The 72089-nt window shown below is 33.0% G+C and overlaps 4 protein-coding genes across 7 annotated transcripts; 2 read left to right on the forward strand and 2 right to left on the reverse strand.

Moving 5' to 3' along the window:
• The first annotated feature begins 13883 nt into the window (after positions 1-13883).
• On the forward strand, positions 13884-19461 carry LOC125875759 (pentatricopeptide repeat-containing protein At4g39530-like). 3 transcript variants are annotated; one of them, XM_049556791.1, is made up of 4 exons: positions 13884-14052; positions 15682-17632; positions 17796-17921; positions 19031-19461. In XM_049556791.1, the coding sequence occupies exon 2, from the start codon at positions 15759-15761 to the stop codon at positions 17529-17531; it is 1773 nt and encodes a 590-aa protein (XP_049412748.1). In that variant the 5' UTR covers positions 13884-14052; positions 15682-15758; the 3' UTR covers positions 17532-17632; positions 17796-17921; positions 19031-19461. The 3 variants fall into 3 exon arrangements, with proteins under 3 accessions (XP_049412748.1, XP_049412746.1, XP_049412747.1); XM_049556789.1 differs by lacking the exon at positions 17796-17921 and having other exon boundaries at positions 19031-19460; XM_049556790.1 differs by lacking the exons at positions 13884-14052; positions 17796-17921 and adding an exon at positions 14618-14827 and having other exon boundaries at positions 19031-19460.
• Positions 19462-19937: 476 nt separating this feature from the next.
• Positions 19938-32661, reverse strand: LOC125875753 (pre-mRNA-processing-splicing factor 8A). Its single transcript, XM_049556784.1, has 26 exons — positions 32078-32661; positions 30944-31067; positions 30751-30843; positions 30271-30661; positions 29318-29798; positions 28433-29223; positions 28243-28328; positions 27968-28150; positions 27515-27829; positions 26754-27058; positions 26218-26672; positions 25951-26077; positions 25457-25698; positions 25244-25367; positions 24968-25157; positions 24782-24889; positions 24070-24323; positions 23062-23678; positions 22874-22980; positions 22516-22770; positions 21949-22422; positions 21584-21745; positions 21304-21501; positions 20893-21171; positions 20526-20768; positions 19938-20417 (listed from the first exon to the last, which is right to left on the reverse strand). Exons 1-26 carry the CDS (start codon positions 32449-32451, stop codon positions 20226-20228), a joined length of 7170 nt encoding a protein of 2389 aa, XP_049412741.1. The 5' UTR covers positions 32452-32661; the 3' UTR covers positions 19938-20225.
• Positions 32662-37150: 4489 nt separating this feature from the next.
• On the reverse strand, positions 37151-42785 carry LOC125875764 (uncharacterized). The gene is made up of 11 exons (XM_049556796.1): positions 42589-42785; positions 42415-42474; positions 41945-41986; positions 40130-40249; positions 39893-40038; positions 39668-39815; positions 39496-39579; positions 38821-38936; positions 38640-38698; positions 37631-37721; positions 37151-37508 (listed from the first exon to the last, which is right to left on the reverse strand). Exons 1-11 carry the CDS (start codon positions 42686-42688, stop codon positions 37281-37283), a joined length of 1194 nt encoding a protein of 397 aa, XP_049412753.1. The 5' UTR covers positions 42689-42785; the 3' UTR covers positions 37151-37280.
• A 422-nt stretch (positions 42786-43207) lies between these two features.
• On the forward strand, positions 43208-50241 carry LOC125875765 (probable UDP-3-O-acyl-N-acetylglucosamine deacetylase 1, mitochondrial). Of its 2 annotated transcripts, none has more exons than XM_049556797.1 (7): positions 43208-43344; positions 43421-43729; positions 47845-48051; positions 48428-48529; positions 49016-49080; positions 49373-49517; positions 49820-50241. In XM_049556797.1, exons 1-7 carry the CDS (start codon positions 43210-43212, stop codon positions 49871-49873), a joined length of 1017 nt encoding a protein of 338 aa, XP_049412754.1. In that variant the 5' UTR covers positions 43208-43209; the 3' UTR covers positions 49874-50241. The 2 variants fall into 2 exon arrangements, with proteins under 2 accessions (XP_049412754.1, XP_049412756.1); XM_049556799.1 differs by lacking the exon at positions 49820-50241 and adding an exon at positions 49654-49745 and having other exon boundaries at positions 49373-49521.
• Positions 50242-72089: the final 21848 nt, after the last annotated feature.

Below are 72089 nucleotides of genomic sequence, written 5' to 3' on the forward strand. Positions count from 1 at the left end.
TTTTGTAAATAAATAAATTAAAAGGAAATTCTGGTTTGTGGATGTGCCACGTAGGCAGGCCTAAGGTTCTCTTTTATATATATATATATATATGATTAAAGAGCTACTACTTCTTAATTTACTCAATTCTCAAAACATATTTAATAAATAGAGATAATTTAGTAAATAGTACCTAATATTTCTTCTTAATAAGTGTGGGAAGAACTAAAACTATATTGTTTTGGAATGGAGGGAGTATTATAGAGTTAGTAATAAGGTACTCCCTTTGTTCACTTATATTTGTCAATCATTTTAAAAATAAATTATCATTTTTATTTATTAATTTTTAGCATATATAAATATTATAATAAAATACTCATATTAATTATTATTTCTTAAAAACATACAAAATTTTAAAATAAATAAATAAAAATCAACAGTAAAATAGCATTTAATGTCTCATTATTGAAAACTTCATAATCTTTTTATTACTAAAGAAAAAAAAAGCTACATGGCATTAGTTCTCTTTATTAATGTTAATAAACAATGTGCTACAAAGAGGAGAACTTGATTCAAATTGCAGATTAATCCCTCCAGATTATTTTATTTGTCGTACTTACTAAAAATAGATGGTTCAAAATAAATGTTACTATTTTAGAAAATTAAAAACATAATTGAATACATTCTTTTCATTTTGTTCTTAATAATAATTATTCTCGAAATGATCAACATTGACTAGTTATAGCAAGAAACCTAAGTAAAGAACATATACACAAATTTTAATATTATGATTGCTTAGATTAACTCTCTTTTTATTTATTAAAAAATGACATTTTAAATAAATAAAAATAATAAATAACAATATGATAGTCGAAACACATTATTTTTTCAAAGTCGTGTAAATAAAAAATGACAAATTAAATTATTCAAAGGGAATACATATTTAAAATTGTACTGGTTTAGAAAAACTCATTTCACATCCTTAAAATGTAGTTTTCTTTTTTGGATTGAAGAAAGAAGTTTCACCATTGGATAAAAAAAAATGGTCCCTTATGTTCATAAATCATGGACAAGATTAAAGTAGTCTCCTAGATATATTTTTTAGCAAGTTTGATTCTTTAAGTTAGAAATTATTGATTATTTTTATTCTGTTAAATATTTTTTAAAAATTATTGGCTAGATTTAATTTGACATATGAAGAAAATGAATTTAGTGAGAACTCACATTTGGATGTGTAGCTTTTATAGTTTCTCTTATTTTTTTTTATTTTTTTTTGAGAGTGGTGCAATTTTTGTTACTCTCTCCGTCCCATATTAGTGGATCATTTTACTAAAAATAATTGTTTCATATTAGTTGTCCACCTTACCAAATAAAAAAGGGATAATTGTAGAATGACAAACTTATATTCTAAAATAAATGGAGTAGCTATTGTTTGATTTAATTGCGCCCCGTAGCAAATGTTTGCCAGTCGCCTCTCTCCCTCCAAATTCTCGCTCGCCACTCTCCCTTTCTCGCTCGCTCCCTCTGTGCTCGCCTTTCTCGCTTTATATAACAGAATTGTATAAATTGCGTTTTTGTTTGTATAAAGCGAGAGAAAATTATATATACACATGCAAATACATATATATTCGTCCTATACACTTATAATTATACAATAAAAATATTTTTCTGCCCAGTTCTCTTTTGCCTTTCTCTCTTTCTCGTTTTATACAAACACAGATTATACAAATATAATGTATAATATATGTTTGTATAATGTATAATTTATGTTTGTATAAAGCGAAAGAGAGAGCGATTTTTGATATACAAATATTTTTGTCAACGATTTATACAAACGAGAGGCTAACAACAATTTATACAAATGGCCTGCCATCGAAATTATACAAATCTGGAGAGGAGCCAACGAATTATACAATTGCTTCTTTTTGTATATATGTATAGCGAAATTGACATAGCTTTCAATTGTATATGTATAGCGAATTATACATATATATGTTTGCTATGGAGCTCAATTATGCAAACTTTGCTATAGCATACAAATATGATTTTTTTGTTTGCTATATGTGAAAGTTTATATATTATTCTTACGGTTTATTCTTTCTCAAAGTGTCATATTTGTTTGTAAAATTTCCAAGAAAATTTTTAAGGAGTGAATTAGTAAAATTATTTTTTTATTTATGATTTCTTAATATGTGTGTAAAAAGAAAAATGATCAACTAATATGAGAGTACGAATGAAATAGTTTTTTTTTTAAAATCTCAAAGATCTCCTCTAATCTATTATTAAAACATTGAATTTATTATATTTAAAGAGTAATATAATAAAATTATTATTCTATTTAGTGTTCCCTAAAGAGTGCACCAAGTCAAATATTAGCCAAGTAAATATTATCGGAAATAGTAATTCCAAGCTTCTTAAAGCATTCAAATAAGTACAATAAAATATTTAATATAATTTCATCGATTAAGTTCAAGAAAAATACACTATACATGAATTTATCTTTACCTCACAAAGACAAATGTTATTTTTTAAAATACTCTCAACTTAAGCTCAAAACATCCAAATAAATGTGGACCAAAAATATGAAGAAAAATAAGTAGCATCCAAATGAGTACCATGATAGGTCCAAGTGGCTAATTTCAAAGTAATATGACTATTTTGCCTAATGAAAACTATGCATTCACATAAAGTGAGTCACACTTCTACCAACTATAACTAGGTGATACCCATGAGCAACTTGTTATTACGTGAAATGATATATGCGGTGCAGTAAATTAAATTATTTATTTTTTACTCAAAAAAATTAGATTTGAATATTGAGTATAAAAAAAATCTCAATAGAGAACGTTTTCCTTTCGAATAAAGTCCTATACGGCATGAATCTGAATTAGTTGAATTCCAATATAGATATAAAACACCAAATGTAATACCAAAAAGAAAAACTTGTCCATTTTTCTCATTAAATTACTTTACATCTACTTTAATAATTAGATTTATAGTAGTTTTTATTTAATTCCTACATTTTCTTCTCTCTTTGTCCTGCATTTTATTTCTTTCTGTTCTGACAATTAGCCCTACTTATATATAATTATTTTGCTAACGGTAATATTGCAGTGTCAAATAATTAAATTCTGAAACACGTACAAATGTTTCCTGTATAATAATAAATATAAATAAATCCAAAGACAAATATCTAGGTCGAATCTATTGCCTACTTGTTTTCGATATGGTAATAATTATAAAATTTAAATGATGATAAATTAGATGATAAAAAAAAAAAATTAATATGAATTAGTCAACTGATCTACATATAAAAAATTAATATGAAAAAAAATAAATTATGAAAAATATTTTAATGTGATTTAATCAACTAATAAGATTATTCGATATTTATATTTATAGATGAAGCTGGGAGCGGAAGGAAAAATTATTTACTATCCAGGGTTTGAACCCGAGAGTTTTAGTTAAGGATGAAGCAATCTCACCACTACACTACAACTCATGTTGATATTAAATCATGACTTATTTCAATTAAGTATTAGAACATGTGATAAAATGTTTCTATCAAAGTTGTAATTGTTTTTAAACTTTGCATGTATTTCCAAGTGTTATTATAGATAAACTAACCAATTAAAATATGTTCACATTAGTCTCAATAATTATGTGCTTATTGAGAGTGATGCATATAATCAAAGGAGGTGATATATTTTATATGATAACTTAATTATTTCATAAATATCTGAGAATACATGCAAAAGTTTTGCAAAAATTTAAGTCAGAAATGTCTGACAAAAATATTAAATAATGTGTTCGAATTTTCAATTGAAACAAGTCTAAATAAAATTTACCAACAAACTTAAATGGGCTATCGATATATCAAGTGATTTCGATTAGCATGTGGATGATGTTTATAGTCATTTTTTTGCGATTGATCTTGTCTTATGGGAACATGTAGTTGGATAAGAAATACATTATTTATCTATTAATTTTCATATAACTTATACGACGTTTGGTAGATTTTTAATTTTTGTATTCTAAAATAAATTTTAGATATTTAGGTGATTACAAATTTATTTTATTAAGAATTAAAAAATAAAATCATTTGTTAGTAAAAAAAATTAAATTAAATTTTGACCTAAATTTATCATGGACGAAACCACTAATTATATAAGATCAAAATTATTTTTACATGCAATAAATACTTAAATCTCTTGGTTTTTTTGCGATTGAATTCTTTACATTTAAGTTCATGCTGATGAGTAAGGTTAAATACTTGGCAAAATAACTTATATGAGTCCAAATTGATCCGAACATCATAAATATAAGAAATTCATATTTTAAGTTGTAGTAGTATATAGTAATTAGATTTCTAAAACAAAATTTAATAATTATATTTGCAAATGTGAATTTCACATGTGAGGGTAGGACCCTCCACACAAGATTGTAAATTGTCCATATGCTTGTACATGACATGTGCCTTTTGAGTTAGACCATTTCCATTGTTTGGACACAAACTAAAAGTTAAAGATTCCAAACACAATGTGGTAAAAAATAAATATAAAAATAAATCCACGTGTCAAAAAAATTAATCGGATTTTCTTTTAATACCTGAAGTTATGTCAAACTTTTAAAATCTGCTTATTTTTTAAAATATATTTTGTTCATAAGTATTCTTATACAATAACAATTTATGCTTGGCCAAACTTTCGTAAAGTGCGTCTAGAAAAGAAAATAAACTACTACTATTTTATTTTTTCATCTTTTGAAAAACAAGTTTTCTTAGTATTAAGAAATACTTATTTTTCCTAAAAATATATCAACTCTGTATAAGATTTTATTTTTTCTGTTGAAAAAATAAGTATTTTTGACATTCCACAAATTTGGTCAAACGGATGAGAAAAAAAGAAAAGTGACATTTTTTTCCGGATTAAATTTTCTTTAACCCTAATGTGACTTTATATTAAAAAACTATTGCGTTTGCAATATCTATCTTTTCTTTTTTCTTTATTTGCAGCTCAATAAATGTGTAACAATTTGATAAATATCTTTTTGAGATTTGTTTTATAATTTTTAAAAGAATCATTGATATTTATATAGTGGCTATAATCAAGGAATAAGGCCAGAGATGCTTGAAAGTTGGTATGTATTCTATAAAAATGAAAAAGAAAAAAAACTATAACATATGATGATAAAGTTGGAATGCATGATTGGCATTCCTAAAATTTATTCAAATTTATACCTCTTCATTAAGTGATGTATATGCTTAGTTTGTTATTAGTCAATTATATATGATTTGAGTCGACTAATTGCATTATGCTATTATTTTGTTGATACTATTTATAATTTCTAGCTAGAGTTGAATAACTTTAATATATGTCTTGCACTTTTAATATCATGTCTGAAATTTGATTGGATATAGAGATTTTACAACACTATGTTCCTAAGACAATTTTATTCATTTTTTTTTTAATCATTGCTCTTACACTCTTTATCATTCTCCTTTTTTGAAATATATAAACAATGATCACGATTCATTGCAAATAATACGAGTAGTAGAGATTGAGGGTGAAAAGGATCAATTGATGTGGAAACCGATGATTAAATGTAGGGAAAACTGTATGAAATAGCAAATTATTAATTCAAATTAAATGTTATAGCTATAGTTTATTTTATTTGTAATTCGCAGCAAACATCCCATTTTTTTTGCCATCTGATTCGGTATACAATTAGCCATTTTATACATTTCGGTATAAAATGTATAAAATGCGTTTGTGTTTGTCTAAAACAAGAGAAAAGTGTATATACAAATACAAATACTTGTATTTTCATCCTATACACTTATAATTATACAAATACATATCTTATTATACAAATTACAATGTATAAATGAATTTATAAAAAACTGAACAATTTGTATAAAATTGGATGTATCTAGCGAATTATACAAATCAAAAGGTCCATAGCAAACATAAAATTTGCTATGGAGCGCAATTATGCAAACTATAGCTAGAACATACAAATACGATTTTTATGTTTGTTATATGTGAAAGTTGCTCAATGTACGATGATTTAAAAAAAAAAAATTATCTTGATTATTATTATTTTTTGTATTGTTATCTTTCTCAAACAATAGTTATAATATCTATATTATAATTAGTGGTTTATTTAAATTTATTGAAAACTTTTATTTACTTATTTTTTAGTAAGAAAATTATAAAATTTAAGATACATGAGATATACATTCTGTATATACATCTCGTATTTTAGAGCTTACGCCCTTATCCCGTGCTACATAAAGTACCTCGCCTCGTACCCCTGCCTTTTTAAACACGACTTGCAATTCAAGGAAATTGGACTAGAATACCATATTGGTTCTGAATTAGTATACAACTTTTTAGTTTCACATAATAGATTAAAACATAATAACATTTCTTGAACTGTTTTTCATATACAATATAAGTCAATGACCAAACATTAATTAGGATTTAAAAAAGTAATTTTAATTACTTGTCTGGAGCTGAACACTGGAGCATAACGATTGCCACAAAGGAATTAAATTTGGACCAAAGTATATGAAGAAAGCATGGAAGTGAGGCTTGCCATACAAAATACATTTAAGAGAGATAAATTTAAGTATTTTGAGTCTATAATTCAGAGGAGTGGAGATATTGACGATGACATCACACACTGTATTGATGCGGCATGAATGAAGTGGAAACTTGGATGCAGAGTTTTGTATGATAAAAATGTATCGCCAAAACTCAAAAATAAGTTCTATACAAAGTGGTGGTTCAATCGACATTGTTGTATGAGACTGAGTATTGATCAGGTCCAGAAGATATATGTTGTGGAGATGCGGATGTTGAGGTGGATGTGTGGTCATACTAGCAGCAATAAGATTAGAAATGAAGATATTCGAAATAAGATGGGAGTGGCCTCCGTGGTGAAAAAGATGAGGGAAGCGAATCTGAGATGGTTTGAACATGTAAAGAGGAGAAGCATAAATGCATCATGCACTAATGAGGAGGTGCGAGAAATTGGTTATAAAGGGTACGAAGAGAGGCAAAGGTAGGGCGAAGAAGTATTGGAGAGAGGTGATAAGGCATGATATAACGCAGCTTCGAATTACCGAGGATATGATCCTAGATAGGAAGGGGTAAATGACACGTATTAGGGTAGAAGGTTAAAAGGTGGTGTAATATTTCTTACTTAGGGTGGCTGGAGTTTGTGATGATACTAGTTTTATTATTGTAGTTTTCTCATTGTTTATTAATTTTTTTTATTAATCTATCCTAGTATATATGGTGTTTCAATTATCACATGATTTTATTGTTGTTTTGACTCATTTCCAGTAGGCTTTTGCATTGTTTCCTTGTTATTTGTTATACCGGGATGTGTTGCACTTGAGTTGAAGATCTTTAGTCTCCCTGCCTCCACGAGGTAGTGATTGTTGGGTTATGAAGGTGATTAGGGCGTCATGCGAAAGCTTGCAATTGCAAATAATATGATTGATAAATTAGATGACATATAAAACTATACTAAAAGCCATAATATTATTATTTGATATGACCAATTGGCCTTCATAATTAAAAACTAATAAAAAACAAAAAAAAATGTAGAGAGAAAATCTCCCCATAAACAAAACTTTTTAAATGACTACATTGTGGATGTTCTTGTGTTTTTGTTATGAGAATGGGGATCTTCCATTTATAGGATTGTAGACTTCCCCTAGAGGAAAGAATAAACCAAATATGGAAGAAAATAATGTTTTCCTTTCAGGAAAAATTAAAACATTTATGGTAATACTTTGTCTTTCCTTTAAGAAAAAATAAACTTCAAATAAGGTAAAAAAATCAAGGCAAAACCCTAACAATGATAAGATCATTGTACATTATCCTCCCTAAACCTCACTCGTGAAATTTCACTAGATATATTATTATTATATGCACTAATTACTTGATAAGTAAACTAGTTGAAATATATCATGTGCATAAACACATCTATGCTAGATAAAAAGAAGGGATTTAATGGCATATTTCATTTAGTTTTTGGATCCAAATTGATTGGATCTCATCATCTCTCAAGTCTCTGTTCTTTATGGGTGCTTGAATTTTCACTTTATTTCATGTAGTATATACTTAATGAAACATGAATTTCAATATTTTTCTTAGTTGAAAATGTTCTTTGCATATAATTTGCACGATGAACTTGAATATTACTTATAATATATTTGAATTTGTTTTCTTTATCAGAGTAAATGGAGTAAAAAATGCAAAAAAAATGAAAAAAAAAAAAAGCTCAAAAAGTGATAGGACCTTCACATAGTTTGAGGGGATATATAATATTTTTTTTAGATGTTCAGAGGGTGATAGAACTCTCACATAGTTTAGATACGTAACTGATAATTTCACCATAATTTTAAGTGATATTTTTTTGCTTATTCCTAAATAATTTAAAATTGATATAGTAATTTTCACTCTCTCTTTCTTTTTTGGGATGTGGGTTGGGGGTGAGGAGGATGGAGGGGAATATTGGAGAAGGATATATATAAGCACAATTTTGTCCAAAGAACTTTATATGAAAAGGACACAAATTTATTATATTGCAACATGCATGGGGAACAATTGTTGTTATCTCAATGTGACATTAACTCATGGACCCTTTTTGCTTTTTCATTTTCATCAATGTTTAATACTAGTGTCTTCATGTTCAAGTGGCATATGCCTTTTTTCTTTTTACCCCTTATCCAAAGTGCATATGAACAGTGGGTTCCTTACATACTATTTTCTTTTTGGTATAGAAGAAATAACAATAATATATTTAATGTAATTTTATTAGTGAGGTTTATATATATATAAAAACAATATCTTTATTTTGTGTAAGGTTCGTAAATTGTTCATAGATTGTTTCCGACAGATTTTTAGCTCAAGAAAGACGTTTTCAAAAATAAATTAAACAAATACAAGAATAAAAATTATGATAAAAATATTATAGAAAAGAAAAATATTGATAACAAAAATAACTCAAGTAACATTAAGTGGGAAAGATGTCCATTCAAACCCACTTCCTTAAAAAATTGCATTGTGTATATGGAGTCAAATTTATGTTTTGAATATATATTATAATTATTGAACCCTCTTAGTCCAAATCCTAAACATAGTTCAATAACATTACAACATAAAGGCCAATCAAGTTTATTTCCTTTTGACCTAACCCTCAAAGAAGAGATTGAATACAAAAATGTAAGGGTTATGCTAAATGACCAGAAAATTTGGCCAGAAATTAAAAAGTCTATAATATTTTTTTTATTTTAAAATAAATTATTTTTTTTATTTTTAATTAAAAGGTATTAAAATTAAAAGGATAAAAATATTCAAAAAGATAAAATAACATAGTGTGAAAATATGTTATTTTACCATTCTGGCCAAATTTTCTAGCGAAAAGGATTTTTCCAAAATGTAAATTGCTTAAAGGAAAATAAAGAACAAGAAAAGAGAAGGCTGAGAGACTTCTTCTATTGAAACTTTAAGAGAAAAGAGAATGAGGTGATTTGGAGAGAGTTCTAATCCTGTTGTTTTTCTAAGAGCACTTTTTTATAAACCAAAAATATAATCATTCGTCGAAATGTGGAATAACTATATATACTAACTCTAAAAAAAACTATCTAAAAGCACGTGTTTGAGCTCTGACATTGAATTCTATGCTTATTAGGATAGGTTGACACTAGGCTCGAGGCTGACTGTTGATCTACCTGAGGTTCATTGTAAGGGTGACACAATTGTAATTATTGAACTTTTGGGACTAGAAAAATTTTTAGATATATATTATAATTATTGAACCCTCTTAGTCCAAATCCTAAACATAGTTCAATGACGTTACAACATAAAGGTCGATCAAGTTTATTTCCTTTTGACCTAACTCTCAAAGAAGAGATTGAATACAAGAACGTAAATTGCTTAAAGGATAATAAAGAATAAGAAAAGAGAAGGCCGAGACACTTCTCCCATTGAAACTTTAAGAGAAAAGAAAAAGAGATGATTTGAAGGAGTTCTAATCCTTTGATTTTTCTAAGAGCACTTCTTTATAAACCAAAAATATAATTATTCGTTCAAATGTGAAATAATTATATACACTTACTCTAAAAAAAACTATCTAAAAGCACGTGTTTGAGCTCTGACATTGAGTTCTAGGCTTATTAGGATAGGTTGACACTAGGCTTGAGGCTGACTGTTGATCTACCTGAGGTTCATTGTAAGGATGACACAATTGTAAAATGGTTTGTTTTTTAGGAGAGGTACGACAAGCTATCCTGTAAAATAGTTTGTTTTTTCCATAATATGATGAAAAAATGCATCTCAAAATATTAATTAAAATTAAAAATGAAAAATGGCAAGTATTTCCTCAATACAAAGTTATCCCTTCTACATTCACTTTTCAATTAATCACCAACAAAAGTAAATTAATGTAGTTTAGTAAATAAAGTGGTGCATAAATCTTTTCCATCAATCACGCCCCATTGAGCACAAATAATACCTTGCCATATTTTGATTAACTTTTTATTTTTATATATAAAAAATGAAAAGAGTCATACAGTCAAATGTCAATAACAATAAATATTTAAATATTATTTGATTATCATAGAAAAAAAGTTATCCCAGTAAAAAATATTTTATTTTTAATGTTATAAAAACTAAAGAAGAAAATATTTAAATTGAAAATCTAAAAAATATTCATATTTCAATAATTAAAATTAAAGAAAGATAATAAATAATTAATAAATTTATAACTAAATATATATTAAAAAAATCTCTAAAGCACAATTTTAAAATTACTTAAAAATTAAATTCTTTTAAGATTGATTGAAGAAATCTGTAATTATAGTTTGTTTGGTAAATTCCACTTTTAGTGGTCATATAATGCTTGAATTGACGAAAAGTTGTGTCCAAACTTTTAGCAAAAAAGATATTCAATCAACTTTTTCTTGAATGGAATTTATGTGCTTAATAGTTGAATTTTCTATCTTAGTCCAAGTAATAAGGTCTTTTAATTTATTCATAATAATAATAATGACAATACTAATATATTCAGCGTAATTGGGTAGAAAAAAAATGTGTGAACCTTATTGATCAATTAGTTGAATTAATTATTATTTTGGATTATGATATCCATCTAACTTGATTAGTCCATCTTATGATCTAATTGTCTTTGACTTTCCTTACACCATCAAAATCACAAAAAGTTACTTTTTTGCAAATTAAAAGCCAAAAATTAATTATTTTCTGTTTTCACATCAGAATGTACCATTTATTCTTTTTGGAATTTAGTCCTCTCTTTTCATTTCAATCTGACCAAGATACAAGATGAGTAATAATTTTCTTTTGGCTACTTACGATTTTAATAGAGTAAAATAACCCTATAAGATTTTAGGTATTTTATTTATAAGATTTTTGTGTGTGTTTTTTTTTTAAAAAAAATTATTCTCAGACAACAAGAATCATAGAACATGAGTTGTCTATAAAGCCCCTAAACTTCAGATTCAAAAAGTGGTACAATTGAAAAACTTGAGAGTTAAGTAAAGTGAAGATTCATTTACCAATCAGGGTTACGGTGAAGTGGTAAGTACTCCTTCATCCTTAATCAGGGGTTTTGGGTTCGAGTCTTTCCAAATTTTCTGACAAAAATTCAAATTTAATCAGACTCTAATACGAATACTAAACACCGAATTGAAAACCAAAAATAAAAGTAAAGATCCATTTGGAAATATGTATATTGAAAAAGGCTACACAAAAAATATATTATGAAAGCAAGGGGAAGATACATGAAGGTGTTGTTCGGTAGAATTTATTGAGAAAATAATACATGCATTAATTGTGATATTATTTAATCATTTGTAGTATAATTTTCAGTGTACAACTAATGTACTTCCTCTGTTTCTAATTATTTATTCATTTGTCCTTTATTAGTTATCCCTTCTTAATTACTTGTCTATTTTTTCTTTTTTAATTGTCTCTAATACTTATTTATTTTGACAAATTAAGAAAGGACAATTTTTTTACCTATTATACCCTCAATTAATTACTTTAAAAAAGGTACAACTTCTTAAAAATCATAAGTTTTTAATTTATCTATTTCATAATTAATAGAGATAAAATGATAAACTCACTATGTCAATCATTGATTTCTTAATATGTTTGTCAATTCAAAAATAGACAAATAATTAGGAACAGAGAGAGTATGTATTAGCTAATTAAATAGTGAATAGAAAATAATTTCATCATAATTAATTCCAATATTACTAATCTGAAAAATTTTAATACGCTATATTCAATATTATAGTTGTACACTCTACCAAATAACCTGATAAATGCAAGAGAAGCTCACTTTTTTGTTCCATGATTGACAAGTACTAGTAATTGGCAACATATTAAAATAATAATTAATTTGCTATAGGTTAAACTAATTACTGATACCGACATACCGTAACTTCAAACTTATTTATGAAAAATATTTTTTGTAAAAAGATAAGTTTCTTAATTAAATATGAGGAAAATATTTTTCCTAATAAAAGTAGGAAAAACAAGTTTAACAAATGATATTTCATATGGATTGTGTTCTCCTCACCCTTCAATACACTTTATCAAGTGTGTGGTTATTTCAAAAGATCGAAAACATCGTAAGGAGTTCATTTATGTAATATAAGGCTATTTGAAGAAGATTCGAGGTGGCTTTTGAATAAATTTTAGTAGCAAAACTCGCTAAAGAATTTCAATTATAGCCACTATCTTATGCACTATTTCTGAATTAGCCACTTCTCTTAGTAACCAATTTTTAATTATATTTTAAATAAAACTTTTTCAGCTTTATATATATATCATGTGCATGTCATAAAAGGACTAATGAGTGATATTTTAAGGAATAAATAAGTTTTTTATTATACCATATTAGTATATGATATATATCTAGGGAGAAATGAACTTATTTATGATGGAATGAACTAATCCTTTATTAGTATATATATAACATATACCATAAAGATAATATAGAGAACTAAAGAGTTTTTTTTTTTGGAAGCAGTGATTCGGTCTGTTATAATACCTTCTTGATATAATAACATACAATGTAAATATCATATAGGATCAAAGAGTTTTATTAAGGAATTGAATATGCCATTGATGATACCATATATGTATACATCATATATACTAGGTTATATACTATATGTTAAAAAAAATAAGTTTATTCTATGATAATTAATATAAAAGTAAATAAATAGACAAAAGTAATTAACTTAAATTTTGTGGATGATTTTTTTTTTCCATTTAAGAAAAAGGACTAAATATAGTCTTGGAGAAATTATGTGGATAATCAAACATATACTAATTAATTAACTAACATAACTATAGATTCCATTAATTACCACTCACAACTTAATTTAAGCTATAATTATGTACACCTCTCTCCTCTCTTCCTCTCTCTTCTCTCTTATACATATACAAATCCAAATTATACATATACATAAAAAAAATTGTATGATAGATATACAAATACAATTCGTCTCTCTCCACTCTCTATCATCTCTCGCTCGCCTCTATCCTCCCTCTCACAATCTCGCTCACCCAGATTTGCAAATACATATGTATATCAGTTACATATATATAATTATTTGACAAATATACATATAAAATTCGACAGATATATATATTTATATATACAATTAGCCTCTCCCCACTCTCTCGCACACCTCTCTCATTCCTCTCCCAATCTCGCGAGCCTCCCTCCTCACTCTAACATGTAGCTACGAATCATAATTAACAAACTATAATTATAGCCTAATTATGTTTATTTTAGTGGCTATTTGCGAAATTACTGTTTTTTACTTTACTAAATTATTATTAACTTTATTGTCCAACTTTACCGATTACTAAATACCGGCGGCAATTTCAAGCCATTGACGGAAGTTGAAATACCGGCGGCAATTTCAATTGTTGAATTGCATAGCCATTGGCGGAAGTTGAAGAAGAGCAGAGTCTTATCAATCAGCTTATAAATTGCTGATAGGCTTCACCAGAAGAGGTATTTCATATACTACTTCGAATTTTTCCTCCATTAATTTTTGTTCCTGCTATGTTTCAGACTCAATTCGACCAATTTTTAACTGAAATAGGAAAATTGTTGAATGAAGAGTGTTATTATATCTACACATTTTATATTTTTTTGTGTTAGTGTTTTGATTTTGTTAATCACGTCACCATTTCATTCAGTTCGAAATGGGTAGATTCTGTTGAAATTGGGGGAAAATGTTAATTGGGGATATATTTGATAAGTTCAGTAAAGTTGATCAGATAGTATAATGGAGGATTTGCAGCCAAGGGTGTGGCGTAGTGGTCAATGAAGTGAGTTGAGAATCATGTTAGGTTCATATGCCAGCAGAGACAAAAAAACACAAGCTGATTTCTTCTCATTTGTCCTAGCTTTGTTGGACAGAGTTATCTGGTACTTGTCGCTGGTGGGAGGTGACAGGTATCCCATGGAATTAGTCCACATGTGCGAAAGTTGGATGTGTATATATATATCCTCGCTATTTGCAGATCTGATTTTTGAATGTTTAGAGGAAACCTCTCATATTTTTTATTTTAAGAATTAAAAGGGGAATGGAAACAAGGGAGAGAAATAAAGTATACAAACATTAGCAAAAAGAAAATTCCAAATTTCTATGCGTGAGATGATGATCCAAGATTAGGTTTTTTGGTTATCAAACTTGGTTGCATTGTAGCTTGTGGGAAAAAGAACAAGAGGAAGAAATTCAATAATGACCCAAGTTGAGTTCTTGTTCCACCTTACTTCGTAGGTAATTTAATAATGACCACACAACTTGTATGTTTATGAAGATGAAGTGCAGTTAACTTATCTATATGTTATGTTAAAAAGCTACGTATATATTGCTTGTGCATTTTATACAGTTACTTCATCAAGTTGCATAAGTTCACTCTTTCAAAGAACTTGTGTTGTTTGGTTTGGTTACTCGTCTTGAATGAAATAGTAAGATGATTGATTTGCTTTTGCTTTTTGGTTAAATTGTTGTTTATATAAATGTAGAAGCTACAAGATGCGATTTTTCAGATCTTAAAAAGTAGCAAGAAAGTTTTAGGAGTTGTGATTTGAAGTTTGATTTGCCAGGTGAGAAAATGACATTCATGTGATAAAGAGCACTTCTTTTTGATAAACCTCGTAGTTGTTGTAAACTTCATAAAGTTGAAATGACTCTGATTTGCAACATTTTCCACTTCTCCGTGTACCTCTCCTTTTGTCTTTCCTTATATACTAGGCTGTCTTTTGCTTTTCTCTTTGTTCTTTATGTTATTATTTTCTTTTTCGAGTTTAGTGATGTTGTTTGGCGAAGATAAAGGGGAAAACAGGACTAGTTTTGGAGTTAATGCCAATGTGAAGCTAATTTTGAGAACAATATAGAGAAAGAATATGAGTAGGTTACACAGAAGGAGCGAGTAAGTGGTTTTGCTGGATAAAATATGATGTTATTTTATGTGACGGATGTTTTTGTAATATTTGCATATATGTGAAACTTCTTTGTTATTGACCTGATGATGAAAGAAAAACTTGTAATTAATTTGAATTAGTTATAATTATAATTATCAACGGTTTTGTTTTTGTCCTCTGCCCTTATTTGCTGAACCTTTCGTGCAGGTTTATTTGCTTGAGTGAAGACCTTTTTGATATAAGAGATGTACTAGTACATGAGAACTTGCCTTCGTGTGTGGTAAATGGTACCAGAAATTCTTGGTTCACTATTGCATCATTGTTCTAAGACCAAGGCATTCCATTATGGACTCTCTCTTCATGCAGCTGCAATCAAGTCAGGCTTACAAGGTGATGTTCTCATATCCAATCACATCCTCAACATGTATGCCAAGTGTGGAAATATTAACTTTGCCAGTCAGATTTTTAATGAGATGTCCAAAAGAAATCTTGTTACCTGGTCAGCCATGATCGCTGGTTATGATCAAGATGGTAAACACCTCATGGCTATCAGCCTCTACTCCCAAATGCCACTAGAGCCCAATGAATTTGTCCTTGCTAGTGCTCTTAGTTCATGTGCTAACCTCTTGGCCTTGAAACTTGGTAGACAAATACATTCCCAGTCTATCAAATTAGGCTGTTCATCCATTTCGTTTGTGTCCAACTCTCTGATCTCAATGTACATGAAAAATGGTCAATGTAGTGACGCTCTATCAGTTTTTGCATTGACACCCACTCCTACTGATGTCTCTTACAACACAATCATAATGGGTTTGGTAGAAAGTAATCAAAGAGAGAAAGCATTTGAAGTCTACAAAAGTATGTGCCAACAACGGTTGGTTCCGGACCGCTTTACCTTTGTTGGCTTATTAGGAACCTGCAATACTGCACATGATTTAGGGAAAGGAATGCAATTGCATAGCCAAACAATCAAGCTCAAACTTGATGGGACCGCCTTTATAGGCAATATAATAATGACAGTGTACTCAAATTTGAACTTGTTAAATGAAGCTGACAAAATTTTCAGATCAATCAAAGAGAAAGATGCCATTTCATGGAATACTCTCATTGCTGCTTGTTCTCGTTGTGATGATCATTCTAAGGCCTTGGTTGTTTTTAGAGAGATGGTCGAATATTTTGATGGAGGGCCTGATGAGTTTACTTATGCTAGTCTGCTTTCTGCATGTGCTGGCATGGGTTCGATGCAATTTGGGCAGCAAATACATGCTCATCTTATTAGAAAAAGCTCAAGTGTAGATATTGGTGTTGTCAATGCCCTTGTGAACATGTATGCTAAATGTGGCTGTATCCAGTATGCATATACAACTTTTAGGCTAATGATTTCTCGTAACCTTGTCTCATGGAATAGTGTCATTGCTGGATTTGCTAACCATGGCCACGGAAAAAAAGTTATAAAATTATTCGAGGAGATGAAGAGTGTTGGTTTAAAGCCTGATTCTGTCACATTTCTCGGACTTCTAGTCGCTTGTAATCATGCAGGGCTTGTAGATGAGGGCCTATATTACTTCAATACCATGAACGAGATTTATGGGGTTACTCCCGACATTGAACATTTCTCTTGCCTCATTGATTTACTAGGACGAGCTGGGAGACTGAAAGATGCTGAAGAATACATGCAAAGGTACCCCTTTGGGCATGATTCAGTTGTTTTAGGTTGCTTACTTTCAGCTTGTCGGCTGCATGGTGATGTTGTAATTGGGGAAAGAATGGCTAAGAAGCTCCTACAGCTTCAGCCAGTTTCTACTTCGCCTTATGTTTTGTTATCAAACTTATATGCTTCAGACGAGAAGTGGGATAGTGTAGCAGAGGCAAGAAAAATGCTGAAGTGTTGTGGTTTAAAGAAGGAGGCGGGTCATAGTCTCATTGAAGTGAAGGGATCTGTTGAGAAGTTCACAATTGGCAATTTTGCGAACTCGAGGATTGAGGAAATCGTGAATGTGCTTGGAACTTTAGGCTGTGGATGGGATGAAGAAATTATCCTCCTTGATTCAGCATAGGAAAGGCAGATCTTTTCCCACTGCTTCAGCACTATTGTGAACATTAAGCTCGGCATGTACGAAGGATTTCTGAAATGACAGATTTTACTGAACTAACAAAGGTGTGGACTTATCTTTTCAATCTGCTTCTTTCAAACTGTTTTTGGTCTTTTAAAACTTGATACTCGGAGATGAATGTTGTTGTGTCTTCCTTCATGATGTAATCGGATGGTTTGGTTATCTAGCTGTTGATCTGGATATTTATCTAAGAGTTTATATATTTAGTCTGACAGGTCGAGTTTTGTGACTGCAATCACCCTCTGCTTTGGTAACAGCTGAGTTTGTTGCCCTCATTCTTTAGGGATGGATTTGGCATTTTGATCCCCACTGACTGAAATTTTCCTCTTTAAGGTGCATAAGAAAGTTTATATTCTTTGACCTTTGTGGCTGATTTTGTAACTCTAATTCTTTAAGCATAGGTTTCACAATTTGATCCTACTGAATTTAAATTAAAATAGGTTGGGTGAGCTTCCAAATTAACTCAGTCTCATTGAATAAGTAAACAATTGGATTGGTTCAATGACAAAAATTTACCTCTAAAACTGCGTAGAGAACTCTTAATTCTTGGCCTTTCAGGTTCAGGTATGAATTTGTTAGAACGATTAAAGGTATCTTGTTAAAACCAGTTTTCTCTATGGAGATGCAGTTGCTCTTTACCTGCATCCCGTATTTGAGATTCTACGATCTTATGCATATGGAGAATTCCTTTGACATGTGAATGAAATGTCATTTCGCTTTTGGGATTTATTCTTTTCTGTATATCAATTTTGAGCTACAAGTAAACTCTTAGCATGTGCTACTTTTCCAGGTCATATTATGTCTCAAAAAATCACTTTCGTAAGTTTATGTATCATGTAACGTGACGGAATAAGTGGTTCTTTGAATGCTAGTTGTTCTGGTACAGTGTCTGTATCTATTTATCTACGAGCAGCTATACTCTAATTTCATATACTCACTTCTATTCTCTTCAGCAACAACTATTCTCATGTTTTTGCCATCACATGACTTCTTCCAGCATCTAAAAAACCGATACTTTTTTTGTCAAAGAAAATCTTTTCTGGTGAATTCACTTAACCTAAAGTAAAGTGCACTTTTCTGTTTGGCAATTTTGTGATAGGATGAGTTTCTGTTGATTAAGATTTATGTTTATGCTTTTAGAGCATAAACATAAACAAAAAACAGTAGATGATTTCTTCCCATCTGTTACTTGATACCTGTTGCTAAGTGGGAGGTGATAGATATGCCGTGGAATTAGTCGAGTTGCGTGCAAGTTGGCCCGGACACCACAACTATAAAACAAAAAATGTTTATGTTCTATGCTGCTACTACTGTGGTTGTTGCCATTACCTGATATCCTTGCCTCGTTTGCTTTGTTTTGTTCTTTCAAAATGTTTGTCTTTTTTTTATTATATAGATAAAGAAAAGTATCAGAGCCTCACTCGGTTTAGCTTTCTTTTCAGATACATATATCAACACTCATGGAAGTACATCATCCATAAGCATCAGCAGATCATTAAAGATGAATATATTTGTATTGTTCAACAAGAGTCTGCAGCAACAAGCTGCGAAAAGTCAATCCCCATACAGTATACTTGACACTAATAGAAGTTACAAAGTGAAGTCGCGGTGGTGCCTCACTGCCTCTCTAGCCATGGGTGTTTGGCTAAGAAATTCCTCAGAGATTATAGGAGTTGCATCAAAGCTGTAAATTTTTGGTGAAATATTCTTTAAATACCAGTCTGCGTTGATGGGCAATGAAACAATACGTTTACAAGGTTGATATCAGCAAGACGGATCCCTTTTTCTTTTTTTTTCACTCTTCTTTCATGTAGCACAATGTGAAATAAGAAAATTTTATGATTTCTCTGCAACACTAAACTTACTATACCCAATTTCACAAACTTAAATTTGCGTTTTCAGTGTTTCTATTCCTTTTATCTCAAAGTTATTGAAGGTTATTGACTTAAAATAATGGTGTTTCCTTTTACTTTGTTCAACTTTCCATTATTCCTAATATGGCAACCATCTGCACTGGAGAACAAATATCCATGTAGGTGTGTTACAAGGCCACTCAGTCTTGAAATCCGCGGTTCAGATTTCAGTAGATATAAAAGGTACTAATACTGGACAAAGTTAATTGATACATGTGTTGGTACGAGCTAGCAAGTATTTGGTGGAATAGTCAAGTTGCAAGCGAGCAAGGCTGAACACAAGTGTCAACAACAACAATGAACAGGTTTGAAAGCTAGGATGAAAATAATTAAGAACAGAAATCACCGATGATAAAAAGGTAATCAATGTACTAGAAACAAAAGTAGTAGTAATAAAATTTGAAGAATAAGACAAAGAAGAGCCACAGCTGCGGGATTAAGGAAAATTCAAAATGCCCAAAAACCAATTTACTTGCTCTAATGTACAAGCATCTGTTTGTTTCACAACAAACAAGCAACGCAAGCTAAACAGTAACGTTCGTCATCCTCCAATAAAAAGTATACAGTGGCATCAAGCTACAAAATCATTTTCATATATTTACAACTTGTTCCATCGGCCACTACACTCCGTATTACAGCTGAAACATACAAGGAACACAAAAGTAACCATTTTGATTGGACGCCCCAAATTACTCAACTCATTTGAATAGTAGCAGTATATTTATTATGTAAATGTATCCTCTCGATCTGCCTCAGCAGTATCACCTTCCTCCATATTACTGAATTCCAGGAAATGCGTTGGTCTGTGATCCTCATTGTAGTACTCACGAGGTGTACCTAACTTCACTCCATATTTCATGCTAACAGTGTGTTTCACTCCCATGAAGTTGTAATTCCAAGGTCCATTATCAGGTACCTGCACAAAATAAATCAATTTACATTCACATCTACATGGAAGAAAGCATCGCAAACATGCAGGAAACATTGATGCAGTAATTCAACTGAATAATCTGTGCATACTTACCATGTAAAAGCCAAGGAATCGGTCACTCAACAGCATCTGGACCTTCTCATAATGAGTTGGCAGGTAACCATGAGGGTTACTTCCTGTATCCTTGTTAGCACGTCCCCATTCATACCCGGTTGGCGTCAACTTATATGCAGTTAATGAACAAGACCCTGGCGTGAAACTGCATGTCAATATAATACACTTCTCTCCATCCCAGTGTTTGTTGTTCTCCAGGACCCGAGCATGTGAAGTCACATCCTGTAATTCAGAATAATTCACACATCAGAAGAGCCGTGCATAGAGAGAATAAACAAACCCAACCTAATGCCCAGAATAACTCATTACAGCTACACAAACAAAACAAAGATCATTAGAAGTTAACCTGTGGCGATAACTGAGGAAGCTCATTTGGTTGTGTATGCATCCATCCCAATGGCTCCAAGTCAGTGAGAAAATCATGCTCAGGAAGACCAGAAGGTAGATGCACCTGCTGATGTGTACCCCACTGTGGAGGCATTGCAATACACCGGATTTCTTTCACCTGAGGATTATCTGGTGGACTTACACCATACAAGTAACCAGCAATTTGTGTCCGCAGATCAGCAATGCAGATGAACTTCTTCAGAATATTTTTTGGCATGATGTAAGTATATCCAGTCTCCTGAACAAATAGTTAAAATCGAAATATGTTAGTGGAATATGTTTTTTTTGGTAACTACAATGATTCTATGTAAAAAGTGATAAAAAGGTATAGTATGTCTAGTTGAGCAAAAGAAGGCGAGACAATGAGCACCTTTATGTCCTCCGAATTTACATATATGTGGTTCACACGGAGATAGAGATTTGTAGCAGAAATTGCTCTGACACGCCAATCTGTTTTAGAGCCAAAGGCAGCTTGTTCATAGGGACTTGTTGTAGTAACAATCAACTCATCACCATGGACATTAGTTGTCTTTGTGGTAACAGCAGTCAGTTGACTTGCTTCCTTAGCCTGAAAGGATATGCACATCAGCAACAGCAGATCTAAAACAAAGTACTACTTCGCCAAGTACTAGAAGGACCAAGACCATTACCTGTTTCTCAATCTCAGCTATCTGTTGGCGCTGCTGTGATGGTGGAGTTATCTCAGCTCCAAGTATAATATCACGGATCTCAGACACTGTCAATGCTGATGTGTTCACATTGTTCTTTTTTGCGTAGTCTGAGAGAATGAGATCTCGAAGCGCTACCTCAACCTGAAACCATGCACAACAATCCAGACTTAGAAATACGTCAACCAAATCAAAATCCACAACCTCACAGGTGTGCTACCAAACAAGACAAAGAGAGATTCTCTCCTTATGAAGAGCGCTCATAAAGCCACTGACAAAAGTTCCTTTCACAATATCAAGGTATGGCAAATACCGGATGAAGCATAGGTACATTGACTTAAGCATACCTTCATCCACTGGTCATCTGTAAGTGAAGGCCAGATGTGGTGAGGCTCGGTAATGACAGACTTGTCAGGCTTGAGTAACATCTTAGCCTTCTCATTGTTCACATGGAGTGCACGCAGAATGAGGATGAGCCTGGAGAATGCTGTATAAGATGAGATACTCTTCAACCAATCATCATATATGTTGAACAGAACCATTTGAGGCTCTGTAGCCTTCAGTATCAGATCACCAAATTTCTCTATCTTCAAACAAGCCTGGAATGGTAATTGCAGCTCACTTCCTTTGATAACAATATTTGGAAAATCGAGCAAGTGGACCTCCAATGGATCAAGCATTCCCTTCCGAGTCACAATAATTTGCTTTGGTTGTTCTTCAACAGGCAAAGACCTAACAAGCGCAGCCACTTCTTCGGCTGTTTTCCACTTTGCCAGTTGGCCAAGACGCTTTTGCCCTGCCCACACACTTGTGTGAATGACCTGTAAATGAAAAGAACAGGACACACATTAGCTACTGGACAATGGAGTTCTCCCAAAGAGTTCATGAGAAAATTATAGTCAAACTGCACTTACCTTCAAAAACAGTTGACCTGTCCTGGGATTGAAAATGAAAATTGCACCATTTATGGGCTTGGTTGTCAGATTTCCCTCAAAGGTCTTGTGGATGGTCACACGGTACACATTTGTGTCATCAACAAACCAGATGATTTGATTGCTGAATATCTCTCCATAGTTCTGAGATGATAAATATGGTTCTGTGGGCTCTGAAGAATACAGTTGCAACCCTTTCCTTATGCGTTCCCTCAGCACATAGAGCGCAGGATTTGACTGCATAATCAAACATAAGGATGTTAAGAAACTTTCAGCCGTAACACATACTGTACATGCACCACTTCACGAAAATAATGGATGATTGGAAGGGGAGAGATACCTTCATAATCTTGTTCATAGCTTGGGCAAGCAATGGTTTTGAACCAGGAAACCAGTTTCCAAAGGCGGAATGCAAGTTGTAAGCAAGGTCAAGTCCAATCATAACACCTGAAAAAAGAACCAAGTAAATAAAACTTGTCTGACAAAGAGAATGAATTTGATTGATCAACAGAAGCACATGTGACATACCAGTAGGCGATGGATAAATAGACATGTTGTCTGTTGTGTAATCCATGAACTTTGCTCGTGTATAACGCTCAATGTCATGAGAATCGTAGTCGCCCCACCGAAGCTGCACATCTATCCAGTATTTGTTACTAGCTTTCTGGTCAAACACATCCTTTGATTCAGCCACAAGACTAGGTTTTGACATTGGCCATCTATGCGCAGCAAAGAGGAGGATGTCAGCACACGAGCTATTCATTTTGTAACTCTTTCTTGGATGAATCGTTTCCTTCTGTACAGTTTCAATTTCCAATGCATCCAACTCTTGATCCAAAACTTGGCAGAGATCCATGACGACACTCTCATGGATCTTCTGCCACAAATGTGCACGGAATATCTGTATTAAAGATATCTTCAGAGTTGGAATTTTCCCGTGCATAAATATCCCAGTCAGATCCAGCTGTACTTGGAAACCAACATAGACATTTGCCCTATTTATGGTTGGTGACCACCAAAGTGTAAACCTACGATTTGGAATTTGATTAAGCCCAGATCGTTGAGCATTAGTCAGTTTCTTGTACTTCATGGATTCCTCAAAACCTGAAGCTTTCTCCCAGAAAAGACCCTCCCAAGTAGGGAAACTGAAATATCAAAAGGAACTAAGTTAGTAAAACCTGAATCAAGGAACTTATGCAAAACTGAGACAAAATAACCCACTTCAGAGTTCAGAGAGTAAAAAAAACAGATTTTTTCCTTGAGCCACTCTTAGAAGTAAAAAAGAGTAAAATTGCTAGCCATGAAGGCTACACACCAACTAATGACAGCACAGCACCTTAACGGTCGTTGCCACATTGTTCGAGCCTATTTATTGTTAATTCCAAGACCAATAAGACATAACATATCAAGCAGTAAACGAAAACCCTAACTGAAAAGGAGAGCACATAAGGCACAAAGACTGCTGTGCTGTACTATCAATATGTGAAAACCAGCAAAATAAATGAAATGCAAAGAGCAGTGAGGAAGAGAGCATACTATGTTCCTTTGAATAATGTATGCTCAAGAATTCCTTCAACTCCTCCAAGAGCTTGAATAACATCAGTACGATAATTATTCAGGTTCCATAGCTTTCCATCATGCCTCTGGTGTGTCCACCAGAACGGATTCTGCTTAAGAACTTGGTACTGCTTAAAATCTGTTCTTACTCTCCATCCTTTGTCATATGCAAGGGTGTGGCGATCCTTCTGGAACAATGTATTGATTCGAGGTATTCCACGATCCCACGAATCCTAATGGATCACAAGAGGCAAGTTAACAAAATGAGCAAATAACCAATTGCTCAAAATAACATGAAAGCTGTTGATATACACACACACAAAAAAGCAAAAAAAAGCAAGAATGTGTTGGGCATGATTTCAGCATCTCCCACTAGCTTTGGTATTTTTTTTCTTTTTGAGCGATAATTAAAGGAAATCACAAATATCACAAACAACATGATTTCGACTAGGCCTGCAAACAGTTAAGAGAGTAGGCAGAGAGAATGGGCACAATTTATGATCTCTCACCAGCTTGTGTTCTGTTTTTTTTCCCCTTTGGAGTCTCAAAAGGTATACAAAATTATTACAAACATGTGATTTTGGCTTGGCCTGTAAACCACTTAATAGAGAGTACAGCAGAGGGTGTAGACAATTCTACTAATCCAAAGGACACAAGAGAGTTATCAATGTAGAAAAGAAAGAAAACTCACTTCCAAATCTTCAAGAGTCAAGCGCCTATTCTGTGCCTGGGCTTCCTGCCTTTTCAAAGCATACTCGGCCCAAACTCTCTGAGAGTCTATAAACTCACTTTCCCAAGGCTGTCAAGGAGTAATAAACTGGTATTAGCTAATAAGTTAGGCAGACAAAAGAATAAGTCAACCAGCATCAAAACTCACCTGTATGTACCGGTAGAGATTTGGGATCAATTGGTCCTCTTCATGGCTCATTCCACTTCTGAAATGTGTGACACCAACATCTGTTTGCTGACTATACCTAAGATCACTCTGGGGGATCAATATGTGACCCATTGACAACATTCCAAGCCCTCCAATTTCCTTTGGTGTGTAGAAAATAACAGGAGGAAACCTAAAACAGTCATCAAATTAAATATAATTACTGAAAATTTAGCTAACTAATTCCAGACACAAGGTCACACATATTCAAGAACTAACCTGCTAGGCATTTTTGAGTTCAAACCAATCTTAATACGAGTCTGTATCTTGTTTTCACATTTGACCAGCAGGTCCAGCAACTCTTGTGTATGCACTGTTGCTTCACGGAAATATGTCATGAGGCCTACAAGAACATACCAAAAACCTCAGTTGCAAGGACCCACTAGCAAGACAAAAGTTCATACAGGAATAATTCTTAGAACAAGATGTTACCAATAAGAGCAGTGTTCCATTTGTTAACGATCTTTGTGAATGTTGTAGAACCAGAGGACATAAGGATCTGCCTAACACGATTCTCAAACACCTTCATGTGCTCATCATCTACACGCAGGAAGGCAACAGCTGTGCGTTCCTTAGTCTGCTCGTTTTGCAAATTCCAGACTCCATCTCTTGTATTGCTGAATGCCTCTTGGGTCATTCTAATCTTAGGCAGTATCCGAACTTCAAACCCACACCTAAACAAGCATATCAACATAAGCTCATTCAAAGATAAGTAGATAACAGAGTCTTCAATAAAGAGTAAGCCATAAACGACTCTTGTCTAGACATGCTAAACACAACGGTTTCCTAAAAAAAATTGGCATATAGAATCATCCAGTCCCATTGCCACCCACCCAATGAATATTTTAAGCAACCTACAGGATTCTCTGTAGTAGACATCACCACCCAAAAGCAATAACAGAAAACAAACAGAAAGAGGTACATACATGCTGAAGAGCAAGTTCGGATTATCTTTGCTATAAACAGAGACAAAGCTATTTTCCCACTCCAAAGTAGTGATACTTCTAGGCAGTCGATTCTTCATGTCCCAGAAGACACTTCTCCCAAGATTAACTGAAATGTGAATTAACCAAAATGGAAGTCAAGTTCCACGGTAACATGAAAATAAATCAACACTCATTGATGTTTACCCGTAAACGCTAACTACACAAATTCAAAATTAAGGAACATGGAAAAAACTAAATAACAATTACCATCATGCTTCATGAGCCTCATTCTTGCGTCCCTTGGCCAGCATTTCTTGTTGTTATAACCAACCATATTTTCATTGTTGGGATCAGGATGCTCAGTAAGATATCTTTGGATAAGGTCCCGAGCCTCTTCATGAGTGAAGCGAAATAATATATGCACCTTGTCAATGTATCGAGAGTACAACCGGATTGGATGCCTTGTTTCCACTCTAGAATCACTATAGGTTATGAACTCATTAGGCATCTGTGGTGGACCCGCAATTTCACTTGCTCGAGTTAAACCAAGGAGCAAAAGATCCAACACAAGCCCATAGTACTGTACAACAAATGAAGCAAACTGAAGACCGCGTATCAGCCCGTATGAATTTGTATGGCTCATATCTTTGTAAGACAGTACAACATTGTTTTTTGCAGTGACATAATCAGCAATATTGTGGTCGAGCACCAAACGCAGAAGCCTACAAAAAAATAAAAAAGTAGGTTAAAAATATCAGAAAACCCATTATGAAATTTAAATACCAATAGCTCCAATGACAAACCTGTTCAGCATGGTCAAGTCGATCTTTTCAAAGAACTTCTCAAACTTGGTCTGCAGCATCACCACACACTGTCCTTCACTAGTGTCCCATACTCCTTGCAAATTGTTTATGCCTTGACACCATTTGTACACCAACAGAGGTGGTGGCTCTGAGTCGGCAGGCTTAATCCAATTTGGAAAGAGATGACGCTTATCACCTTCATACCATAGGTACTGATCCAGATATGCATCAGTAATCTTCTCAAGTGGCTCAATCTCATAAACTGGAATGAGGTAGCTGTACAAGTCCATAAACTCAATTCCAACCTGTGAAATGCAATCATCAGTACCTTCTTTCAGAAAGCTTTTCTCACAAAAACTGTCAAACTAATTCTGAAGGGCTCTATTTAGCAACTTCCATGAAAAAATTAGAGCATGCATCTAGAATTTGTTTAAACTTAACACGAAATCAATAAACTAATGCCTGTTCAAATTCAATTTACATTTAATCCTAGCGAGAATAAAAGGAAACAGAACCTCAATGTATCCAAAACTTTTCAATGATATCGTTGACGTAGGTTTTTTACATGATATTTGGCCAATTGGACCGGTTGTAGTATGGAGCATGCCTCATTCTTGATTTAAGGTATTTGGATGAAGTAAATCCTAAGATCTGAACTTTCTCAACATAGGATGGTGCAACAAGATCATAATTGCTCCAACCAAATCAGTATATCAATATCCCTGCCACTCAAAAGATATCTTTCAAATGGTGAAACTTACTTCTTTGAAGGCACGCTGAGTAAGCAGATGACGCTTAATTCGTGATAATGCTTCATGAGGATTATCATAAGCTTGCTCAATGAGACCCAACTCTTCCCTTTGCTGCTGGTTTAGCCTCACAGCCACACTGTAAGATTCTTTCAGTCTCTCAAGTGCAAGGATAAGTAACTTTGTGTCATGCTTGTATGACAACGGAGGGAATGGTATAGGAGAAAACTTCCTCGACTCCAACCAATGCACAGTGGTAGTATATATGGCTACTGCTTCTTCTGGAGTAACATATGGTCCGTCTTTCAAGTAGTTATGTTGCCGCTCCTGTTAATTGCAAGAAAACGACAAAGCAGCATGAATTAACCCAAGCTTGTCACCAATAAGCAAATGTAATAAGAGGGAAAACCAAAAACAATTTTTTGAGTTGAGAATAACCACAGGTAATAACTGCTCAGTTATTACCTGTTCAGCCTTCAGCCAAAGGCGAGTCAATCTTCCAAGGTTTTTCCGGCACACGGTCTTGTCAACAGTTGCTCCTCTTCTTATACGTTCACGGTTGTAGTGAGCAACATTTGTCCACCAATCAGCTTTGGATTTGACATAGCGGAGAATCATGTTCTCAATAGGAACAGGCAAACCAGGGACCTAATAAAACAAATAGCCAAAAAAGCAACTGAGTGTCTCGTCATAAGCAAAACTCATTGTTGTGGAGAGGGGAAAAAGGATAGGAATAATACCTTCCAAGGAATATTTGCTTTCCAACAACGCCATGCTTCACTTAGATGCTGTAAGATGGTTCTTGCTTTATTTTGCTTGATCCCCTCTGCAGTAAATAAGCACTATCTTAGCCAAAAGTATTGGTCGAGTAACTGAATGAAACAGAAGCATCCCAAAAAAGACAGACAATCAACAATAGAAAAGTGTTACCTGGCATAGCATCAAGGACATCATGCATTACTGCAGCACGGAGCTCCAAATCGAAGTGGCTTTCAACACGTTGCTTTGTGACAGTTTTGGCCACCCCCTTTGAATGGCGACCCTCAAATTGCCTTGCCAGTAGATTTCCTAACCAACGTTCCAAAAGAGGTACTATACCCCGAAGAAAGAATAACCACACCCTCCACATAGGTGCCCAGAAACCACAACCAGGACCTTTTCCAACCGGCCCGGTATTAAATCGATAATAGATCAAATGTTTCAGATCCTTGCACATCCGAATCTGCCTCATAAGCCTGTACTTGTAACGATACATACCCGTCAACTGACCAACATGAGAAAAAATGTATTGCAAGCCATCTGCCAGCTGAAATGCATCAACATTTCCCAGACGAAACTGGACATTGGCATCAACAACAAGCTTTGTCAAACGCAGAATTTCACGACACAGGTGGAAAGCATTTCCAAATCGCGATTTCTTACGTTCCTTTGTAGTTAGTGTCTTAACAGGCTTCAAATTAAAATTGTAATCAAGATGTAGATAATTCAGGTTCTTCCTATGGATCAAGAGATTCAGCATATTATATCCCTGCTTACAAACTTGAAGACCAGCCTCAGCCCAATCAAGTTCTGTGGTTTGGAAAAATTTTGTGGCTTGAAGTGAGCGAAAGAGGTGCTTCTTCTTCTGGGCCTTGGGGGGTCTGTGATGCAACTCGTTCAATACAAAACATTTCAACAACTTCTGATAACTGACGCGAACCTTGACAGGATATGATGGAGGACTGGAGGAAACAAAATAGATAGTTAATACATTTGAAGTAAAAGGATTAACTTACCATGACAAACAAGATAAGCAATGAAAAGATGAAAGCATACCAGTGTTCCTTAAACCAATCAGAAACAAGGGGAATATCTTCAGCACGTCTTGTTCGACCAGATCTCATGTTAAATGGGCGTGGGGCAAACAATAGGGAAATACCAGCAGCAGTAGTATCAGTATAGATTGGAGTCTCAGTCAGCAACGGTTCCACACCCTCGGGTAAGGCAAAATCATCATCATCGTCATCGTCAGAAACTTTCTTCTCTCTGCGGTCCTTGGTGACTATGGGATGTATCAGCGGATCATAATAAAAAGCAGGTAGATCAGGATCCTCTGTTTTTATGTACATGATCATGGGAGTGTGATATATGCCAAGCCTCACCTTTCTTGGCCTGTTGTTGTAGAGGTGAGGGAAGGCAATTCTGTACTCTGTCCTAAGTGGTGACCTGATGATCAATTTGTTGATATCATTGAACTCGTTCCAGTCTTCGTCTCCTTTCTCCATGTCACGATATAAAGGTTCGAACTTTGGACCACCTGCAGAAAAAAAGCTTCTTAGTGAAGAGAGTCCACCAACAGTGAGGATCAACACGTACCATGAAAAATAATTACCCTCTAAACCAGCAAAAAAGGATAGAACAATAGATATTAGAAGGAAACCGTGTTCAAATGTGACACATTACCAATTTATTACCTAAATTAGAAGATGAAAGCCAAATATGCAGGGCTATCATGGAAATACCCCAAAAAATATTGAACATATGGGAGAACTCAGAATTATCATAATTTTTTAGGTTCCTGAACTACCAATCACTCAGGTATACCTTCTGGATAAGGTTATACAGGAAATAGGCAGAATAAAAAAAATTTAGAATTCCACCGGAGGATAATCTTCAGCTAGGCAAAGCTAAAGCAGTTCAGACCACCAGCATTTTCTCGGCAGACAAATTAGCTAAGAACTCAGAAGACAGAAACAGAGAACTAAGGACTCGTTGAGCATATTCCTTACCAGGAATGCACATGTTCAATGCTTTAGCAGTGAAAAAGGACTCCATATCAAACAAGTAGAAGTAATTGCGATCAGTCAGGTCTGAAAGAAGCTGTCCAGCCAGTCGGTGAAGTGTTGCCATTATAGGGAGGGACAAATGCCACCTGCGGTAACTAGGACCATTAATAAGCTTTGTTTTCACCAATGGCTTATGGTCATAAAACCAGTTATAAACCGCAGAATCCTCTTCTTCATCCAACTCCAACTGGATTGGCTCCAAAGGATCAACATCCAAAAGATTATCAGCATAATCTAACGGTGGCTCCTCATCGTCAAAGGGAGGAAAACGCATTCTCTTGAAATGTCGCCGGTCTCTCTTCTCCCTTCTCATCATGATCCACATTGTGCCCCACTGCAAGATTTCATGATTATGAATCAGTCTAACCATATATGGCTCAGTGTAGTTGGAAACAAAACCAAAGCAAAGCAAAGTTGGCATACCTGAGCCAGATATATAGGTTCGACAACCCATGGAATCTCATTAACAAATGTAATAGCACCAGTAATATGGTACAGGATTTTTACATCTCGAACCTATTAAATAAAAGCATTTTAGAACAAACTGAAGATTTGACTAGTAGAACAAGACACAGCACAATCAGAATAGAACAATCAAAAAGGCTATAGGGAGTACCTGCTCCCATGGCATAGGCATGTTCTCAAGGAGTTTGTAAACAGCATGCGGTACAAATTTAAGAGCTCCGAGATACACACGTTTATCATGACGATATTTTTTTGAAGACATATCCCCATGGTCCCTGTAATATGTATATGCTCGATGAGCAAACCAGAGCAGAAGTACAACAAAATCACATATTTATAAAGCTGAGGAAACATTATCACACAAATCATGACTTATATTCATTTTTATGGTTCACCAGAGTCATGATTTCCAAGTATAAGTAATGTTGAGACAGTGGAAGAAAGCAGTTTTTCTATGCTGACATCGGAACTTTAAGGAGATCAAAGATATAGAGCAAAAGAACTTGAATTAAAGAACTACACATTCTGAGATAACACATTCTTTTTTCTTTCATTTCTCTTCTTAATAATATTTAACAGTCCTCGTCCTTGGATTATTACAAGGTTCTACTTTTCAGGTGTTCATTAAATTCAATTGCGCACATATTGTAACAACAAAGATGGTCATGAGGGCCCACCAAATATCAGAACTCCAGAAACCACATTGTAAACACCAATTTACCACTCCTTTCATATTCCCACTATTTAAACAAAGAAGAACCTCATTTAGGAGCGCATCAAAAGCTCAAGTTAATTGTTAAAATGTACGCCACTTCCCAAACTAGTGCTCTCGTACACAACCAACTAGTGTTTTCAGTAAAAAATAAACACTTAGATTCCACGTAACAAAACCCTTAGTTTACTCCCAAACTTCCCCAAACCTACAGCTTTGACAATTTCACTACAGGTATTTCTTAGACAGCTCTCACTCTAATGCTATCAATAAACTAAACAAAGAAAACTACAAATAGATTTGGAGCAATTCTAACAATCCATGTACTGTAATCTGAAAAAACCTCAGGCATACACAATTGCAAGAAAAATCCCAGCCTATTACCTAGTTAATTAAACCACAACGTCTCTCCTAAATACATTGGCACGATCTCATATCTGATAATACACACCAACTAATGCATTTATTCACATTACCTAATAAACTAAACTAAACCCAACAAATAGATTACCTGCATTTTATGATGTTATACCCCTAAAAATGCACAATTTAAGAATTGCAAAGAATAAATACCTAATAATCTTCCGAACATGTTCCGGAGGCATATCCTCCTTTTGCGTCTCCACAAATCCAAACTTCCGCTTATCACTATACCGCTTAGAGTTAAGCTGCATCCATTTCCTAGCTTTCTCTTCAAGCTGAGCTTCAGTCGGCAAAACAGTATAAGATGGAGGTGGTAAAGGCGGTCCAGCACCACTAGCTCCTCCACCACTTGTACCGGGAGGCATCATAGAGTGTCCTGAGCTCGTACCAGGTGGCGGAGGCATCATAGACGACGGCGGAGGAGGTGGCTGCATCATTGACGGCGGCGGCGGTGGTCCTCCGCTAGTACCTGGTGGTGCTATATTACTATTGTTCCACATATCTTGTCCGTTTCCACTCCACATAACTTCGTTAGAAGTCGAAATCTCAACCTACATAAGAGCGAGCAAGTAAGTACAAAAACCCTAACTAAAGTGCAAAACCTCGATAAACGTTTAGACGTAAAATGTCTCCGGAGATTTGTGAATTGAGTTGTCACCGGAGACTGACAGTGGTCCTGTGGCCGTGAAAAATGGATTCACGGAGGAGGCGACGGAGAGGTAGTAGAAGTGAAGTAGAGAAAATTTGTTATAGGGCTTGGGTTATGGGGTTTATAAAAAATCAGCGAAAAACCGACTCGAACAAGTGTGTTGATGGGTGCGGGACTGCGGGATACCGACTTCGAGTCTCGATTAAAACCTAAATTTAGCTAAAAATTAGATTACTTTTTAAAAAAAAAACAAATTGACTAAAAATTAGATCACCTCTACATTAAATTTAAATGTTATAAATTATTTAATAAATTCAATATTTATTAATTAAAATGTTTTAAAGTTTTTTCACCTTTCAAATTTATTGCAAGCTAAAGAGTACTTTTAAAGAAATCATACACGGATTTAAGAAGTAAGACATTGAATCAGTTATTAATTTAATTAATACGTAATTAATAAATTTATAAAGAAATTAGATAGTACGGTCAATTTATAGCAAACTGGATTTTAAATACTTTTTTTGTCATATTAATATTGCTTAATGAATCAGCCATAATAATCTTATAAGTTATTAATATTTTTAAGGGGAAAAGGTTAGAAATAAATTTGAACTATGACCGAAATTATTGTAACAATCTCAAACTTTGGGCAGGACCTATTGTAACACCTCGGACTTCCAGAAATGGCTAAAAGGAGAAATTTGGGCAAGTCCACGGATCCAAAATGGACCATGGACCCTTCACGACTTCACGGTCTATGTAGGCGATCACGATCTGTTAAGGATGTCGTGAGTGACCAGGACGCCCTAGACGACTCGCGGTGACTTGGACGACCCATCTAGGGGTCCGTACAAGTCACATAGTCAAGGAGGTTGCACCCAAGTTGTAACACCTCGGCCTTAGAAAGAGCTAATTTAAGAAAGAACTAATTTGGAAAGAGCTAATTTGAGATTTGTTCAAGTTAAGCTTGACTAGTGAGTTTTGGGTCAACTTCAAACGACCATAACTTTTAGTATAGGATGAGTTAGGTGGCCCATAAGATATCAAATAAAGGTCTTTGAATCCTCTTTCCAACGCCACCGAGTTTGCTAAATTTTGAGTTCGGATGAGGGATATATGTCTGTTTGAGTTCAGTCTGTCCAATTAAAAAAAATTGCCTGAATTAATGAGGGGTATTTTGGTCTTTTCCTTACCCCATCTGCTTTAAATGTTTTAGTAATATTTTAGGGGTCTAAACTCACAATCCTAAAATACGCTTAGGGTTTTGAGAGGAGTTCAAGGGGAGAAAATAGGAGAGGTTCAAGGCGTTCGTCAAGATTCTTGAGATTTGTCGAGGAATTTCGCCAAGGGTTTGATCCCTAAGAGGTATGTAAGCTTCCATATTGATAGGTTTGCTCACCACACACCAATCATGATTTATATTATCGAATTCATCCATAAAGATTAAGAAATTTGAGTTCTTGATGAGTTTCTTGAAGTTTGTGTTTCATTTTTTGATACGAGGTTTCGTTGAGTTCTTATGATGAGGATCTTGTGTTTGAGTATTGTTCTTGAGTAATTTAGAGTGGATTTTGTTGTAATTATGTTGGCTCTAAAAATTCAAACGAGTTTGAGGAAAATCGTTCAATTTTAGGGGAGTTAAACATGAATTTGAAGCAAGAAAATTATCAAAACCTGGGTATAGGGCAAGGGCACGGCGCCACTCCGTGCGCCCCAAACTGTTGACAATGACTTTATAAGATCATTTTACTTAGTAGGCGTTTGGTCATGCAATACCATATCATGATATGGAATCAGCGTTTGGACATGCGATTTCATGTTGATTCCATCGCATCATTTCATATCATGAGATGAAATACCATATTCTCCAAAAATCATGATATGAGAAATTCATATCATGATTTGAGATTTTTTTTAATACAAAAGTTGGCCTACAAATTTATATTTTATTAAAACAACCCCACATTACATCTATTAAACATTTATTTCATATGTAAATAAGATTAATAATCAGATCATTACTTTTTAAAATTTATTATTCTTCCCAACAAAAAAATTATTATTGCTTTCAATTTGGTGAATATTAATGATAAAGTAAGAATTGATTTGGTGAATATAAATACAAGTGAAGGAAGCAATAGTTTTTTAGTTTTTCATAATAAAAAAACTTCTCTTTCAACTACATATGAAAATGTTTAAAGCAATTTAATATGAAAAGGGACAAAATTGGTGATGTATGTTTGATAATCACTACTTCCAATATGTTTGATTTTAGCACGAAATTAATGCATTGAAAATATGCAATTGCACACAAGTGAAACAAGGCATGAACCATATGATATTGACACACAAGTGAAAATTGTCATAATTTGTACAGTATTACATAATTATTTGCGATAATACCAAAGGGGTGATGAAATATTTATGGTCTACGAGCATTAAAATATAGTTGTGAATGATCTTGACCAACAAATGTCTCAAAGTAACAATGTTGGTTCGTCTTCTTGGTCATATGATTGAGAAATGCAAGTTCAACATGAGAAAATTGTCCGTACTACGTGGGAGGATTATATTAAAGACTAGTACACTACAATTATGTTCAATTTTTTTTATTGAATTAATATTTGATGAATTAAAGTTAGATGAAACAATTAAGTGGAGAACAAATAATTTTGTAATAATTTATTATGCGATTTTATAATTTTTTGTTTATTTGATTAGAGTGAATAAACAATTGGACCTATTTTAATAGTTTTACAACTTATGAGATTCTTATATTTATGAGAAAATATACACTACAAAAATTACATATCGCATGTCCAAACAAAACTTCAACTCCATCTCATGATTTCATATTATCATGATTTCATAGCGCATGGCCAAATGGGACCTTAGTAGGCGTTTGACCATGTAATACCATACCACGATATGGAATCGAGAGATGGAATCAACATTTGGCCATGCGATACCATATCACGATATGAAATCGTGAGATGAAATCAACCTTTGGGCATGTGATTTTATTCCATCTCATGATTTCATATCATGAGATGGGATTCCATATTCTCCAAAAATCATGATATGGAAATTCCATATCGTGATTTGAAATTTTTTATATACAAAAATTGATCCACAAATTTATATTTTGTTAAAACAATTCCACATTTATAGTTACTAACCATTTATTTACATGTAAATAAAATTTATAATCACATTATTACTTTTTAAAATTTATTATTCTCACCAACATATATTCACTTTAACTCACACCAATCGATTGTTGAGTAATAAATTTGTTCTCTTCATTTACTCCAACACCTAATTCATTACTTCTACCGTTTTATATTTATTACAACTCACAGTTATATCTATTTGAATAATATAGCAGATCAAATTGATGAAGTGAAAGATGTAGATACCTTGTTCAAGAATGTGAATATATTGGGAAAAAAAGTTCAATTATAAATCACAAGCAATAAATTCAGATTAAAGTAAAATTTTAAAAAGAGTTAAAATTGAACTAAATAAAGATCACATTAAAAATAAGTTAGGTTGGATAGGCTTAAACTTAATCTAATGCATAATTATTTATGCTCAATCATAAAATTTTGAAGAGCCAAATAATTTTTGAGAAAATTACGTGCTAAGATAATTCTTAAAATTTAAATATATAGATACAATTTTATTTTAATATGATAGAAACAATTTTTTCAACGTATATCGTATTTTTAAGAATAAGAAGAGATAATTATTATTCCCAACTTAATGCTACAACATATTATCAATTTATCTTAGATTAAGGATTCTTTTTCATCCTTAAACAAAATAACACAAAAAAGAATATTTAATATGATTTGAAAAATAAGTATTTTGATATTGAGGGTAAAACATGAAAAAAATTATTGTTTTTTTATATGTTAAAAGTGACAAGTAAAAATGAAAATCTATTTTTTCAAGAATAAGTGATAGTACACTACAATTTATGTTCAATTTTTTTTTATTGAATTAAGTTTGATGGAACCGTTACTTAAGTGAAGAACAAATAGCTTTGTAATAATTTATTATGCAATTTTATAAATTTTTTATTGAGGCTATTTTAATAGTTTTACAACTTATGAGATTCTTATATTTATGAGAAATAAACAACACAAAAATTCCATATCGCATATCCAAACAAAACTTCAATTTCATCTCATGATTTCATATTATAATACCATATCATGATTCCATATCGCATAGCTAAACGGGCCCTTATTTTCTTCTATACAGATTCATGGAATAAACTGAAATTCCACTCTCCTATTTTTTAGACTTTTTTTTTCTTATATTAGTGTTTCAAATCCTTCTTTTCTTTTGAGCTTGGATCTATCGAAAACAACCTACCAGTAAAGAATGTGTATATCCTGCCTTCCCTAAACCTCACTTGTGAAATTACTGTCGTTACTAAGATTTGAATCACATAGCTGCTAAGTCGCACCGCCGGGTGCATGACATTCATGCTTACTGAAGTTTGCATGGAGTTGTGTTGCACTATCCGTGTATAACTATATAATAATTCTATAGAGCACTGTGATCAATGTAGTCAAAGACAATAACAACTTCTGCTCTCTGTTATCAAGTCTTATATTTAAATCTGCAAATAAGGACAAGGCAATAGTGTAACCATTTGAACTCTTCAACAACACACAAAGATGGGGTCTCTTCTTAGTTGAACTCTGCTATCTCAAATACCCGTGATGTTTCATCAATAGAGACAGAAACGAGGTACTCCCCATTGGACGATGCAGCTAGACACTGAATTGCATCAGCGTGTCCGCTAAAGGTCCTCACACATTCTCCAGAACGACTGTCCCATATCCGCACTTTACCATCAACACAACCTGTTGCCACATATTTATATTGCCCCAACCACAATAAGCATGCCACGCCATCCTAAACAAAGTATTATCAGCAAATATCAAGCCAATGAAGAAACTGGGGTTTACACTACAGAACTTTCTTGAAATAACAAAGAGTATTTAAAGAAGCAACTGCTTGTTCAAGTAAGTTCATACCGGATGTTCACATGTGGAGCGAGGTAAGGACTGTTGTAAGTCCCAAATAATAAGCTTATTATCCATGCCTCCAGTTGCAGCCCAAGGTGCGCTGGAAGTCATTTCAGATCACCAATATTAATTTACCAAAACAGAAATAATTACTAGTATAGAAATAAGTATTCTAGGAAGGGATTATCAATCAAGATCGAAGGTGGGAGTGACCTCCGTGATTGATAAGATGAGGGAAGCGAGATTGAGATGGTTCGGACATGCCTTAAAGAAGAGGTGTGGGAGGTCGGCTACGGTGGGTCTGATGAGAGGTAGTGGTAGACCGAAGAAGTATTGTAGAGACGTGATAAGACATGACATGATATGACTCACTTGCAACTTACAGAGGACATGACCTTGGATAGGAGATTATAGAGGTCGAGGATTAGGATAGAAGGTTAGTAGGTTGTCAAGTGTGGCTTAGTTTTCCTTCTCATTATTAATGTTACGCTCATATTGGCTTATTCTTCGATTTTAGTAAAACCTGTGGTTTTCTTTGTTGTTGTTACTATTCTTTTTAATATTATTTTCAACATTGACTTCTTCTATAGTGTATTCCTTTCCATGCCAGATTTGATATGCTTTGCTTGAGCCAAAGTTCTATTAGACACGACATGTACCTTCACAAGGTAGGGATAAGGTTACGTATACTCCACCCTCCCCAGACGCACTTGTGGGATTACATTGGGTATGCTGTTATTGTTATTGATCTAATATGTTATCATGGACCTGGACTATGTCCACATAACTACTCTCTTCTTTAAAACCATCTTCAGGCTTGCTGACAACATTTGGTTCCTCTTCAGGCTATTTTGCTACAAGACAGTCAAGTATTCAATGGTCAAGGCACATTCACATATTTGCGGTTTAATTGTTGCACAACTTCTCCAATCCTTGTTCACCGTCCTCGTTCAGATAAAAGGCATTCAAAAGGTAAAAGTACAAGGAGAGATAGAAAGATGTCAGAAGTAGACAAAACCTTGCTGAAAAGCTGGCACATTCTATCGAATCTGTATGAGCACCCAGAGAAGTGACAACCTGACAAAGAAAATATTAATCCCTAATCAGACAAACGGCATCCTAGGTCTGGAAGCATCAATTACATAAAAATCATTGTGGAAAATATTAAGGGTAAATTATCATCTATCGAGGATTCTGACCTTTCCAGTAATTATATTCACAATGTGAGCAGAACCATCCTTTGAGCCTGTGAGAGCAAGAGTAGAATCCGAGCTGATTGCCAAGCATGTCAGTCCTTCCGTGTGATACGGATGACCTAGCAACAACAAAAAAAATAAACAAAAAACAATAACAAGATCAGATCACACAAATCACGTATTAATCTAGGAAAGTAGTTTCTCTAATAAAAGACCAGCGTAGTGACAACAAATCTCGCCACTGATAAGAGTACTGACATCATTTCATGGAATGACAATACAGAGAGACAGCTCAACATAGCATGATGAAAGGAATGAAACAAATTAAGACATTGATCAGCATCCATTAAGTTCCTTGATGATGAAAGAAAAGAAATGCTAACTTTGCAATATATTAACATATGCTTTAATCCACAATTTTTATCCAGTATTTTGTATATCAGCCACATTCCCCAATGGGAACACATTTTGTTTATGATTGCCAGATGCCTTCTACCCTTTTTTTAATAAGTGCCAGAAAGCCTTCTATCTGTAGGCACCCTACCCTTTGTGGTGTGTCGGAGGAAGGGAGGCGGTGGGGTGGGGGTGGGGGTGGGGGGTATGTCAGGTTTACTTTTCACCTAATTATAGAATGCATAACAAACGAAGATATTAGCAACCAGAAACCAAAAGCCTCACCTCTTACCACATGTATACTTTGGGCGCTCTTAGGATCCCATATCCTCAGTGTCGCATCATCAGACCCAGTACAAATTAATTTACCTGAGAAAGCATATATAAGAAACATAAGTTCAGTTCTACTCAAACGGAGGAAAACACTAGAAATTTTACAAGAGAAACAAGGATGTACCATCTGGAGTGAAATCACCACAGGTTACACTACCAGCATGACCTAAAAACGTGTTCATGAAAGCATTGGTATCAGCATTCCACATCCAAATAGAAGAATCTTCTGAACCTGCCAACACCACATGTCCTCTCGGATGCCACCTGACCCACTGAGCAACTTCACAGTTCATGATTGATCTCAAATTGTTACAGAAAATTGGATTTTTACGCATGAGAAAATGTTCACCTCTATTCCCTTTTCAGGACCTTCAAGTGTGCCCTTCAGACCACCTGAAGTAATCTCCCATACTCTTATATTCCCATCAAGGCTCCCAGAAGCAAGCAATTGACCATCAGAACTAAAAGCCAAACTTGATACAGAATCTGTGTGACCTGCACCATATCTCAAAGAGCTTAAATTAATAAGTGTGAATAATACTCATCTAATTAGAAATACAAAACTTGTTAGTCACGACTCAATTACCTTGCAACTCAAAAGCAAAATCACCTTGACCAATCTTCCACATAAATCCTCTATCATCTCCACCACCTGTTACAACCAAACTGGCATCTGTTGGGCTGCAGGTAACAGTGTATAGTTCACCTATAAAGAGGAAACAGTACTGACACGATTAAATTATAAGGAAAACAGTAAGCACCACAACAAACTAATTATAGACTGCCCAAACAGGACTCATTGAGATTAATTAACTCATTGCTACACCTTACTATTAACTACTACAATACCCATGAAAAACACATTTATACCACCATATTTTGGAACCACTGTGTCAATGAGGTAAATAAAACCATCTTGTGAGAAGTAGGTTTCACCAACATCAGATGCAAATTTTTTTATAAGGTAAATAGTTAAGGTGATGTGTGGGAAATTCTTGTACACAAATACCAAAACGAGGACCAACATCTGATACAAAATCTTGCTTATTTATAGTTTCAGATTAAGCTCTCATCAGAATATGAAAAGCTACCGCAGTTTAGCTAGAATCATTTCATATTTTGTTCTTTTTCATGTTTTGATCAAGTATTTTTGTTCACTTCTATTGAAATATGTTGTTTTCCAAAAAAAAAAAAGAACCCTCCAGACGAAATCATGTTGATAGAGTTGGCTATAAACCTGATCCTAATTTTTATTAATTTGGAAAAAGTTGAATCCTGTCCTCCGAGAACAATCTCGTTCCAAGAAAGGCCAAGATTAACATAACCCATTTCCCAATTTCATATTCCACGCATGAAACTAGTTTGGTATTAAGGTTTGGAATCTGGTGTCTAGTGAGAACAATCTCGTTCCAAGAAAGGCCAATGTAAACTAACATAGTCCATTTTCCAATTTCATATTCCGCGTATAAAACTTGGTTGGTTTTAAGCTTTGAAATCTGGCTTCTAGTTTCTACAATACTATTACACCACGATCTATATGTGTCTTTAGCAATACTCCCTATATCTCATTTTGTGTGATTCTTTTAACAGGGCACAACGTTTAGAAGGGAAAGAAAGACGTTTGAAATTTGTAGTCTAAAACAAGCCATGGAATTTGTGTGGTCAAATTATCTCATTATGGATAAAATAGGAAGTTTAGAGTTAAATTGTTTCTAATTATAGAAAGATATCACTCTCTTTTGGGACAGAGGGTAGTCTGTATGCTCCACCATGATCACTTGTTTTTTCTTTCATCATGGGATATTTCTCTTAGTACTTGGTCATATTCAAGCTTGCCTGTTGGACATATTAGTTTTGCTTATTTGACTGAAGATTCCATAATGCATCTTCCAATGAAATATCAAATATAAGTTCCTTATCTCAAGCACCATCAATCAAAAGATATATCAACTCTAAGCATACAATTGACCTGACTAAAGGTAGAGGTGGATGCAAGATTTGAGCTTTATGGTTTGAAATGACATTAAACTCATTGACTATTTGTGTTACTGGATAAAGAATTTAATACTTGTCCCTATTCAGTATTTTTCTTAACACATACAGGATCCGAGTCAAAGCTACTACGTTCAAGGATCTTGTAGATTCTACTATGCATCCACCTCCACTGCAAAGGCAAAGTTCCCCCTATTTAGTAAGCTAAAAAACCTAGCAGTAACCCACACAGAATAGCCAGGCTTTCTTCATTCATGTCTATAATTGTGAACTCATTAAAACATCAGACGAACTTCAGCTTTTAACTACAGCAGAATTGAAATGGAAGTTGCAATTGAATAGTATATCAACTGAGAGCGTTCATCATTCAATATCAAATTACGTTAAAAGAATACTAAAAAGTACATACCAGTATGGCCTGTGAACGTATGAAGGGAATCATCAGCTTCATCTGAAAACCATTATCCCAAATATCCATATCAGTATGCTAATTAACAAAGAACAAGTTTTGAACTTAACATCCCACCCCCCAAAAAAAAAATCACCCAACCACAAAATAAGTAATCCAAAGTACAAACCCAAAACTACAGCAATAATTAAATCTTGCAAAGTGTGCAGTTGCAGTAAAATACAGTAGCAATATGAATAACCAAGATATAAGAAAGGCATAATATATAAACAAACACTCAAATTTGGCCTCAGGTGACATGCAAACACTCCAATTTTGAGTATACACATCTAGATACCTCAACTCGTCTCCCTTATGTTAAGTTAAACACTCAAACTTACCAAATGCTCATCTAGACACCTCCAAAAGCTAAAAGCTTATTTTTTTTTAAAAAAAAAGTTTCTACAAGTAACTGAGCCAAGCCGAGTTACCCATGAATTCTCCTCCTCCTTGTTCATCTTCTTCATCATCGTCATCAGCATCAACAAGCTCTGCAACCGTAAATTAAAGATATTCTCTAATTTTGTAATTGGACACAGATCTAACTTCAAATAAGCAAATAAATGAGCATTTTGGGGAAAAAAAAGATTGGATTTTTTTCCTACCTTCTTCATCAACATTAATTTCTTCAATGATATCACTATCCTCTAAGAAGACCTCATCTTCGTGTTCATCGTCTTCGTGGTGGGGTGATGGAGAGTTCATGATTTCCCACAGGACGTCGTCGTATGTATGTGAACGGCTGCAACTGCTGCGGCGCGGCGGAAGAAAAGCGGAGGGTGTCTGGGAATTGGAGGTTTAAGGAGGGTATTAATATTCTATTTATATGATATAGTTTAAATTTTAATTTTTTAAAATGTTAATTTTTTATCTAGTTTTTAAATACGTAATATATATTTAAATGCACATTAAATATTATGTCATATAAATTAGAACTTATAAATTTTTTATCAAATAATCTTTTTGTCCACTTTAATTATCATGTTGAATTTTTTAAAAGTTAATTTGACTAATTATAAGGTTAAATTAATTTACATTAAGTCAGTAAAAAAATTAAATATTCAAAAATTATATGAAAAATATTATAAATTGCAATTTTTGCGTATGGATAATATAAAAAAAAAATACATAAAGTGTCAGCCAAAATTGTTATGGCCGGAGGGAGTAGCATATAATCATCTAGTTTTTTAGTATTAAGCCATTTTAAGACTAAATTAATTTTGCTAATGATGAATCTAAGCTTTAGTTTAAGTAAAAAAGCCCTTGGGTTCAATTTCTCTAAGAATCCTTTAATGGCTGTCAATCGAGCCTTCAACTTCAATACAGCTCGCAACTCGTCGAGCTTAATCTCATGGATTCCGGTAATCACCTTTCTCTCTATCGAATTTATCTAAAACATTGTTAACTGGCAAAATGATTCATTTTTATTTTTTGCAGATCGGTAAGATCCAGCAAACAGTAGCTAATTCTGTACAACTCACCGGAATCGGTCTTCATTCCGGCAAGCTTTCTACCGTCACAATCTTACCGGAGTTTGCAGGAATGGGTAGGTACTTCAAATTCCGTTCAAATGTCATTCCTGCATCTACTGATTACGTCAAGGAGTCTCCATTGTGTACTACATTGTGTAAAGATGGACATTCTATTAATACCGTTGAACACTTGCTTTCTGCTTTGGAGGCTACCGGCGTTGATAATTGCAGTGTGCAAATCGAAACCTCTAATACTCACGATTCATCAATTGAGGTACTGTCTTTTAACACTAGCAGCTTTATTTTATATTTTAACAAGCAACTTTACTTCCATTTCCATTTTAAGAGATTTTATAATTGTAGGTTAGAAGGATAGACTTTGCCTGAGCACAATACACAAAATAGGCACAACACAACACAACAATCCCACAAGTGGGTTTTGGGGAGGGTAGAGTGTAAGCAGGCTCAAGTGCAACAATTCAGGTATGAAGAAGAAGAAAATATACCAATGTATAAGAGAGGCAGTGCAAAGCATACAAGAAAACAATATGATCAACAAAATATAATGCAGTAGCCGAAACACAATAAACAAATGATGATTGATATCAAAAACTAGAACTACAAGAATACGACTAGTACAACGACAAACACCAACAAACATGAACTCTCGAAAGCAAGACAATACTCCACTACCTACTAACCTTCTACCCTAATCCGCGACCTCCACACAAAATAGGCATAAACCTATTTTGTTCTCACAAGGGATCCCAGACATAGCCACTTAATCTGGTGTTGGGCTGCTTCGCCAATACTGGTCCAGGCCCATTCATAACAAACAATACATCCGGCCCCAATAGGAACCTTATCCTCAAGGTTTGAATAGTACAAACTTGATATCATAGTGATGATTCTAATTGGAGCTATGAAGGAAGCTATACTAATTACCAACAACAGGTTAGAAGTTGGAGTAGGGGGGATTCCCTTACAAATTTACCAAAGAGCATTACAATACTCCAAATTCTATTGATAGCAGGGAGACTTCAATCTTCCGCTTTTAGGAGATTAAGTGACTCAAAAAAACACAATCCCAACAACGTAGATATGTGATATAACACTCACTAGCAACTTCGTATGCCCTTTTGGTGCAATATAGCCCTTTGTTACTACATACTCCTTGCAAGCTAGTTTAATCCGTATGAAGAGATATGTCAAAGACCCAAGCTACACTATTTCTTGAATTGGCCTTCTCATTTTGAGATCCCGACGGTGTATCCAAATTCCAAGTGTAATTAATCGAAACCACCAATTTGGGCAGACTAAAAATGCAGTCCACGGCGTTTGTCCAATGAAGGTTTTGTTCAATTCCTTCTCTGTGAATTTGGCCAGCAGCATCTAGAACAACAACTAGTGCATCATCAAAGACGTCAGTGGTTATATTGCTGTAAAGACATCATCAAAGATTAGTGCATCATCAATATTCATTAAGCACTTCAAATTTAATAAATTCAACAATCTTAGGCAAACACATTGTGAGCACTGTATAGTCAAGTTGCTGTTGAAATGCTCTTTTTACTACAGTCAAGAGCAGCATACTGAAACAGAGCAGCCCACAAATATCAATCTCTGCCTCTGACATGACCACACTAGAGACCAAATAATAGGAAGAAATTGCATATGCCTCATGCATTGGGCCAAACAAGAGTGATATATGGCATTGCGACTGCAATGTATCTGAAACATCTCTTTCTAGTGTTAGTGCCTATGCAAAGTCATTTTCCGGTGAGTGCAAACCAAAACAAGAAAATGCTGAACCTTCACTATCAAATGGTGTCCAAAGACTGTCATCATAACATCTTGCTATTGACATGCCATTAAAATAATAGTCTGTCAAATAGCTTCCAAGTGGCTCTTTTATGACCTTCAACACACATTTTTTTGAAGCAATCATATCCAAGTAATGCACCTTATGTTCATCAGGCAATTGAAGAGCATAGCAAAGCATGTCTTTCTCCAAGGGAATAGAGTCACCCTTGCTGTCAACTCTATTCGAGCCATGGACTCGGAACATATTCCTGGTTTGCGAGCTATTGTATAGGAGTGGAGGTTTTACCCTGTGCGTTTCCCTTGTCATAAAAATAAAATAAAAAATTAGTTAGTTCTTGCTTGGGAGCAAGCAGATAGTGTATTCTGAATGTTATCCAGGTGACAGCGCATTTGAGAGAAATTCTCATCCATTTGCAACAATAGATTAGTAACAGGAGACAATCCAAGTTTTGTAACAATTTGTCTGGTGTAATGGCAAGCCAATTTCTCTGTAAAATGCTTCCAATCATAGAATTGCTTATCCGTCAAGTAGTCTGAAGCATTGTGTTTGTTGTAGTACTAGCCTTATTCATGTAGTTTTATGTTTTTGATATTTGTTACCTTTTTTTGTTTATTATGTCTAGGTTATCGCACTATTTTATTGTTATTACTGGTCCTTTTCTGAATGCTTTGGACTACATTCCTTACTAATTGCCATGTTTTCTTCACTGCAGTTCTTCCCCTTTTTTCTTACTAATAGTATTCCTGGTTAGTACTTGCTTAGTATCTTCTACTTCATCCATTGCTACATGTTTTTTTTGTTGTGTCAATCTTGCCACTTTTCTGTCATTATTTTTTATTATATACTTTTTTCCTTTCTAGTCTATCTTGATTTCCCATTTTAGTTGTTCTGTATCTTGCTAGGGTACCATCATATTTTCTTGCAAACATGCTTTGTTTTTCTTTCGTTTGAGTCGAGTGTCTATCGGAAATAGCCTCTCTACCCTACAAAGGTAGAAGTAAGGTCTGTGTACATCCTACCCTCCCTAGACTCCACTTGAGGGATTATACTGGGTATGCTGTTGTTGTTGAGTCGAGGGTTCTTCAGAAATAGCCTCTCTACCTCCACGAGGTAGGTTTAAGATTTGCGTACACTCTACCCTCCCAAATCCCACTTATGGGATTTCAAAGGGTATGTTGTTGTTGATGGAGCTTGAGCACTTACTGATGTGTGAGTGAGAGATGTGGGTAATATATATTGGGCCGGGTCCACTCATATAAGGGGTGCTAATTAATCTGTTAGCTCATTAGTTTGTCCTTCTCCTAAATCTTAGCCTATAATATATAAATACACCATTATGAGTGTTGGAAGAACAAGGATTTTTCACATTATTAGGACGGCTAGGGTTAGCTATCCAAAACAGAAAACGCTCTGCATCTATTGTGGATATCTAGGTTATGGCAACTGGCAAAAGTAAGTTCATCTGCTTTGTTGAGGATTCCCAACAGCTGGTGACACGAGTCATGGTTGCTGTAGATCCGCTTCCGCTTTGGAGAAACCTATAAGTCCTTCTAACTAGTATTATAATTCAAATACTACAAGGATATTAGTGGAATCTCCCTTCAAAACGGAATCTTCAGATCTGTTTAACTTGGCTGGCAAAACTGAGGGTTCTGTAGCTTATTGTAAAACAAGACAGGGCAACTATACTTATAGAAGAAATTGTCAGGATTAGGAGATTGATAGACTATTCTTTTTTAGTATGAAAGTGGTAAGTGTTCAAGGACCTCCTACTATGAGGACCTGATTTATGAGATGCTGGTGCAAGCAAATGTGGTACTTCTTCAGTCAGCTCCTACCATGATTTATCACAAACATAGGTGATCCCTATAGTATTGTCCTTGGGTGATGCTCAAACACGAGTCACGTAAATATTTAGAAAAAGGGGTATGTTCATGCGCAATTGATGTTGTATATGCCAAACATAGAATACAGACAATTTCTCATTGTGATGTGATAACACAACACCTGTTGGAACATACCCCTCATAATGTGTGATGTTAAGTGAGTAATTCCAAGATCTTTGAATGGGGCTCTTTGAAGCTGGTCAGGAAGGACTATCGATAAACAGGTTATAAAGCTTGGAAACACTTGTATTTTTTTTGTAAGCTCATTGTACCATAGTCTGCACCTTCTTGGGCTTCTTCTATTTTAATGAGATTGTTGAATTACTTAAAGAAGATTAAGTTGTGGTTGTATTAGTCTAAATCCATTAACAATAATTTGATGGTAAAATTTCCTTATTTTGACCACCAAAGTCAACTTGGGTGCTAAATTTGGAAGACAGAGTATTTATAGGTTAGATTTACATACCTGTACTAAAAAAATATATATAGGTTATCCAGATAACTCAGGGGCTATAATTTTGCTTTTAACTTATACATTTTTTTCTTTTGGCAGTCTTAACAACTACTCATGAAAACTTTGGTGTGCAAATATTTTTATTTGACTAGATGAAGGGCAGTATCAAAAATAATATTTGGATAGCAGAATTAGTAATTGTTGAACTCAACAAACTGAGACAGGTTCCTATTCTGGATGGATCAGCAAGAGAATGGGTGGACGCAATTGAAGAAGCTGGGCTGAAAGCAGCATTAGATCGTAGCGGTAATAGCTGTGAGAAATTAGCTCCTGTTCTTAGAGAACCTGTTACTGTATGGAAAAATGATTCTTTTATAGCTGCATTCCCTTATTCAGAGGTCAAGATTACCTATGGCATCGACTTTCCACAGGTAAATTTCTGGGAGTTTGTCTGCTATGCTGTTCTTTGTTTTTGTGCACATCGATAGACAATGGTTTGAAAATCTTCATGTATTTAGCTGATTTGCTGCAATTTCCTGACATAGTGTAGGGGTTTCTTTGCTAATATCCTTTATTGAATTTGAACTCGTGGCTGTGATACCTGTGCTAAACTTGGCTGTCTGGTGAGCAGCAATTGATTGTGTGGCAAACAGCTTCATGGTCAAGACCACTATTAATTAACTGAGACCATAGGTGGAGCATTTTCTTTCAGCTAAAAACTATGACATGCTGAGTTACCAAGATTAGGCAAATTATTTTTTATCAAAAAGTCTTTTAAACGGATTCCATTGGCTTGACTGCCTGCAGGCACCCGAAATTGGCTGTCAGTGGTTCTCTTCAACCTGTCTGGATAAAGATTTCTTTGCCAAAGAACTAGCTTCTGCAAGAACCTTTTGCATTTATGAGCAGGTAACTTCCAATCTTCTTATTTAAAATGTTATGCCAGCTCTCTTTTTTTCTGTATTAGAACTTCACTATGAGATTACGATCTAGCTTTGGTGACAAGAAACATTTTCTAATAGTTTATCCACGATGGACTTATTTTGATATGCCATCTGTGGACTAGGCAAAGAGACAATATGTTTGTTTGACGTGTTTTTTACTTTGGTACCTGGTCAATGAAATTACTAATGTAGCCCTGAGAGGTTCTTTTTGATAAATATGTTACATCATGCAACATCGGGTAAACAATGAATTGGATGGGCTAGACTCTAATATCATGTTAAAGAAATAAATGTTGGGCCTAACTCAACCTCGAAAGCTAACTCAAGAGGTGAGGTTTGCCCAAGATCAACCTTCATCAGTAGTTACGGAGTCCAACATAACTGATGACTCATCATTCATGTTGTTATGTTTATGACATATTTATAGTATTTATGCTGAATTAATATCCAGGTTGAACAATTACGCAAATCAGGAGTTATCAAGGGGGGTTCCGCCAAAAACGCTATTGTTTGTAGGTTAGAGACACTTCTTTTTAATTTTATTTGGAAGAATGCTGGAGAATATAATTAGGTAACATCTATGCTTTATCCAACTTTTTGGAAGCTTAAGATATATTTGATTGGGAATAAGTAGTATCACCTAAGGATGCATGGCATGTCTCATTGTAGCTTTAACAGATATAACATGCCTGCTAGGGTGCTACTCTATATGAAAAATCACCAGCACTAACAATATGAGCGCATTATGTTTCCTACAAGATGTATTTTCTTGATTTTAACCTCATGTATGATATCTCCTCTTCTACAGTGAAAGTAGAGGCTGGCTGAATCCACCGCTGCGTTTTAGTGATGAACCTTGCAGACACAAGGTTTTAGATCTTATAGGTGATCTTTCTCTTTTTGCGCACGGTGGTAACCAAGGGCTTCCCGTGGCACACATTATTGTTTATAAGGTTTGTTCTTTGTCTTTCAATTATTTAGTTTTTCTGTTTAATGGCGATGAACCATAGAAAGGATTGTCTAGCACTAAATGTGACCTTTTCTTTGCCTCTGTCTGACCTCTTGTTTAAGCCTTTTTCTCACGTCTGCTTTCTTACGGAGATTTGAGCTTTCTATATTGGCCTGGGGAGCTTTCTAATGTCACTGCTTACTATTACACTGTATAGCAAAGGTTGTTAGTTCTGCTTCAGTAGAGAAGTGTTACAATTTGGTAATAATTTTTTAATTGATAAAATTGAGCTGCTCATGTACACAGGGTGGACATGCTCTGCATGCAAATTTCGCTCGCCGCTTATCGGGAATCAACTGAGCTAGATTTGGTTCTCAATGTATTGTTCTTCTTCGAGTCCTGCAACTCGTTGGCTATTTGTGAACCTGAGTTACTTGACCCAAGTTTTGGCAACTAGGATGCTAATGGACTTTGGCAAAAGGACTTATGAATCGATGTTCGAGATGTTCTATCCTTCACTGTCATTACCTCCATGTGGATTGCCTCGTGAAATAGCCATTGAACTTTTCCAGACATCTGTAATTCGTGGTCTAATTAGACAACATCTTGCTTCGAGAAAAAAGAGCTGATTGTTGGAAATCTTATTTTTCCAAACACTGATTGTATGGGTGATGTCTAGAAAAAGAGCTGATTTATTTTATTATTAAGCTTTTGCTAGGAAGGATAGGATCATATCGAGTTTCTATACTCAATTGTATGCTATATTACTGCAAGAGGTTGTTTACGCAATTTAATCAATCTATGATTTCTTAGTCACAAAATAACAACTCTTATTGTCGCACCCCAATTTCCAATCCGACATCATAATGAAAGATGAAAGTAAAGAGCTTTATAAGACAGTTCAAATTCACATGATAAAATACTTTTGCGACATAATGTGGCATAACCCGTGAGAGCAAGAAGGATTCTTAAGTTTCTAGGTTGACAAACTCTTGAAGATGAGATATGAGATGCAAAGGATATCTTAGGTGAATCTCACATCAGAATATGAGTGGAGATTTAAGGATTTATGAAACATAACTGATAAAATACTTTTGCGACACAATGTGGCATAACCCGTGTGAGAGCAGGTCTAGAAGGATTGTTAAGTGTCTAGGTTGACAAACTCTTGAAGATGAAATATGAGATGCAAAGGGGATATCTTAAGCGAATCTCATATCAGAACATAAGAAGAGATCAAAAGATTTATGAAACATAACTGAAATTTGCATGCATGATTTCGAACTCGATGTGATGTTAAGCTTACAAGCAAATCTATGTGGATCTAGACCCAAAAAGCAATAAGGACTTGGGCTTTGACATCTTCCTACTCTGTAACACAAACACTACAATAAATAAAGGATTTTGCTTATTGCTATATTTTATTTAGATGCAATAATAATGAGTATTTATAATTAACACTCTATATAAATGCTGCTAAACATTTATAATGACATTAACTCAATTATTACTAAATATTTTTACATTAATAAATATTATCTCTAAATTTTATTTTATTGCCATTAAATATCTCTTTTATTATACTAAAAGTCTAGGTATAATTCCTTAAGGTCTTGTACTTTAAATTGCATCTTGTATTGAGCATAGCTTATAGTACAACTCTATTCTAATTCACATGTAATCTTGTCTATAAGAATCAAATATCGACAAGTCTAAATAACTATTTTTTCACGTGTCTTTGTTACACAACATTATGATAGGATTATAATTTATATAGTAATTTCTAATATCAATTGAATTTACAAAATATTTATAAAAATAAAATTTTAAAAATCTATAAGATACAATCAAATACCGAGTACTTAACAAAAATCAAGTATGACTAGGTAGGTGAATAAAGATATGTTATATTTATTATAAGTGTCTTATGTTTGGTAATATATATAACCCTAATTAAAATACAAATCCTACTTTGTCTTTCAATCATATCTTTGGCCTTTCATCTATCAAATGATGAAATAGTACAAAATTAGAAGCCAATATATTTATTATACATTGGCCTAATGTCATTTTCTTAACAAACGTTTGGAATGGGGGCCACTAACACAAATGCTCATTCCTCTAATTTTTTATATTTAACGATAAAAATTAAAGACCATTCTAGAATAGAAATAATTCATACAAAAACTTGTTTGGAATGATGTTGATGAGTCATAAAATTTAAGCAGGTCCGAAGTGCAAAGATGTTCGATTTTGGGATCACTACTTAAAATCATATTTATAATGCGTAAATTTTTAAAATATATTTACTTTAAAAGAATTTTAAATATAGTATTTAAAATTTCATATGGTTGAAATTTAGGCACATATAAGTAAAGTTCAACAATTTATATTTGAAATTAAATCATACATATATAGCTGAATTCGCCAATGGGGTAAGGCGCAACCTCCACTTTTCAAACCCGACCTACACAGGTGATTTTTTTAACTCATATTTGAAAAAGTTGTGTTAGATTTTTAGTAGAAATCGTTAATCTTTTCTTCTTTTACTTCACATAGCTTTTCGCCTCCTTGATAGCGGAAAATTCTCCAAAAGTATGAAAAGCTGGAAGACTTTGTACCCTCCATTATGATGTGGTTGGATTCTGATTTTTTTAAATCTAAACATAAGATATAAATGCTTGAACTTCAACCAAATATAATTTCAAATACCACATATTTTAAAATTATTCTAAAGTAAACAGATAACATTTTTTATATATATAAATTATATAGCGATGTCCAAAGAAATACCACATGAAATTTTCAGGACTAATCATGAAGTTTAGAAAGTTGATCCAACAATTAATAAATACTTTTAAAATGAGTCAAAATTTTGTGGCCCTCCTCAAGTGAACTTTCCTCTATTTTGGTCATACTCATCTATCTTGGATTAGATAGGGTGGGCACGCAACAAACATTATTAATTAATTGTATCCTAATCTCTTGACCAAATCATTACAAAAGAATTGGGATGTTTGCACAAGTGACCTCTTAGGTTACTATTTAAACTCTAACCTCATTAGTTAACAGGGGCGGCTCAACCCAATCGGAGGCCTAAAGCAAAATTTCAACTAGAAGCCTAAAATCTAAATAAACTTCATATGCATTAATTTTTTTTTTAAAAAAAAACTTACATTTTTAAATGCAAAGTATACTTAATATTTTTTTTATAAATGATTTATTCGATTTCTTTTACAATTATTAGCTTTAGATAAGATTTTATCAATTCAACGTTGAAAAACATTTCTTACTCGGGCAATTATTATATGAATTGTTAACATAGAATTTGATTCAAGAAGTTGATAATTTTGTATACCCCACATTTTACTATGCTTGTTGTAATGCTTGAAAATCTATGAAGAAATAGAAAAAGAATTTACAATTCACTCAACACTTTTCGACTATTGATTCATATTTTTGATAGAATATTACTCTAACTTATCAAAAATTTAAAGAAGAGAGTGTAAAAGGAGTTAAAAGAATAAAATAATGTGAATATTAGTGTAGCGAGTGTAAGAAAATAAAACAATTTTTCTTGATTTCTTCTATTTAAATGGGATTAAAGAGAATAAAATATATATATTATCATAAATAATCAATCTTTTTCTATAAAAAATTAACACATAATTTATTATTGGTAAAAAATTGAGGCCCCCTAAAATTGGGGGCGTAAGGCCAATGCCTTATTCAAATAAGCATAGAGCCGGCCCTGTTAGTTAATTAAGTAGATTAATAATAGATTCACTCTCCATGTGTAATTCTCCAAAATGAAAAATAATAAAAAAGGGATCACTAGGGATGAAGTGGGTATGTGACTAGCCAAGCACGAATTTAATCATGAAAGATAGTTTCCAAGAAAGATAGTTTTATGACTTCTATACTAGGAGAAGACTCGATTAGGCTATTTCCAAGAAATATAGTTTCAAGTATGTTAGGATCTTTAATCCAAAGTAGTGGATACATCGACGATGAAGTCAAGCATCATATTAGTGCGGCGTGGTTGAAGTATAGGCCTGTCTTCAGGGTCTTGTGTGATAAATAGATAAAATCTAAACTTAAAGGTAAGTTCTACAAAATATTTGTTAGACCGACTTTGTTGTACAAAGCGGAGTGTCGGACAACCAAGAAATTTCATGTTCAGAATATGCAAGTAGCTTAAATACAGATGCTAAAATGGATGTGTGGACATATTAGGAGTTATAAAATTAAGAATGAGGATTCGGGAAACGGTAGAGTGACTTCTTAGTGGTAGACAAGATGAGAGAAGCAAAGGTTGAGAAGGTTTGGATATGTGAGGAGGAGAAGAGGTTGAATATAGTGGGTACGAGGAGAGGTAAAAGTAGGCCCAACAAGTATTGGAGAGAGATGATTAGGTAGGACATGACACAATTTCATCTTACTGAGGACATTCCCTTAGATATGAGGGTGTGAAGTTCACATATTAGGATATAAGGTTAGTAGGTTGTGGAGTATTGCCAGTCATAGTATTAGCCCTATTCTTTTAATGTATTCCTTTTTGAATTCTATCATCATCTATTGTCTATTATATTTTTTCTTATCACACTCTCTTGGATGCTATTACTGTTTTCATAAATTCGCTAATTAGTTGTTATACATTCTTTATGTTCGTTTTTACTATTTATACATGTTTCGATTTGTACTTGTGTCCAGTGGCGGATCTATGCAGAGGTTTGGGGGTGCCACGCCACCCCCGAACTTCGACGGAAACTCTATATATACATAGGTATATATATATAATATTTATATAAATATAAAGCGTGCCACCCACAAAACAAAACTGTCTTGTAGTGCCATGGAAGGAGGGCAACTTTAAAAAGCTGATGTTGCGGGTTCGAATCCTATTTGTACCTATTTTTTTGAGAAATTTGATGCAGACGTTTTTTAAGAAAAAAAAAGGCTCCAAGCACCTTTTTTTAAGGAAAAACAGTTGGCACAATTTTTATTTTTATTTTTTTATAATTGTTATTGACTTAAATTAAATTAATTACATTATTACTCCTTTGACTTTTCTTTTATTTGATTAAATACTCAATAAAAGTGTAATATCTTATTATTTACATTTTATTGATTGATTTATGATATATATCGAAAAGACAAATAATTTAATCAAATATAAAATTAATTTAATCGATAAGTCTATTTGGCACCCACGGACTCTAAATCCTGGATCCGCCACTGCTTATGTCCCCCAAAAACAACCTCTCCACCATACCTATTTCGATTCATACTTGTGTCCCCTAAAAACAACCTCTCCACCTCAACAATATAAAAACAAAATCTGCATACATTCTACCTTTTTTAGACTACACTCATAAACACTTGTTAATTATTATTGTACCTTCACTATACATCTATAATCTCATACATAAAGCGGAAGATTTTCAATAGTGCAACAAATACAATAGTAATAATTACATCAAAGATCGACGTCATTAAAATTTAAAAAGATTTTCAAAAAGTGCAATAAATAGAATCATAATAATATCAAAGATTGACCTCATTAAAATTGAAATTCAAAATCTACATATATACATCATTTATTATTGACTTCAACTACATCATCTAATGAAGTATCCAAACTAAACATATTCTCAAAAAGACAAGACATATGAACAGGATATCCTGTTCTACATGCCAATGCCAATGATCTTGGAAGATCAATCATCAATTTTGTAAACTTGCTCTTCATTGCATCATAAATATAAAGATAATTATCCACTTTTTGACATTCAAAACAAGATAATACCAATTCACCAGATGGAAAATTCCCAATAGGTGTAGCCTCATAAAAATATTTATCAACTTCACTAGACAATTTAATACTAACCTTAGTCCAATTAATATTTTGATCATCTTCCAACACCCAAAGATCCAAAATCCAAGAATCATAGTCATCTTTCTGTGTATAAGATAATGCTAATTTCCCATCAAATTGACCAAATCTTCTAGTTGGAGCTATTGGTGGAGGTTTAATAATTGTGACATTTTCATGATGTACATCAAAAGAAATAATACATTCACCACTTCTTTCGTAAACAAACTTCCAAAAAATCATACCATTTACGTAGTAACTCTGTCCACCAACATCAATAAACGTGTAATTATTGTATGATGGAATATATTTCTCCCCTTTCCATTCCCCTTGTGATATCGAACTTGTTTCCAAGGTGAGGACATCGTAAAATAGTTTATGCTCATCGTTATGACAAAGTTTGAGCAATTTGTACACATTGTACATTGGATTAAAACCTAGTGCATACCAAATATTACGATATTCGGATTGCGAATTTGAAGAGGGAAGATTCATAATTTCACAAGTAGATATATTAAAAAGTGAAACTCGATCGCCTGTGTATAGACAAGCAAGTCCATTTACGATTGGAGTAAAGTTTTCGTACTCTAAATAAGGCAAACTTAATTGTTGAACAAATGTTTCCTGCAAAAAAAAAGAATCAACAAACCGAAAAATAAAAACCAAATTATTATCACTTTAAAATTCAGAACCCATAAAATTGAAATATGAAATATACTAGCTTCAACTATGATATTAGAGTATATTAAACATAAGGAATTTTTTTTTTCCTTTCAAAATTACCTTTTAAGGCACGACATATACATGTGTGTGATATATGTATTGCAATGAATTTGCAAATATCTAGGTGATTTTTATTATATACAATTAGATATGTACAAACAAGACTATGATTCTCATTTTTTGTAATGATTGAGTTGGTGTGATCACTCCGTTATCTTAATTTTTCTTTTTATTCTGTCTTATTATTTAATAATCGTATTTTATCATTTATCCAACATTTTTATAGTAGTAGCTCTACTATACCCTACTTTTCTTTTCTTGTAGGTTTATCCTTACGTATGGCATTATCTAATGACGAATAATGATACAATCTACAAAAACATTATACTTATTAAAACAAATACAATACGATACAATACATTAAAAAGAGATTTAATTAATTCAATCAATTTCAAAGAAGTTGCTTATCTCAAAGTTACTGTACTAACACAATCTACACATAAATGTTAGTTTTTTCATGACCTTAATTTATCAAAAAAGATTTAAAGTGCAAGTAAAAAATAGATAACGAATTAATAATAAAGATACAAGGAAGATATTAGAGCATAATAAACTATTGACATGAATTTGCAGATAGCTAGGTATTTTTATCATATATATAATAAGATATGTACAAACAAAGACTATATACGATTTCAAATACGATAAAATTCAACACACTCACCACATTCAAATCCTGGATTTGCTCGTGTTGAAAATAGGTGGGGGCACGGATGGGGGCGCAATAGAGGCCCTTTCGGGAGACGGAACGAGTGTCATTGGACGTTATATTAACGAGTATGCGACCATAAGGCCTATGTTGATAAATCATGGAAGACCATGAAGTTGATACACACTTAAATCTATTCAAAGATTTAATGGGAAGCAAACTTATAACTTGGAACACAATTTCTAATGGAATTTCTTTAACTTTCTCCATAATTCTAATATTTTGAGTATCTAAGGTTTATTTATAGGTATAATATAACTAATTTCAAGAGGCGGTTTAATTAACTTTTTCGTGGAAAATACTCAAAAAGGCAAAAAGGCAGAGGATGTGATAGAAATTGTAGCGACGGTTATTCTAGGGTTCTAAAAATATAAAAATAAGATGGGTACTTTTTAAGAAGGAATTGGTGTTATATTTTGTGAAATTTTAGAAAGTAAAAATGGAGGCTCCAAAAATCACTAGAAAACTAGCTATTCTTTAGCCATTTTATTTGGCATGATATATGGTCGATTCAATTATCATTTTTATCCGAAAAATTAGCATTTTGCACTGCTTTTTTTTCTTGGAGAACAAGTTTTTTCTCCCTTAACTTTATTGTATAATTTTTTTATTATTATTATTGAGAATGAAAAATCTGTCTAATTTTATATCTTTTATGGTATGTAATTCAAATATGAAAATCATTTATACAAGGTAGAATTTTAATTGATTTTAAACTTCTATATATTAATTAGGACTACAAATAGAGTGAAAATAAGGAATAAATTTTTTAGTTGATTTCAAAACTTAAATATGAGTAGAAAAATAACTTGAATTATAATTTTGTCCAATTGAGAAACGATTGACTAGTATTAACGTTTAAATTTTGTAACTTCAAGACCTAAAATATCAACAAACTAAATTTGAAAAAATACAAGTACTAATAAAAATAGGTTTTAAGTCTTGTAACTTCAAAACCTAAAATATTAATAAAATAAACTTGAATAAATGTACGTACTAATAAAGTTACGGTTTAGGTCTTGAAAAAATGTATGTACTAATAAAATTAGGATTTACCTCTTATAACTTCAAGACCTAAAATAACAACAAAATAAACTTTAAAAAATGTACGTACTAATAAGATTACGAGTTAGGTCTTAAATAAAGTACGTACCAATGGTTTATGTCTTATAACTTCAAAATCCAGCAAAATGAACATCAAGCATAACATATTAATTAACAAAATCATATATATATATATATATATATATATATATATTCTGCTATTTCTGTTATTTTTGGTATCAGAGCGAGAAGTTTTTGGGAAGTTACCATTTAATGAGAAGACCTTTACGCAGTACTCAGATACATTTAGAGACAAAAAGAAAGTTGGAAAGTCTATATCTAGAATATAAGAGACTACATAGTACCAGAGAAGACAATATAAGGTTAGATCATTTAATAGATATAATATCTAGACTAGAATATAAATTCATTACACAGTTAAAATCTAGACAGAGATAATATATGAAAAGACATCCTTTTGCTAACCAACTACGACTACGATATTGGTATTTATACAGAGAAATATAGATAAAATCAGAGTGGTTAAAATTAAAAAAGGCATTAAGCTTATATTTAAAAGTATTAGAAACAAGAGACTTAGCAGATAGACTCTGTAATCACGGAGGCCTATACTCATTAAATAGACCAACATTAGTCAACCCAGAATTGTTAAGTGCTATAAAGTGGGAATTACATAGCATCGATAGTGATATCCAGTCAGCAAATAATAAAATAAAAGTTCAGAGGAAAAGTATTAGTGAAATAGATATTCCGCTAGGATAAAATAGCAACTATAGATCCATTAAAACAATTAGAATACTTAGACTTAAGAATTTACCCTGAAAAGAAATATAGAATATTAAAAGAAAATTCAGTAATAAGGTACAACTTTAGCCAAGGAGAACACCTTTTACATTCTGAAGATAAGCAATATAATACTCTAATAGATCTTATAATAAACTTTAGTGAAAAAACGCAAGAAAAAGATAAGAATATAGTAAGATTACTAGAGACAATAGAAATAACTCAAAATAAACATAAAAAGATACTAGAAAAGTTGAAACAAAATCTTGATTTCCTAAAATCTCAAGAATTAGAACTAGATAGAAAAATTCAACACTTGAACAATAAGTTTAATATAGAACAGATACCTACAAAGGTTGAAATAGGAAAGCTAATAAAGACCATAACAGAAATAGCAGAAAATAACAGATAGCAAGATTCTGATTTTTGTAAATCCTACTCATTACTCCTTCTCACTCGGTGTTATCATGTTTATCTCAGAGTTTAACATGCTTTTTTCCCTTTTTAAAAAAAAATTTAATTTACTACCCCGTTCATCTCTTTCTTTTAACATGTATTCTTAGTAACTTCTTCTTTAACCCCACCCCGGAGATGGCCAACAAGACGTCCTGTAATTTCTGCGGACTTTTTAAGGCCTTTAAAACATCCTAGTCCATCGTTGTTATCAAAAAGTTAAAAGCTTAACCATATACTAAGGGTAGTTCATAATACATAACTTTAATACAAACATAATTTACATAATTATTTTTAGGGAAAAATACAGGAAAACATAAGCGACTTACATGATTTAGACGGAGAGAGGTTTCTCTTTTGGAAACCCCGATTGACCCTTACACACTAAAATATAAACTTTTTGTACAAACTGAATATTACAAGAGGATTTTTTAGAGGTCTTTGATTTGGGTGGTGGAGAGGATTTTGCAGAACATTGGCAAGGGGAATATGTTGTGTGGTTTTTCTTTCTTACCTTTGTCACTTGAGGAAAGGTTTCTTTATATAGAGGTCTGGAGGTAGGAAGGAATGACCAGAAATTAGCCAACACGCTAAAGATAAGATAGAAGAAAGTAGTGGCCTAAAGTTGGCTGACACTCTAAAGATAAGATCGAATAATACATGTCGGGTACACATTTGGGCCCTATCGTCACATACATTATTGTCACTTATTGACACGGACTTTGACGCGTGCTTATCAGTTTTCTCCTCGTTAGAGAATAGTGATAAAGTAAGCACTCACACGACAAATGTGGGCATACCCACATGACACACTTTTATTCCATTCCTGCTTTATTTTATTGTCTTTGCCTTGTTTGTCTTTTTGCATTCATCTTCAGTTATCAAGGTTGTGCAGAACTATGCAATCAAAGCTCATTCCGGAATCATCATCTTCATTAGGATTTTGAGCATCTTGATAATATGAATGTTCTCCATAGTCGTCTTCTCCAGAACTTAGGGATCTGGTTATATTATTACCCGAAATGTCTCTCCTTGAGCTTGTATTAGTTATGTCTATATCTATACGTTCTGTATCTGGCACCAGTCTATCTCCACTTGGATCTGGATTTTGTGTAATAATAACGTGTTTGTCTTGTCCTTGTTGCAAAAACTTTTCTAAAGTCTTTTTTATCATGCTTTCTATTTTATCATTTTTTTTTCTTTTTATGGAGCATAGTTTTCTTTGTTATTGTCTCTACCTGAGTAAATAATCTGGGTAACCGTCGTCTTGATAAAGAACCTTTATCTTCACTTTTTGGCAAAGTAACAGCCATAAACGGGTTTGAGGTGTCTTTACCGGCTACCGTTTGAACCGTACTAGCTATATCTTTATCATCCGATACAGTAGATCTTTTTGCATTCGTTTGGGAATGCACACCCTGCTCATCCATTTTATCTTGAGATGGAAAGCTCGATTTTGCAGTCTGTGTACTGGTGTGATTTTTTTGGATGAAGTCTTTGTCTTTGAATAACTTTACCTGCTCCATTAGTTTAGTATTTTCTCGGAGTAAGACTTTTACCTTTGCATTTAGTCTTTTAAAGGCTTCAGTCATTGAGGAACAGTGGTCGCAGAAAATTATTTTATCTGAGTCTTTTTGGATGTTATATTGCGGGGTCTTTTGTGGATCTTGTCTGAGGGCTGGAGAAATATAGTAATTCAGACCAAGTATCCCTCTTGCATAATCTAAAACTTCAGTGAAATCATTAAAACCTTTAAAAAGAGGAATTTTAACCCCGTTTATAGAGTCTACTACTTCTATCCAAGTTTGAAAAATAGCATTAGTTTTACCATGTATTACCACATAATATTTAAATTTGTTATTTCTATTTTTTCGGTAAAATATTGACATAATGCATTTAATGAGGCTATAAAATATTTACTGTCTTTCTTATTATATGTCATCCATAAATTGTCTGCTAAACATTTTTGTGGTTTATCTAACACATATTCTGGCAGTTCTGTAAAAGATAAATTTGAATTTGGGTAACATATTAAATTATGCTTACCGAAGTACATACGGTCCATCATTTCTAGTGATGTTGTCTGAGGTATAAACTTCATATTACTTAATAGAGTCTGAGCGTATGTGGCTGATGCTGAGGCTACTTCTTTGCCTTTGTCTATTGAACCTGTTGGTCTCATGCTGAAAACAAATGTATGATTAAGTCATTTTTATATTTAGTCTACTTAACTGATCTACTAGACTGTTATCTTTTCCTTTTATATATTCAAAGATAACATTTGGATAAATAGATATAGTATCCATAAAATTTAGCCATCTTCTTTTGCTACTAGCCTTTTGATTTATCTTTTGATGAAATTTAACTATGGCTTCGCAGTCAGTCCGTACTAATATTTCATTTTTATTTAAAACATATAATTTAAAACTATTGGCGCCATATATTATTGCTAAAACTTCTGCATCTATACTACTCATATTTCTTTTCTCTTTATATTTTCCACTTTGATAAGCACAAATCTTCTCTTCTGTCTTGTCACTGTATTTATTTAGTCTGGCTTTTAATACAGCTCCCCATCCTTGGAAACTGTCATCTGTTTCAATTATTAGATAATCTGTTTCTAGTGGTATACTTAGTTCTGAAATATTTTTAACTTTTTATTTAATTTGTCGTACTAATTTAATGTCTTCCATGTTGAAATGTTTTTGCCCTTTGCTACATGTTTTTGAGTATAATGGTCCTACTAGTCTTCCTAAGTCCTTAATAAAGTTTCTAGCATAATTTACTAATCCTAGGAATTTTTGTAAATCTTTTGTATTATCTAATTTATAAGGCATATCTAATACTTTTGTTGCTATATGTGGTTGTAATTTAATTTTTCCTTCTCCTAATGTTACTCCTAGAAAATTTATATGGTTCTTGCATAATTCCATTTTCTTTTTACTTACTATTATTCCATTTTTCACAAATAATCGAAACACTGTCTGTAGATGTCCTAAATGATCTTTGATGTCTTTACTAAATACTAAGATATCATCTACATATACTAAAACAAACCTTTTATAGTCTCCAAATATAGTATCCATTTTTCTTTGAAATATTGGCGGGGCAGTTTTTAGCCCAAATGGCATGACTAACCATTCAAAATGTCCTTCAGGGCAAGTGAATGTTGTCCACTCTATGCTTTCGTCATGCATTTTTACCTGCCAATATCCTGACTTACAATCAAATTTACTAAATACCCGTTTTTCTTGGATTCGATTGATTAATTCATTTTTATCCGGTAATTTATATGCATCTATTCTTGTATTATCATTAAATATTTTGTAATTAATTACCATTCTTGCTTTACCTCGCCCTATCTCACTATGATTCTAACCATGAATGTTGTTGATCTATGTTTTGACGTAGACCTTCTTATTACTTCTAAGCTTAGTAATTCTTTCATCTGTACACCAAAATCTTCCAAGTCTTGATTAGTTGCTTCAATAGCAGCTGTTTTTATTATGTATTTAGGGTTTATGATATCTAATTTACATACTACCTTATTATTTTCCCAATATTTTAAAGATTTCTCCCCTATTATTTCCATTTCGTCTAATATTTTTTACTATATTGTCTAAGTCTTTAGGACTTTTAATTGTACCTATCCTATTGATTCCTGTTTGAAAATTATAGAATTCATTTTCTACTTCTATTAGAGTGTAATCTTTTTCCCTTATATCATATTCTTCTTCTTCGTATTGTTCCTTATGTCTTAGGTCTTTACAACATTGACTCTTATTTTTGCCATCTTTACAGCATGTCTGTAAGCTATCATTGTCGGAAGTGTTTGGAGATATACCAGCTTGTCTTTCTTTTGTTTCGAATTTAATAGTTTGTACTGGTGTATAAGTCAGATGTTTAAAGAATATTACCCCATCTCTTGTAATTAATGTTCCTCCATTATTTTGTTTCATAAATTTTAATCCTAATATGAAATCTATATTTATATTAAGGTCTCGTACACATATCCTATCAAGTGTGTACATTGGTTTATAAAATTCATTACATGTATTGACAAAACTTACATGCGTCTTTCCTATATAATGTTGGTATGTATTATACGTCCCATCCATCTGCATTGCTGCAATTGGCTTATCTAAGGTTCTTATTAATCTTTGTTGTAAGATCTTTTTGTTTATTATACTACATGTACATTCTGTGTCTACCAACGCTAAGATTTCTAACTCAATATCTTGTACTCTGAGTCTAGCCAGCACCTTAATAGTACTGAATATTTTATCTTCATTACATATTAAATTCTCATAATGATTTACCATAGTTTCTATATTCATTAATTCTACTTCTTGGGCAGATGTTTTGCACATTCCCCATTCTTCTGTTCTTTGTACTGATTCTGTCATAGTTTCTTCAAGTTTTTGTTTTCCTTTTCCTAACAACATTACCTTTTGTTCTAATTCATTTATCCTACTTTCTAATGTTATTATTCGTAAGTTTATTGTATCATTACTTATATCTCTATTTTCACGCCCTTCTTTTACTTTTATTTTTAATAAATTTTCTATGCATGTGATACATCCTTCAGCATAGCAAAACTTACATTTGCCCTTTTTTCTCTGCTTGGATACCATCTATATAGAATACATTGATTACTATCTATTCCTTTATTTCTTTCAAACTCATGAGTACATTCTGGTGAAATATTCATCATTGTACTTATTTGTAATTCTTCTAAGTCTATGTTTTTTAATTCTAATCCTAGTTCATTTATTAGTTCTTCATTAGCTGAATTCGACTCATCAGACCGTGTTGTTTCTTCTATCTCTACTCACTATTGAATATATACTTTCATTGTCTGATATATATTCATCTACATTAATCAACGTCTCTTGAAAATCTTCTATTAATTGAGAGTTTCTAGTTCTACTGTTATTTCTTTTAGGACATACATTTGCTAAGTGTTCTATACTTCTACATGTGAAGCATTCTAGCTTATTTTTATAGTTCCTATCGTTTCTATATTTTCTAACATGTCTATCTTTATTTAGTTATGGCTTCTTGGCTGAAGACCTTCTTAGATAGTATCTTCTATTATTATTATATTGCTGATTATAGTAGGGTCGACGCTTCTTGTATCTTTTCTTTGATTTACTTTGTTCTTTATCATAACTTTGGGTTGTATATATCACATTTTTACAGAAACCCATTTCATTCTGCTTTAGTTATTTTTGTATTTGTATATTTGTACATTTTTCTGTTAATATTTCCATTATATGTTGTACTTTGTGTCCTATAGACCATTTATCATTGGGGTTCTGTATTACTCCGTCTCTTTTATATCATCTTTCTTCTATTTCTCTACCTAAAGCTCCTTGTAATTTATTAAATAACTTCTTCCCTAATTCTTCATCAAAAGAATTTTCACTAATTGTGCAATAATAATAATAATCTTTTAGAAAGTTTTTGATGTGGAACCAACTTGTAATGCTTAACTGTTCCAGTTTTATTAAAGCATTTCTTTGTAGTACTACTAAGCCACTATTTGGGTCTTCCCCTGTAATTAAACTATGTATTTTATTTGTAAAATTATATGGGTTTGCTCCCATATTTACCAATGCTTGAATTCTTGTGGGAAGTTAGATTTATATTCTTCCCATAAGGCTTTTGCAGATACTCCTAGAAAGGTTTCCATGTATTTATACATTGTTTCTGCGTCTGCATCTTGGTATGCTTTTATATAGTCTACGACTACTATTCCTTTCCATAAGTTTATTACCGCATTCCACATTTGCGGATCATGTGCCACTATGTTTAATATTTTTTCTTTACTTCCCCCTTCTTGTAACCTAATAGGTTCTTCTATAGGCATCCTTCTACCCATTGGTCTTACATTTTCAGTTACTGTGTCTGGATTTACCCTAAATACTCTTCTTCTTGGTACATTTTCTGTACTTGTGTCTATCGTATGTGGTTGGGCAGTTCGTTGGAATGGACTAACACTTGAACTAGTGGATTCCATAAGTTCTTTTTGACTTATTATAGAATTTCTTTCTGTTTCATCTTTGCTAACATATATATTTTCTATTATCTTTTCAAGGGTTTCTAATTTTTCTTGGTTATTATACTCTTCTCTATATCCTAGATTATCTGTTCTGAATTTGCATGTTTTAAAATGTTTTTCTACCTCTACTATACCCATATTTTCTGTCTTACATCCTTTACATTTAAAGGTTATATTGTCATTATCATTATATCTTCTTTCAGCTTCTTGCAAGGCTTCATCTACTTGATATCCTTCTTGTATTATTTCTACGTTCATAAACTCCTTTTCTTCTTCTAAATCTAATTCTTCTTCTAAGTTCGTTTGATTAGAGTAATTATAGTTTGTGAATCTTATAGATGTTTCTCCTTTTGTATTAATGTACATTAGATGAGATTCTGGCGTGAGTACTTTCTTTCTATTAAATTGTTCTAGGTTCCATTCTAATTCTGCATATTTTTCTGGATTTATTTTTATGGGTTTTATTAATTTTATGCCTTTGTTTCCATTACTTCCACTACATCTTCTACTTTTAGTCTAAACCTTGTATTACTACTTGATGCGATTTTTCCAATGAAACCTACACACATAAGTAGATTATCCCCGCTACTCATCTCTTCGTATCCTTTAGTTTGCATTCCTATTTTTATATGCTTTTCGAATTCTTCTAAATTAATCATAAAATCCGGGCTAATATAAAATATTCCTCCATTATTGGTCATATCTACTTCTGTTAATCCTATAATGGATTTCTTTAAATCAGACCACCTATCATCGTATATTACTTTATTAATACTTTAGTTCCTAGATTCTTTCTAGTCAATCCTTTTAATCCCACTACTATTAATCCCATGTGCATTAATGTTAGTCTATTATGTATCATTCCTCTTAGGGATTCTGGGTTTACTAGATTCATAGTAGCTATTTCTTTTCCTATAGCCGAAATTTGTTCTTCTCTATAATATCTATATAGCTGATTATTTCTCGCAAAATATCATGTATCGTATAATATGTTTGGGTTAAGTAGGTTCAACTGATTCTGTTGGAATATTTCTAGGTCTTTATCTATATCTATTACTTGGTTTAACTCCTGGATTTGTTTGTCTTCTTGTTTATTTCGTGTTAGTATTCTTGATATAAGGCTATTTCCTATTCGATTATCAAAAAAACTTACTCGTGGTCTTTCTTCGACTGTTGTTCTTCTACCTGAAAGAAAGTCCATAAGAGAATCCTAAGTCCGCCTACGTGGCGCCACCACAAATCAAGATTTCCTTTCAATTTATTTATTTTCAAAACTAAAATTCCCTTCCTGTCAGAAACCTTCACAACTGTTACCACCATCTTACAAATTAATCCTCCACCAAATCTTCCATATGTATAAATATCAACCCCCTTTGAACTTACTTAAGCAATTGATCGTCAGATCGGAATGCTAAGCCAAACTTAAATTTTATCAACTGGTACTAGAATGAAATATTGGGCCAAATTATGTGAGTTAGTTGGCTTAGATGTATATATCACAGTTATATCTTGAGAATTTTTTTTTTAATTTTGGAATTGTGAATGTTTCTCATTTAATCTCATATATACTTGCATTGTTGCATGCATTAGCCTATTGTTTCTCCATAATCTTACTTTACTTTAGGTGATTTGAGTTAATTATTTTTTTTTATCTAGGGGTGGTACAACATAGATTGAAGGTCAATGTCATTTATTAGATCTTTGAATTGATATATGAAGTACACGTTGTTGGATTTTAAAAGGTGTGAATGAAATATGAAGAGTTGTGACTTTTATGAAAAATTATAAAAAGGTGTGACTTTTATGAAAAGTTGTGATTATTATGAAGAGTTGCGACTTTTATGAAAAAATGTGACTTTTATGAAAGGTTGTGACCTTTTCGAAGAGTTGTAACTTTTCCAAAGTGTTGTGACCTTTCCGATAAGGCACAATAAGCATTTGTTCACACTATCCTCTCATTAATAACAACGAAAATTCTGAACTTCATCTTCTTCTTCTGCACAATTAAATATTCGTGTACTTTGCTCCTGTTGAGTAGCTCACTGACACCATTGTTTTTGTATCAATACACTGGTGAATAAAATCATTCTATCCTGAGAGGATCTTTTCCTTAAACCTCATGTACTAGAGGAGAAAAATTTTCTAAAGGGGACACTGTGCATTCAGTGGGCTGAATTTTTTCCTTTATGTTTCATTCTATTGTTACAGATAATGGTATATTTTTTACAATCATTAATTTATGCTAATGTTATTAATTATTGTCTTTAAGTACTTGCTTAAAACTTTGTTGTTTATGTTTCTGCAAAGTTATTGCTATAAGTATTTTTTAGTACAGATTAAATAACACACGTTAATTGAGTATTCACACAAGTTTTCTCTACTGAAATTGTTGATGATACTATAAAAAAATCCTTAAAGATCCACACTACCATCTCTTGAAGACAAAATTCAAATTTGGTATACCATTGTACAGACATAAAACCTTAAAAACCTTATTGCACCTTGACGTGCGAAGTGAACCATGAAAAGAAGACAAGAATTAATAAACTATTGACATGACTTCAAGGATGTTATGTCGGATGACCTATCGTGGAATATGACTAGACTGGAGCCTCTTTTAACCCCAAAGACATAGATAACTACACAATAAATTAATTGTTCATATTCAATATGAAGTATGGATAGATTCTCAAGTTTACTGCAAGTAGTAAATAATTTTCTTGAAGTAAATAGATGTGTTTCTCGACACCGCAATTGAAATAGAAATGTAGTTTCAAATTGAACTTCATCACTCTGGTATGCTGATTTTTAAAAAGCACCCAAATAAACTAAATAAGTTTTGTGTTACATTTTTTCCTTTCAAGTATATATGATAAGTTGAATTGTTGTCCTATATGATACATTCTCCCTTAATTTTGCATTTTAATAATTACTTATAATACCGTTAAATGAGGAGCTTTAAAATGATATATGTAAAATAAAAGGTAGGGCTGAACTTTCTACACGTTAAAATTAGAATATTTGTTCATTTTTTTCAATCTTTTAAAATTTATTTATCCCTTCACCAACGATTATTTATTTATTAGAAAATTTTATCTCAGGTTGATGTTCATTTGATTCCCCAAAAATATCAAATAGTAACACTTTCCAAAAGTAAAAGGATAAATTATAAAATCAAATTAAAGATGATTGATTGAAGGATAACTGATAAGATGTTATAATTATCATTTTTCTTTATATTATTAATGTTCGTTACTACGTAATTTTGTATGTAAGTTAATATAGTGTTTTAATTATTATGACGGATAGATTTTAAGTATTATTTTATAAATTTCATGATACTAAATTCCAGCGAGAGGCGTGGATAATTTTACTAGTAATAAATAATTACAAAATAACAATTTACCAAAGAAAAAAAAATAAAACCGCTGCAAAAAATTATCGAGTTAAATAATCAACACAAAGTAAAATGGACGAAAAACCTATAAAACACTTAAACCTAAACTACAAAAAGATAACATGGACTCATAAACCTAAACTACAAAAAAATAAAAAAATGTTAGAGAACCTTTTTTATTATCTGCATATAGGCTATAGCTTAATTATTTAGTGTGTTATATCATGAGATCTATTGATCGTAATGATTGTTAAGACTGGTCCGTTAATGGATTTTTCATAGTGTCACGATCCAAACCGTTGTGATTGATACTCACACTAACCCTCCGGTGGGAGAATCATTACTATAGTCCATCTAAGCAACTTAACTAAAATACAACACATTTAAAGATACGGAAACAAGTTTAAATGACTAAAGGGATATGAAGTTCCCATAAACTCCGAAAGTTCAACAAACGACTAACAAATTATTGCGGAAGACAACCCCTAGAACCTGAAAATCATTGTACCAAAACATCTAAAGTGCAACAAGTCTAAGAAAAAGGTGTACAACTCCAACTAACATAAGAAATAACTAAATAGTCTAAGTCTGAAGGAAATTGACTAAACAATAAGAACGACTGTGTGGCAGCTTGAAAGAACTGACTCACCCTTGAAATTCGGTCTCGATCACTGATCTCCTAGATGTGGTCTATCAATAGCCGCCTGAAGATGCCCTGTACTCAACAAAGAACGAGCAAATGCAGTATCAATACACAACCACAGTGTACTGGTAGGATCACGTGGTTATTCCAGTAAGCGAAACATATATAAGCAGTCACAACATAATAAACATGACATGTATAGAATATATAAACACATTGGTTATCATTTCAGGAGCAATGTACAATTCCACATTCTCAATACAAGTAGATATAACAATTCAATGGTTCTCTCATGGAATCCATACCCAAACTGTTAGTGTGCCGGAACGTGACACCTGATCTCAATTAGTGTGTCGAAACGTGACACCCGATCCAATATATACGTTGGAACGTGGCACCCAATTTCAATTAGTATGTCGGAATATGACACCCGATCCAATATATGCGCCGAAACGTGACACTCGATCCATTCAACACAACCACAATCACATTCACACTCATAATGTACATACTTGTAATCATACAATCAAGTGTTGAATCATGACATACATTTATTCATTCATACTCATTTCATTAGGTTTGATCAACATGTTTTATTCACATACATACGTGCATTACAATGAAGCAATTACCCACACACATCACACAAACATGAAATCAAACCATCACCTACCTTGAAACCAAGCTTAATCCCCTAAGGCACTTGAATCTTCCCTTTCCAAATTCTTTCCGCTTGTTCTAGGTCTACACACAATTAATATACGCAAGGATCAATAAATTAAGGTCTAATTATACGTATTATAACAAACCCAATAACCCAAGACCAAACCCATGATCCTAAGGTGTAGTTAGGGGCTTTTTTCACCATCAACTTCCGGCCAAAACCCTCCCCCAATGATAATTACCCAAGAATCTAAGTTCTACGGATCGAAAAACGGATTAGGGGAGTAAAATCCTTACCTTTAGCACCAAAAGTCGTGGAAAACTGTCAAGAAATCGCCCTGGGTCGTTTCTTAGCTCTTAAGAACGAAGGTTTGCAGAAAAATAACGTTTTTGGGGTTTTTTTCCCAATTTAAGTCGCGACTGTCCTGCTACAGTGGGACCCATCCCGCTACAGCGGGATCCATTCCGCTACAGCGGGATCCATTCCGCTACAACGGCCTGCATGGAGACAGAACCTCGAAATTTGAGTTCCCAGCTCCCCTTTCACAACACACTTTCAAATCAGGACGTTCTAAAATTACCCTTTCACGCCAAGATCAGTTTAGGAAGTTCTACTAGCCCGAATTCAATTCCGTAAAATCGTACGGACTCCTTAACGTCTTAGCTATCCACTCATGTGATCAACTTCATAAATAAATCCCCCATTCTTTCCACATTGGCTTTTCCATAGCGATGGATCTGGCACTAAATAAGTGTGTTATATGTAATTTTTGTCAACTATATTTTGATTATTCTTTCTTTTCACATGTTATTTAATTTTCGAACTCCTCAAACAATGCGCTAAATAAATGTGTTATATGTACTTTTTGTCAAACTTTATGTTTATATTTTTAATTTGATCATTTTTCTTTTTTCACGCATCATTTAAATTGCGGACTCCTCAAATTAAAGAGAGGCACCGATCATGGTCCAAATACAACTATTAGTACTGCGTAGAAATTTCTATTCACATAATGTGTACTCTATAATACTTAATTGTTGGTGTCTTTTGGGGCCTCTAAATTTCCAATGGAAATATGGTTTAGTGGAAGAATTAAGCATAGAGGCAGAATAATGAAAATATATAATCAATAAAACAAAAGGCAAAACACAATATTAAATACAATTAGTTAGGAACAAAAATTCTTATTCTTTAATAGACTTGATACTTTACAATATCCAAAAAAAAAGAAAACTATTTTTTTCGTTGAAATTTTCTACTGAAAAATATTCAATGGTTATTTCTATAGATATTCTAATTAAACTGGTGAGAGAGAAAAAAATACTCGTACTAGAATTTTCACATGAAAAAAGTAAAAACTTTCTCAGTTTACCATAAGAATCCGGTTCCTATCATGTGTTTTCTCGATAAGCTGGTTCGATGAGAAATGAATGGGAAGTTCAAATTTCTCATTGATTTGCGATGAAAAAAACCTTTATTTCGAACAGTATTAATGTTGCTTCCGGAACCTTTGAATGAAGTTACTTTTAATTTTACTTTGAACTAAGGTTTAATATTCGCAATCATATACTAATAGGCTTGATACTTGAGGACTTTGAACAAGAAAAATGCAATACTTAAAAAAGCAAAGAAAATTCTTCAAGATTATCTTATGACATGATGATATATATATGTATCATGCACATAATCTTAAAATATTATAATGATACTTTAGATTGATGTGCACGTTAATTAATTTCATTTTTTGTTAGACAAGATAATTAATTATGATTTGGTCCACCATCAAATCTAAGTAGGACGACAATAGTAGAATTCAATTACAACTTGGATATCTTGTTAAGATATCCTTCTAGGCTTTACTAATCAAGGAAGGTGATGGGATAGTTCCTCTAAAAATCAATTTACTTAAAAGAAACATATAAATTATAATCTGGAGACTTTAGGTTTTAAAAAAATTGTGTTTGGATGAAAATTTTGATAAATATTTTCTTCTCGAGAAACACGTTCCTTTAAAACGAGGAAAGTGACTTTCTTAATAGAGATATAACCATCGATCCCGCCCTAAGGCTCCACTCCCATTCCCTCCAACTCTCACCCTATAACGTTGTGCTAAATTACATATAAATACTCTTCTGATGAT

This window comes from Solanum stenotomum, chromosome 9 (assembly GCF_019186545.1).
Source record: "Solanum stenotomum isolate F172 chromosome 9, ASM1918654v1, whole genome shotgun sequence".
Taxonomy (NCBI): domain Eukaryota; kingdom Viridiplantae; phylum Streptophyta; class Magnoliopsida; order Solanales; family Solanaceae; genus Solanum; species Solanum stenotomum.

What these genes read in the sequence shown, in the direction of transcription:
- LOC125875759 (XM_049556791.1), top strand. Translation starts at nt 15,759, where the DNA reads ATGGTACCAGAAATTCTTGGTTCACTATTGCATCATTGTTCTAAGACC.
- LOC125875753 (XM_049556784.1), bottom strand. Translation starts at nt 32,451, where the DNA reads ATGTGGAGTGGAAACGGACAAGATATGTGGAACAATAGTAATATAGCA. An exon ending in GACTTGACCATGCTGAACAG is followed by an intron (nt 26,673 to 26,753) that starts GTTTGTCATTGG and finishes ATTTTTTTGTAG; the next exon opens with GCTTCTGCGTTTGGTGCTCG. An exon ending in CAGGTCAACTGTTTTTGAAG is followed by an intron (nt 22,423 to 22,515) that starts GTAAGTGCAGTT and finishes TTTCATTTACAG; the next exon opens with GTCATTCACACAAGTGTGTG.
- LOC125875764 (XM_049556796.1), bottom strand. Translation starts at nt 42,688, where the DNA reads ATGAACTCTCCATCACCCCACCACGAAGACGATGAACACGAAGATGAG. An exon ending in GTCCTGAAAAGGGAATAGAG is followed by an intron (nt 39,816 to 39,892) that starts GTGAACATTTTC and finishes GAAGTTGCTCAG; the next exon opens with TGGGTCAGGTGGCATCCGAG. An exon ending in TGAATATAATTACTGGAAAG is followed by an intron (nt 38,699 to 38,820) that starts GTCAGAATCCTC and finishes TTTCTTTGTCAG; the next exon opens with GTTGTCACTTCTCTGGGTGC.
- LOC125875765 (XM_049556799.1), top strand. Translation starts at nt 43,210, where the DNA reads ATGATGAATCTAAGCTTTAGTTTAAGTAAAAAAGCCCTTGGGTTCAAT. An exon ending in CTCACGATTCATCAATTGAG is followed by an intron (nt 43,730 to 47,844) that starts GTACTGTCTTTT and finishes AAACTGAGACAG; the next exon opens with GTTCCTATTCTGGATGGATC. An exon ending in AAAAACGCTATTGTTTGTAG is followed by an intron (nt 49,081 to 49,372) that starts GTTAGAGACACT and finishes CCTCTTCTACAG; the next exon opens with TGAAAGTAGAGGCTGGCTGA.